Source organism: Cibotium barometz, chromosome 52 (assembly GCF_041138505.1).
Source record: "Cibotium barometz isolate CiBa-2024 chromosome 52, ASM4113850v1, whole genome shotgun sequence".
NCBI lineage: Eukaryota > Viridiplantae > Streptophyta > Polypodiopsida > Cyatheales > Cibotiaceae > Cibotium > Cibotium barometz.
In genome coordinates this window covers 21,242,078-21,314,166 of record NC_141097.1, presented here as the reverse complement: position 1 = coordinate 21,314,166, position 72,089 = coordinate 21,242,078, and the positions used below count along the sequence as shown (strand labels likewise).

General features: G+C 39.9%; 2 protein-coding genes across 5 annotated transcripts; one reads left to right on the top strand and one right to left on the bottom strand.

The window, feature by feature from the left end:
* The first annotated feature begins 16,040 nt into the window (after window positions 1-16,040).
* On the top strand, window positions 16,041-34,870 carry LOC147608946 (nucleobase-ascorbate transporter 2-like). 2 transcript variants are annotated; one of them, XM_086788139.1, is made up of 14 exons: window positions 16,045-16,282; window positions 17,817-17,914; window positions 18,059-18,235; window positions 18,336-18,436; window positions 18,550-18,625; window positions 31,596-31,655; window positions 31,898-32,082; window positions 32,407-32,503; window positions 32,780-32,866; window positions 32,981-33,039; window positions 33,189-33,280; window positions 33,608-33,685; window positions 34,014-34,174; window positions 34,306-34,870. In XM_086788139.1, exons 1-14 carry the CDS (start codon window positions 16,054-16,056, stop codon window positions 34,516-34,518), a joined length of 1,713 nt encoding a protein of 570 aa, XP_086644265.1. In that variant the 5' UTR covers window positions 16,045-16,053; the 3' UTR covers window positions 34,519-34,870. The 2 variants fall into 2 exon arrangements, with proteins under 2 accessions (XP_086644266.1, XP_086644265.1); XM_086788140.1 differs by lacking the exons at window positions 34,014-34,174; window positions 34,306-34,870 and adding an exon at window positions 33,904-33,954 and having other exon boundaries at window positions 16,041-16,282.
* Window positions 34,871-47,947: 13,077 nt separating this feature from the next.
* LOC147608945 (putative protein phosphatase 2C 46) lies at window positions 47,948-51,819 on the bottom strand. Of its 3 annotated transcripts, none has more exons than XM_086788412.1 (5): window positions 51,149-51,819; window positions 50,056-50,423; window positions 49,115-49,351; window positions 48,730-48,958; window positions 47,948-48,568 (listed from the first exon to the last, which is right to left on the bottom strand). In XM_086788412.1, exons 1-5 carry the CDS (start codon window positions 51,426-51,428, stop codon window positions 48,564-48,566), a joined length of 1,119 nt encoding a protein of 372 aa, XP_086644538.1. In that variant the 5' UTR covers window positions 51,429-51,819; the 3' UTR covers window positions 47,948-48,563. The 3 variants fall into 3 exon arrangements, with proteins under 3 accessions (XP_086644538.1, XP_086644537.1, XP_086644536.1); XM_086788411.1 differs by having other exon boundaries at window positions 48,540-48,644; XM_086788410.1 differs by lacking the exon at window positions 47,948-48,568 and having other exon boundaries at window positions 48,704-48,958.
* Window positions 51,820-72,089: the final 20,270 nt, after the last annotated feature.

Below are 72,089 nucleotides of genomic sequence, written 5' to 3'. Positions count from 1 at the left end.
TATGGACATATTTACAAAGAGGAGCTCTTCTCTTCACACACCATGCTACATGTAGGCCAATGGGTATTATGTAGTTAGGGAAAGGGGATTCCATCCACACACTGATGTCTTGTCGAAGTTAGATGCACTTACAAGATCAACAATCTCCTATGTTCAAGGAAATTATCTATGTACATACATACGTGTATGTATGTATGTATGTATGTATGTATATATGTATATATGTATATATGTATGTATATATATCTATGTACATATATATATATATATATATATATATATATATATATATATATATATATATATATATATACACACACACACACACACACACACACACACACATATGTATGTATGTATATATCTCTATGTACATAGATATATATATATATATATGCATATATATATATATATACATACATATATATATATACATACATATATATATATACATATATACATAAATATATATATATATATATACATATATATATATATACATATAAATATATACATATATATATATATATATATACATATATATACATATATATATATATATACATACATATATATATATACATACATATATATATATACATACATATATATATATATACATACATATATATACATACATATATACATACATACATATATATACATACACATATACATATATGTACATACATACATACATACATACATACATACATACATATACATACACATATACATATATGTACATACATACATACATACATACATACATATATATATATATGTATGTATGTATGTATGTATGTATGTATGTATGTACATATATGTATATGTGTATGTATATATATACATATATACATACATACATACATATATGTATATACATATGTATATACGTACGTATATATACATACGTATGTACATGCATATATTGTGTGCACATATATATTTAGATATGTGTGCACGCACATATGTATGTAGATATATATATGTGTGTGTGTATGTACATAGATATGTATATATGTATGTATGTATGTATGTATGTATGTATGTGTATATTTATGCACACACACACACACACACGTATATGTATGTATATATGTATATGTGTGTATGTAGGTATTTATGAGAAAAAAAGGTAAGATTATGAGAAAACATAGCAAGATTATGAGAGAATTAACAAGAAACCATAAAATCTCATTCTTCATAGCAAGTAAAGCTAATGCAAATGAAGCCATATTGATGAAGAGGCTTGGAATAGGCATGGAATATAACAAGATTAGGCAAGATTATCAAGGCTTAACCAAGATTATGATGACAAAAAGTCTCAAATCACAAGAATCACTTCATCTCATGCAAGAAATCAAGAAAATAGCAAGCAAACTCATGAAATAAACACAAGAGACTGTACATATACTAACCCTAGGTGATTAGGGCATCAAAAAAGCAACAAATGGGGGTGCCACATTTTTAATTCTTCATGCTTGCAAAAGAAGCTCCATGCCTTCCATTTGATCCTCCCATAGCCATCAATAGCAAGTAAATGCCACACTCCCAAGCCTTGCCAAGCTTCAATGGTGGCTAATCTTGGCCTCAAGCTCTCCATTTTTTCTCCACGTTGAAGAGGGAAGCCTCTTGTAGATCAACACCACAAAACTTTGTCCACATCCCATAAGCTTTGGCCAAACCACATCGGGTGCCAAAAATTGTTCAAAAATCATCTACTAAAACCCCTTCATATATGCCCATATTGTGTCCAAATGTAAAGGCCACCATGTCCCAATTCCTAAGCATGATTAGGAGTAGATTTAGGGTAAATTTTAGCACCTAACAAAGATTAGGTTTTAGATGGAAATTCTTTTGCATATGAAAATTGGCCATATTTTGCATAGAATAAAATGGATCAACACGAAGCTCTAATACCAATGAAATAAAGGGAATGGACGCACTCAACCAAAATAGCACGATTACACTCATAATAGAGTGCCATATGCACTCATAAAGGAAGTACCGCCGACCATAACCATAAGCTAAGAGCATCCACGAATAACACTACAACCTTAGCCCATAATATCTTTTATACCTTGGGCCCATTTTAGACAAGCACTAATTCTTGTCCATGCCCACCTTTGGGACATGGCTCGACCCTTTAACCTAATATGTACATATCCATATAGGGCCACCATGTTACATGTTTGTGTGTGTGTGTGTGTGTGTTGAGAATCACGGATCAAGCTCTCCTCATGATGAGATATCTACCTAATCAGAGACTCCACTTCTTTGTTCTTCTTGTCGATGATGTCCTGGCTTTGGTGTTTTCTTCTTCATTGTGCCTTGGTGTAGACCTCGTCATTGTTGCCAATTATGCTTTGCTTATGCACATATATGCTTGCATACTCATTTGGTTATATAGTGTTTTTACAAAGATTGTACTTTTCTTTTTCACACACACTTGGTGCTGATTACGAACACTTTTGACTCATGGTCGAGCACAAAAGATGTGGTGAAATGTTTAAGTGGTGAAAATTTCCTTGATGGTTTCCATGACATTGATGGCAGTCAATGACACTATTGTTAATGCTAGTGAAACCCAAAACATGGTAGTATTTGAAGAATAGCTCAAATGCACACTGTCCATGTGAATTGCCTCTAAAAAAAGGATAAGGTTTATTAAGCCTTATGGATCTCTTTTTTTTTATATATTTTAAAGAGAACTTATCTTCTTCATTTTAATGATAAATCGTGGTGCTTCTTACAAGGCATGAGAGACTCACTATTGCCTACCTATTATTGCGGCGGATATCGTTGGTGACTTTACCTAGCATGCACCTACATTGATGGCCTTGTGCTATTGGTTGGACTGCACTTCTCTAAGTAATAGCAATGTGGTCACCTTTTCTTATGCTAGTTTACTCACTCTCTCTTACTGCCATTTAGAGTTGAGCATTTAGAGCTGAGCAAATTACACTACTAAGAGTTGTTGTGGTGGGTGTTAAGTGGATCCGTCTAGCAGGCTGCTTTGGAGGGCTCCTTTTATTGTGCACGATAGTAGCAACAAAAATTGCTTCCTTCTTTTGTTGCCATGCCCAACACAAGCAACAAGATTGCTTGTGTTTTTTTTCTTTATAGCCAACACAACATAGGCTTTTTGCTTCTCCAAAGTTCTTGCCCTTCAGCTCACGTATGGTGTAAGATGAGTTTGTGTTGTTGCTCATAAAGAGAAGTCACAAAGAGAAGGAGGTGCTAAAATAAAAAAAACTACGATGACAAGCCAAACAGGAAAGGATGTAGGCCATCGAGAAACCAAAAAAAGAGAAACTTGGTTCATACCCTAATCCTATAAAAGAATTGGAAAAACTTCATGAGCTCAAGGATATGGTCACAAATACTTAGGAGGAGTTAAAACCAAGGCCAAAATAAGTAAACATCTCTGAAATTTCTCATCCAAACAACCTAAATCCTGTTATAACCCATAAACTATTGGATATACCTAGTGTCATCCTTGAGGTCGCTGACCTCACCTATCCCAAGCATGGATTCTGAACTCTATAGGAGATTGTTTGAGTATGAGAACCCTGAACCCATTCAAGAGGTGGAAATTCCAGTCTCACAATACCCTCATATGGTAGAGAGGTGATGGGTACTCTATTAAACATCCCTAAGTTAATGGATTTCATGGCTTCAAAAATTGAGACCAAAATCACTGCACATCTCTGTAGAGACCTTGAAATCTTTATCGCATTGAAAGCTCTTAATGGGGAACTTAATGTGGGGCTACCACCCTTTGCAACATGCATAAATGACATCCTTCCTATGAGACTATACCAGAGCCTCAAATGGATGAGGACAATACCAAGTATGTGGTCAAAATACCATTGAACAAATTGAGACAATACCAAGTATGTGGTCAAAATACCATTGAACAAATTGGGACAATACCTTGAGAGAGTGATGAGACTAATGCAACCCTCTCCAGAGTCCTAGATGGTGGTGCTTGCAAGAGTGAGTTTAATCACTAAAAAGTGTTGGGAAAATATCGGTAAACCTCATCTTGAAGTGTCTGACATTGTTGTCAAGATGGTGGATGGAACAATTGCTAAACCTATAAAAACACTAAAGAAACAAGAAAAATGAAAGCATTATAAGATAAACACGCACAGGAGGTTGCAACAAAGAACAACTACGACCCAATGGCTATAATACATTGATGTTGTAGATGTTCATTGAAAGTTTATAGATGATTAGGGAGAAGAGTTACAAAGAGTCATTTATTGTAGACCACCCCCAACTGATATAGCTCAGGTGGAAGTATCTAGCCAACCCAAACTTAGTCGTTCAGCCCACCAGGAATGAGAGGCTGAGACTAAGGTTGTCAAGGCAACTGAGGAAGAGAAAGAACAAGAACCTAACTTACACTCGGTACTTTGGAGCATTACAAACCATACACTATAGGGGATCATAAGTTAGTGTTTGATAATGCAACGTAAGCACCTACGAGTGAGGAGAGCGGAATCTATGATGGACTTGCTGAAGTGAAGGAGGTTGACTTGGTAGAATTTGGTGAAGATTCTAAGCCAGTTTACATTGCTAAAGACCTTACCCAAGGAAGAGGAAGTTAAGCTTGTTTCTCTCCTCTGCCATGTCACCAATCATGCCTCAAAAAAATGATGCCATGTCACCGATCACGCCATAAAAATCACATTGCCATGTCACCATTCACGATGCCACATCACCAATTAAGCCAAAAAAATCATGGTGCCACATCACCAACCAGACCAAAAAGATCATGATGGTCACCCATCATGCCAAAAAAATCACGTTGCCATGTCACCATTTATGGTGCCATATCACCAATCATGCCACAATAATCACAGTGCCATGTTGCCAATCACGTCACCCCATCATAACATGATTACCATGTCATGTCTGTTAAAAAGTATGAATCTAGGGAGACTCTCAAGTGATTAAACTCATGTTTAAGAACTAATAAGATGATTAAGAGAAGATAATTAAGATATTAGCAACACAATGGTAATGCTTATAAGAAAACCACACAATTGCATTCAGTTAGAGTTAATCCAAATACATCCTTTTAGAGCTCTCATGGAGCTCCCAACTCACAAGATGTGTGCACCCTAGTGCCAACCATGTGTCCATAAATGCTCACACTACATGTGCCTCCTTACACTTTCCATGTGCTACCTTTTTGACCTTTGACTTCACCTTTTACAAATGATCATACAAATCAACCTTTGCCAATGTACCCTTAGTCTATTCCTTTTCTAATGTGCATGCTCCTTCTCTTGCTCATGTGACTCACTCCCTTACCTTCCTTGTGCTCTTTGGCACCACATTTCTCAACAATGTCTACAAAAATAATGGTCGTAAAAACAAAGAGTTGCATTTCATGCCAACATCCACACACAGTTATGTGCTAACACATAATTCCAACATCTAACATCTAACATGTTACATTCCCGTAACGCCGCTACTACGGGCGTTACCGCAAGAGGGGACGGCCTCTGGCTCACCACCCAGCCATAGAGGAAGAATGAGGATTGCCCCTCATCCCCCAGGCTATATAGTGTGTGGCCTGTCGTCCACACTAGCCTGGCCGCCCATGACTTCGCATGGGCGTCCTCTCCCACTCAACCCCGGACATAGCCATCCGGTCTGCCGTCGGTCACACAGGCGTTACAGCCTACGTGACATTACACCCCCCTTAAGAAGAGTTTTCGTCCTCGAAAACAAACTGGGGAAACCTTTTGGAAATTGCACTACGGCATTCCCAAGTAGCTACCCCCTCATTCCCCAGGCTATGTTACATTCCCGTAACGCCGCTCTACGGGCGTTACCGCAAGAGGGGATGGCCTCTGGCTCACCACCCAGCCATAGAGGAAGAATGAGGATTGCCCCTCATCCCCCAGGCTATATAGTGTGTGGCCTGCCGTCCACACTAGCCTGGCCGCCCATGACTCTGCATGGGCGTCCTCTCCCACTGAACCCCGGACATAGCCATCCGGTCTGCCGTCGGTCAGGCGTTACAGCCTACGTGACATTACCCCCCCCTTAAGAAGAGTTTTCGTCCTCGAAAACAAACTGGGGAAACCTTTTGGAAATTGCACTACGGCATTCCCAGGTAGCTACCTCCTCATCCCTATCTATCCATTTAACAAGTACCTCTTGGTACACGTTATGTCGGGTTTGTCTGTCTTGATACCCAAGAATCCTTTCCGGTTCATGTGGTATCTTTGGTGGAGTGATCAATTCCACCAAAATATCTAGAGAAACTACGTTCTCTAACCCGTGAACTGATTTCTTCAGGTTACTAACATGGAAGACAGGATGAACTTGAGAACTCTCCGGTAACTCAAGTTTGTAGGCTACGTCCCCAATCTTCTTAAGGACCTTGAAAGGACCGCAATATCTAGGAGAAAGTTTATCACACTTTCCCGTTTTCATGGTTACTGACTGCACAGGAACCTTTAAAAATACAAAGTCACCTTCTGCAAAGGTCACTTGTCTACGTCCTTTATCAGCAAATGTTTTAGCGCGATCCTGTGCGCTACGAATGCTCTCGCGTGCAGCTTTGAGCATATCATTCATATCTTCAAGGAACTTCTTGACAGATTGAATCTTCTTCTTATCTAGGCCTACAGCCATCGGAGATCTCGGCTGGAATCCATACATTAACATGAATGGTGTAAATCCAGTCGCTGAATGCTTGGAGCTGTTATAGGCAAACTCCAATAAGGGCAAGTACTCTTCCCAATTAGATTGCTTCTTACTAACATAAGAACGCAACAAGAGGAAAAAAAACATATGGATGTTCTTTCATGAGGTTATGTTGCATATGATTATGCATATTAATTAAATGCATATATTATATTTGTGTTATGTGGTAAAGAGTATGTTATTATGACAAGAAGATTGCATGTTTTCTAAGTGTATTAAAAAAGGATTCCTTAATGGTAAGAGTAGAGAAAAAAATGCATAATTGAAGTTCTTTTATGAGAGAAGGAATTGGTTTCTACATAGTGCATAAAAAGCTCGCAAAATTTACAAAATTGCTAAAAAAGCTTGCAAAAAATTTTTTTGCAAAAAATTAAACCCTTCAAATGTCATGAGATTGTGCTCACGCCATGGATAGATTTGAGCTTGTATCATTTTGATTTCCATGTTCACTTCAATTCTAACCTTTACTCTAGGAACCTTTATATCAGGGTCAAGAAAAAGTAGTATAAAAATACCCTTAGGTGTGTCTAAGTTGGCCAGCTTCATGGATTACTTAATTGTGTATTAGGTGACACCAAGGATGATTCCTTCCTTTTTAGTGTATCCAGAGGATAGAACTTAAGTTATGTTCCATGGTTTCACACACTATGAGTATTGTTTATTTTAAATGACCCAAGATTTCAATTGGTTCTCCATTGGCATTTAGCATGATCTCTAGGGATGATTGTTAGTAGGCCCAAGTTTCCTAGGACGTCATTTTAGAACTAGCATCACTTTGCCAATCATCAACACTCTTGCCCACAAGAATGAAAGCCATACCTTGAGAGTTGTTTCAAGAGGAAACATTGAGTTTGTAATTTTTTGTTCATTGTCAAGGAATTGTATAAAGTTTTTCATATAACTCTTGTCAACATTGTCAAGAGTGCCCAATATTGTAGGTGCGCTGATCATCGTCCATATGGAGATTAGTTTTAAAGTTTGTGAAACCTTCAGGTTCACAATTGGAATGCGAGTGCCCTCCATATAGTCTACTAGACTCTTGTATAGGGTAGGGTCAAAACTTAAGTGTTATACTAGAAACGCCATCAACAATCTCACACAATCACCATCAGCATGTAAAGTGCTCTCCATATACTCCATTAGACTCTTGTATAGGATGAGGTTAAAACTTAAGAGTGTTCTACTAGAAACACCATCAACAATCTCACAAGATCCCCTTATGCTTCATAATTGCCATCCATATAGTCTATTACACTTTTGTATAGGATAGGGTCAAAACTTACTAGAAACTCCATCAACAATATCACAAGATCACCATCAACAATCTTAAAAGTGTTCCAATTAAAACACCATTAACAATCTTAAGAGTGTTATAATGGAAACACCATTAACAATATTAAGAGTGTTCTAATGGAAACACCATCAACAATCTCACAAGATCACCATTAGTAATCTCACAAGATAAGAGTTCATATTTCCATGTGGATAGATCACCTCGTTCCCATAGGGTGGGTTGTAAAGTATCAGCAAAATGCCAAAATTGAAGTGTTCCAAATTGGACAATCTGCCACCTTGTGTGGTCCATGATAGTAGAGAACACTATACCGTTTTTTGATTTAGCAATTTCTACCCCTCGATTTGTTTTCATTTGGGTCAAGGGAATTTGATTTGTGCATGGGATCCCTTGGATTTGATGTGGCATTTATGCACTTGTTGTATGTAAATGGTGACAATGTGATGCATAATGATCTAAAGTTTTGCAATGATTGTAATATATAAATCCTAGCTTAGAGTATGGATAATATGAGCTAGGGTGGTAGTGTTGACAATGTACACACAACATATTTAGAGCTAAAAGCAAGGTTATAGATTGTCATTTCATAGATCAATTTCTATTTGGTCCATTATTCTACTAGTAGTTTAGATAAGGAAATTTTCATTTCATAATTATCCTCCTATAACAAAACTATTTTCTACTAGCATATGTACACATTGGGGTTTAGGCACATAGGCTTTGGGTACGAGCTAGTGTGGACACATTTTTAGGGTAAGTGGCTATATAAGTCACTTGGTGTGGACAACTATTGTACCTTTTGACACCTCTTATGACCTTTTGATTACCATTTCTCTCTCTAATCCTAGGCTAATCACTCTAAGCTAGGCTAATTAAGGCTAATCTAGGCAAAGCTAGGCTAATCTAGGTTAATCTAAATGTAGCTTTCTTTTAATGGTATTAGAGCTCTTAGCTTTGATCTTGATTTTTGATTAAGGAGTGATTAGGGCACTTAATTATTATCATATTAGGGATCTTGCAAACTTTGAACAGTTATTTCTTTGAGTGTTCTTGATCTTTGATCCTTGATTAGAGTTGATTAGGTTAATCATTCTTGAATTAGGGTTAACAATAGTTTACAACAGTAATTTTTTTAGTTTATGTTAATTTTCTTGATTAACATTTGCTTAATAATCTTGATTAGAAAACCTTAATCTCAAGTATAGATCTACAACAAATTTTAGAACCCTAACCTCTGTCATTAATTAATGTAAGATTTACTTGGATTAGTGTTTCTTTTTACCAAGCCTACCCTAAACCCTAGTTTTCTTCCATATTTACCTAGTTTCTAGGGAATCTTGGTAGTCTATTGGTTACTATGCAAATCTTGGTGCAAAGTTCATCAAGAAGGTGTGTAGATTACAGTTTGTTTTATAGATTGGAATAAATATATGTGCAATTTACGGTTCTGTTTATATATTTAAACAAAGTGTATTGTGTAGAGTGAAGTTTACAAGATTCTTGGTGTAAAGACAAGCGTGCAAAGTTCAAGCTCTTGGTGTTGCATTCAAGATTCATTAAAGTTGTTGTAAAATTTATAACAGTAAGATAAAATTTACCCTAATTTTACTGAAGATCTACATAACGAGACAAAATTTATATCTCCCATTGGTTTCACACAGCCTTACTTTCCTTTGATTCCCTTTACACTCCTCTTCCTAAATAACTTGAAAATAGAACTTGAATTCAAGTAGCTAGGATATGGCCCTCTTAGACATTAGAAAGAGCGAAACAAGAAAACATCACATGTGTGACCCATTCACTTGTCCAGTACCTTACTTGTACCTAAATGTAAGTCTCTACTTGTACCTAAATGTAAGTCTCTACCTAGCTAGGATATTCAAGTAGCTAGGATATGGCCCTCTTAGACATTAGAAAGAGCGAAACAAGAAAACATCACATGTGTGACCCATTCACTTGTCCAGTACCTTACTTGTACCTAAATGTAAGTCTCTACTTGTACCTAAATGTAAGTCTCTACTTGTACCTAAATGTAAGTCTCTACTCTCATTTCTACCAGATAAAAAAAGCCTAAGAAACATTATTGAGCATATCCACAGGCTTCTTGTGCTACACTCTATTTATTATTTAATGGACCAAGCCAAAATAGCTTTCTAGCATGCAGTCATTAAGAACCCATCTATCGCATCTATGGTTAATGTAGATACCCGACCCACCTTACTTATATTGAACTTACAATTGATGTGAACTTTTTTTGGTCTCCCATCTCCATGGTGTGGTGATGGTGCCTATGTGCTTTAATAACTAGTATCAATTAACCTCCGAATTGATCCAAACTTTGACCATGCATTTCTCTTAGCACCACCGAGGACATTACTATGACCTCTTTGGCCAAGTTACTATTTTTAAAAACTCTTAATTTTAGTAATCGAACATATTTTGATCAAATTTGATGGTTCAATATATGAATGTTTACTATCCCTTAGACTTTTGTCCTGTACCCCCCATACATGCACCAATGCCCATCTACAACTTGTTATTTTTAGTCAATAAGTGCTTTGACCCAAAATAATATATGATGTGAGCCGTTGACCATTGACACAAGTGTTGACTGAGTTAACACCAAAAAATGAGCTTGATGCAATTCACACAAAATGTAAAAGAGGCTCCATGCAAGCTTCAACAACATGATTATTGTAACAACACCATGCTTTCCTACTAATAACCCTATCGATAAAATGAATTTCATAGTATGCTTATAAACCTCCCTTCCCCCCCCCCCCTTTTTCCCCACACTTACCAGTACTTAGAGATGTATTATCATTGTAGTAATTAATGTCATGAAGTTTGAATAAGCAATAAAATTTTGAAGCGAAAAAAAAACATGCTACCTATTATAAAAGTAACCATATGTAAGGCTTAAAATAACTAACTACTTGTTTTTAGTGTTTAACTAGAGATGTATTTATCATTGTAGTAATTAATTTCATAAAGTTGAATAAGCAATCAAATGTTGAAGTGAAAAACATGCTACCTATTATACCTATTATAAAAGCAACTGTACGTAGTAAAGCACGTAAGGCTTAAAATAACTAACTACTTATTTTTAGTGATTAATTAGAGATGTATTTATCATTGTAGTAATTAATTTCATAAAGTTGAATAAGCAATCAAATGTTGAAGTGAAAAATAGAACATGTTACCTATTATAAAAGCAATCATATGCAAGACTTAAAGTAACCAACTACTTTTTTTTAGTGATTAACTAGTGTGATGAACGGTTATATATAAGGCTTAAAGTAACCAACTACTTGTTTTTAGTGTTTAACCAACTTCTTATTTTTAGTGATTAACTATGGAAAAAAGATTAACTCCTACAAGGCTAAAACCAATTATGAAAGAGGTACAATGACACCTCATCACCACAAAAAAAAAAATAACTTTAGTACTAAATGAGAAACTAAGTCAAGGTATGTAGCAGATTTTCTAAGAAATAGCAAGGTCCAATATAGATAAGGGGGATTAGTTCTTTTTGCTATCTTGATATTTGGTTGTACCTAAGTTTACAATGTTCTTAACAAAATGATTAAAAGAAAAGTTGAAATGAAATTTGACCTCAAGATGAATAAAAACCATTATTTTGTGGTTTAACAAAGTTATGTAGCTAAGAAGATCTAAAGCAAGAGCCATTAAATGAGTTAGGAAGAAGATCTAAAGTAAAAGCCATTAAATGAGTTCCTATGAAAAAGTTAAATCACATCAAAATTAAAATCAAGACATCATTTAAGGGCTAAAGCCAACCATTATACATCAAGACGATAAGACATTGGAAAATAAAGGCACCAAGGCCTACATTCTATTAAAAAAAAAGATATTGTGGAAACTAAAGACATTGTACTAGGTCAAGGAGAATTATTAAAGCAAATAAAAGTTGAAGGATCTTATAGAGACCCAATCATATAAGTTAAAAAGGAAATATTTTTATACCTCAAAGTGGAGGAGGCAATAACACAAATGTTGTAAGGTTTTACATCGTCATATTATTATTTGACCACAATTTAAAGTTGAATGTTGGTGCATGCAAGAAATGCAAAGGACAAAGAGGGGAAGTGGGAAGCGGTGCACATTGGCCCTATGCTAGGAGAGCCTATTGAGTGAAAGTGTTGAATCAATTTATCCTTTGAATGCCACATTACACATTGTAAATAACCTATTGAAAAATGAAGTAGTATTCTAGTATTGAAAAGTGAAGTAGTATTCTAGTATTAAATAATGAAGTAAAATTCTACTAGTACTGAATAATAAAGTAGAATTATAGCATGCAGGTACACTTTTATTTCTTTATATAAGACTTTTAATATCTAAGTTCAATACTTAGTTGAGGGTAAAAGAAGCTTTTAAGATATGATATTGAATCTAGACTTAGATACACTAAATGAATGAGAGTGCAATGCAAGGGATTTTATGAATACATTTTTAAGATATGATATTGAATCTAGACTTTGATACACCTTGGGTTCCACTAAATGAATGAGAGTGCAATGCAAGCGATTTTATGAATACATTTTTGAAGACAAAGATAAATATATATATTTACATAAGGGATATTTTAATGCGAATTTGGGAGAAATTTGTGATCTTGTAAAAATAAGGGGCAATGTTATAAGGCTAAGCTTTATAAGGGTTTATAAATATAGGTCCTCTAAATGCTATGTGATCTATATGGTTTTAAGTCGTGAGATTCCTAGAGTTTAATTTATTATTTTAACCGAGAAAAATAATTTGAGCTCTATGTTCAAGACCCATAGCAATTACGCAAAAATGTATGATATCACCTACTCGCAGACCACACGGTTCATTAATATGGTATGCATCTACATGCATACCACACGGTTCTTTAATAAGGTCTCCCTAAACCAAACTATAACTAAGAGATTTTTCCAAGGCCTCAGTTCAACATATCTCTTGTGTGATGAATAGGTAGGTTGGGAAGGAACTCTAGTAGAGCTGTTAAAGCTCCATCATTTATGTATATACATGTATAGATATTATAAAAAACATGTATATTATTTATATCTTTCACTAATTATTACTTAGATTTATGTGATAAATAAAAGTGAGGCCCCCACATTCCCACTTTAAGTGTGAAATATACTATTTTTCAATATAGCACATAGCTCACTTCAAGATATGATCACATAGCTGTGTATGTCAGACTTTTGAGATAGCTATATCTTTATTAAATGCAAAGAGAATCTAGGTGACATAACATGCTTGTGTTATTTTTCCGTTTCAATGTTTTTCGCTTATTAAGCACAAATTATTACTTAGATTTATGTGATAAATAGAAGTGAGGCCCCCACATTCCCACTTTAAGTGTGAAATATACTATTTTTCAATATAGCACATAGCTCACTTCAAGATATGATCACATAGCTGTGTATGTTGACTTTTGAGATAGCTATATCTTTATTAAATGCAAAGAGAATCTAGGTGACATAACATGCTTGTGTTATTTTTCCCTTTCAATGTTTACGCTTATTAAGCACACTCTTATTCCCATTCCTCATTTGATAGTGCCATACTTCAGCTCTAGCAAACTCTTGGGTTCTATGTTGCCTTGAGCTAAAAAGTTTATATATTTAAAAACTTCCCTTGATTACCAAAACAATACCAAATTATCAAGAGTAAAATGACTATCACATTGTTAACTAGTTGTTTCATCTCTTTTAAACTAGATTTTTCAAATGTATAACTCCTTTAAAACACATTTTCCACACATTCAATCATGAGCCATGAATATATGAAACAATTGGAGAAGAGATATGTTATTGCAACAATTGTACTCGTGCTTTTACATGGGTAAGAAGTCATCCATCAATAATAATATGTACGTGTACTTTCAATCATAAGGTATTTCAAACGCAAAGGCTCTTTGAATGGTAACTCCATGTGCTTCAAGTTATCAGTGAATGAACCCTCCAAAAATGTTAAGGGAGAAACAATATTCTTTGAACGGTAACTCCATGTGCCTCAAGTTATAAATAAAAGGACCCTCAAAAAAGTTAAGGGACAAGACATTATTCTAAGAGTGAGTGTAAGAAAGTTTTCGCATAAAAATATTGTACCTCAAAGAATATCCCAAACAAAGATCTCTTCATATTAACAAGCTCTTCGCATAGTACACTTTTTTCCTTGTTGTCTTAGGAAAGTACTTCATAAGTTTTTATGGATTCCAGCTTGCAACCTATATGCATTTTTTATTGTAACTTGCATAATAAATATAAAATTATGTTGGTAACCCATAACTATCAAGATGTGTAATACATGCACCTAATTGTTGTGATAATGGTGAGGGTTTGATAAATGCACTCATTACATGGAGATAGGAGGTTCTCTTCAAAGGTGGGTGGAAAGACCTACTTGAGCTACAAAAAAACCACCTTTGTGCAATAGGTGATAAAACAAAAGATTCCCACTTTCCTTTGACTTTCACGATAGCCAAAAGCATCTGTTTTATGACAAAATAACAATATAAGAAGCGTTATTTAATGGTTAGCATTTAGTGTGCAACGGGCTCTTAGAAGAATCAATTGTTATTGTGTGCTCATGTTACTATTTTATCATTATAAGAAGCATTATTTAATGGTTAGCATAAAGTGCATAGTGGGTTCTTAGAAGAATTAATTGTTATTGTGTGCTCATGTTACTAATTTATCAAGCTATGCATGGGGGAAAAAGAATAGGTCCTATAAGGAGTCCATTGGTCTTAAATTTGAAGGGGACCCCATTATTCCATTTGAATAGTATTATGCTAACCACATTTCTTTGCATTTATCTAAGAAGGGAATATTAAAGGACTTTTCAAAATTAAGGGAAATTTTTTTCCATCCCCTTGTGTGAAGGCTAAAATGCCTTGAGAAGGGCTTTGAAGGCTTCAAACATACATGCCAAGCCTTGATTACAACATTTAAAGTTGAAATCTTCATTAAGAGCACACATTATTGCAAAGTTATGCCTATGAGCATAGGCATAACTTATAGCATAGGCAATGAAATTGATGCCATATGTACATACATGTCAATGGCACTATGATTGGTAGCCAATAGCCCATCACTCCACCCCTTGCCAATTTATGTTAGCATGTCGATGGCAATGATGGGTAAGATGGCACTACGATTGGTAGCCAATAGCCCATCACTCCACCCCTTGGCAATTTATGTTAGCATTTCAAGAGTCAAGTTTATCAATGAGTCCTTTTAAGGGATAGAGAGACAATGTAGTACTTGTATCAGGCATAGCCAAGAGGGCCAACTCATTGCAACTAGTTTTGTATCTTACTATGCAGAAGGGCATGCCCCTCTCCATCCGAAGAGGTAGTAGAGACTACTCAAGAGCAGGTAGCAAGATTGGTACTTGCTTCTATGGGTTGACTTTAGAAAAGTAAAGGAGTGATTATACATTAGAAATATTAATGCTGTGGAAGAGGGAACCACGAGCGTCGTAGTGCAGCGGATTGGGCTTTAAGAAATGCTAATGTTGGGGAAGCGACGATGTCAAGAGTTGTAGTGCAGAGGATGGGGTTTTCAAATTTCCTAGGCATGGCCTTAAGAAAAAAAAAGCGAGGGTACCTATCTATTACATATTAAGCATGGACAACCAAGGCACAAGGAGAGGAGAGAGAAAAGAAATCGGGGATTTCTAAAAAATAAGAGGAAAAAATCTCTTAGATTGACTCATTCCGACTTCCATTCTTGAGTTTTGCTTCTTAATGTCTTTTACATACCGCAGCAACGAGCGAGTTGCGTACTAGTATATTATATAGTGACAACTATGGGCATAATTATGGCAGGCAGGTATGGCAGGCATCCATGATTATTAGTAAGGTGATGGGTTGATATAGGGATGAAACCTGAAGGGTCTCTTTCAGGGACTTGAACTACCACAAGGCTAGTGTCTTCTCTCTCTTTCTTTAGCACGTCTCTCTCTCTCTCTCTCTCTCTCTCTCTTCTTTCTCATGACTGATGATGTCGATGTCTCCTACTATGAAACTGCCTCTTTCTTTTTCTACTTCCCTGTTGCTGCTTCCCTCCTTCTACTCACCCCTGTGGGCGCTTTCTGCTTTCCTGCTTTTTTTCCATCTCCCCCTCCCCTTCGCCATGGCAGCAGCTCCCAAGGCCGAAGATAAATCGCACCCACCAAAGGATCAGCTAGATGGCTTCGAATACTGCATCGACTCCAACCCCCCATGGCGTACCTTCTCCACTCTCCTAATCACTTTGCATTCTTCTCTTAATCACTCGAGTCAGTTTTTTTTCCCCCTCCATCATCATTTGAAAGATCAATTCTGAACTTGGTGATTTTTCTGGAGCTCAACAAATGCAGTTTTTCCTGGCGATTTTTCTAGGGTAGCTTATTGCAGTTTTTTTTTTTGGACTGGAAATTTGCATAATTAAGATTTATCCCCTTTTTTTTTGAAGAAAGAAAATGTATGGTTTCAATTACAAATGGGCCTCGGTGAGTTTTCCTTGAGAATATCTGTAGCTTAACATCCTTGGATCAATGAGACTGTGTGTGCCTTGGTAGAAGAAGGCCACTTTTGGGAACCTTCACAGCATTGAGGACCTTCTGAAAGCATACTTTGATGCAAATCCTACAGGCCATTCCCCTCTCTCCATTAGGCAAAATCTGCATAGGGTTATCCATTGCCTCCTGAACTTCCTCAAGCAAATTGATGTTGCTGCGGGATTTTGGCATGCACATAATTCCATCTCAAAAACTTGGATGCATGCCAGGGTAAAGTTTTAGTGGTGGAAGGTTTTGTCAACTGTGATGCCACACATGGGCATCTAACAGCATTGATTGTTGGTGGTGGAAGGTCCTCATCACATTACTGCGATGCCACACATTGTCATCTCAAAGCATTGGTTGTTGGTGGTAGAAGGTCATCACTTGACTGTGATGCCACACTTGGGCATCTTGTAGCAATGCTTGTGATGGATAGGATGGCAAAGTGGCATCAGGAATGTGGATTTTGTTGGTTCCGTTGTGCTGCAGTAGAGATCGCTATCATCTTTTCTGGGATTGTCATGCTACAAGGCATGCTTGGAGTGTACTTTGGAGGTGCCTTCATCTAAGACTAGGATCTCCCTCATAGATGTTATCTTACTTTGCAATGCATGTTGATTGATGGATTTCAGGCACAGGAGAGAGAGAAGTCCGTTGAAAAAAGCTAAAACAGGGACAGAATTTTAATATGTTTTTAGTAAACATTGTTTTTACGCATTTTCTAGCATTGTGAGAAAAGCATGCTGCTTTTTTTTTTGGGCTGGGAAAAGAACAAGGGATGCTATTTTAGCAACCTATGCACGAATTACACGACGCCACGCAGCTGAATTTGCTTCCATCATTTCAAAAAAAATTCTTATGCTACCCAAGTAATCATGCGGTCTCAGAAGACAGGATGTAGACTTGAAAGTTGTCTTTAAAGGATCCTGCTTGTTATATCGTGTACAATCTTTATAGAGTAGTGAAGGCAGTAAGGGAAAATGGTGGGCAGACTTGTAACTTGTAGGCTGTGGCTTAAGGCATTGTATTAATATGTGTGGGACCTGGGTGTGCATGTGTGTGTTTTTGATTTATTGTATGTAGCTATGGATATTCTGGGAGGTGTTTTCAAGGGGGCAATTGATAGTGGTGTGCTTGCTGTCTGAGTTGATATGCTGTGTTTAGATATGGCTTGTAAGGTGTGGTAGCTAAGCGCCGTTTGGTTTTCTGGTTCTTACAGTGGAAGCAATTGTTCTGGGTTTTCAACACTATATAGTCATGCTGGGAAGCACTGTTATGATACCCACTTTTTTGGTCCCTCAGATGGGAGGCAACGACGTGTGTACATGCTTTATCCCTGCAAATTCTTATATTTTTGCTATGCTCGAGAAGCAATCAGTGGCTGTGTTGTTATAAGTAGACCGGTGTTCTTCCTTTTTTGTGACCTCTCAGCTAAGTTTGAATTTCTCTGAATGTGGTCAGAATGACAAGGCAAAGGTTATCCAAACCTTGCAATTCGTAGCAGGCATTAACACCCTTTTACAGACATTGTTTGGGACCCGACTGCCGGCCGTTATTGGTGGTTCATACGCTTTCTTAATCCCAATATTAACGATAATAAACTCCTCAGCACTTCAAGTTATCATCGACAATGATCAGGTATATGCATTTGATGGGCTTTTTAACCAAATCATGATGCCTTGAGATGATGTGACGTAATGTAGTGAGTATTATTATCTTCACTTATTATTACCTTCAGAGGTTTTCAAGCACGATACGTGCTGTGCAAGGCGCCCTGATTGCATCCTCGAGCCTGCAGATAATACTTGGCTTTAGTGGATTGTGGGGGATCGTAACAAGGTAAGCTGCAAAGTTGTTTATATTTAACCTTGAGTTGTGCTTTACCTTCATCTTTCGAATGCATGTTTTTTTGTTTTCACTTGTCACTTTGTAACACCCTTTTTGTTTGACAGATTTCTGAGCCCACTCGGCTCTGCTCCAGCCATTGCTTTAGTAGGCCTTGGGTTGTATGGACTAGGTTTTCCTGGGGTAGGTGAACTTCGTTCCCTCTTTCTAATCTCATCGTCACATTAACATGGCATTTTCATATCAAAAATTCCGTGTGTATATTATATGCATGCGTGTAGATATATACATAGATATAAAATGTACACATTTGTTTGTGTGTTTGTGTATCTCATCCCGTTGGGTCAGCCATCGCCCGAATCTCAATTAGGGGTGTGTGTGTGTGTGTGTGTGTGTGTGTGCCCCATCCTGTTGGGTTAGCCGTATTCCGAATCTCATTTAGGTACACCGGGTTTACTACCTTCCGAAATGGTACAAGCCAACGCTTCATAGTGACAGGTAATGCTACGACTGAAATTGATTGCATGGCCTAGATGGCCTGAGACATGACTCTCCGCCTATCATTGCGTACTAGGCACCAATGATTTCCTTGGGCTGAGACATGTGCAGCTCAAGGCAAACCACGGTCGTACGTGAGGCTGCTAGCACGCACCTTGGGGGCGGGGGGGGGGGTGAGGACTTACCAGGTTGTACGAGTGATGCTGGAAACAGACACCTCACCTCTCACTCTTCCCTCGCTCTGTGGTCCGTCTCAAGTGACACACACCCACACACACATGCACACATATACACACGTCACATATACATACATACATACCTATGTATGTTATATATATATATATATATATTGTGTGTGTGTGTGTGTGTGGTGTGTGTCTCTCTCTCTCTATGTATGTACACTTTTTTTTTAGTAAAACCAGTAATTGTTATATTTTCATAAAGTCAATATACAAGACATTAGACTCCAAAGGAGAGCCTAATGGAAGCACACAAGAAAGTTTACATAATCATATTCTCCAGAGTGGAGAATATCCAAAGATCAAAAGCACTCGAAGAAAAGCTGAATACAAGATGCATCCATGTCACCCTCAAGGCAAGCAGCATATACAGACTGTCGCAATGAGGCTCGGAAAGATTCATATGATTGGAGATTGTGCCTTCCCAAATATGCAAAATTGTGTTCACTCCAGATGGTCCATAGGGCCCAATATCTCACCCAAAATAGAAAAAGTGAGTATTGGGACAAAGTTCTGAGATGTCTGCCAAGGAGCCAGAAATGTTTCCCAAATCTATGAGTTGGGAAGCGAAGGCAAAGATAATCAGAAATACGCCTGAGGAGGATCCTAGAACAAGGACAATGCCAAAGCAAATGAGGAATTGTCTCTGAAAGAGCCATACATCTTAGACAGGTGGATGATGCAATATGGCGTCTTGCAAGTGTAACCCCCACTGACAATGTACCTGTCAAACATCTCCAGAGGAAAAGTCTTTGTTTCAAAGGCATTTTACTTTTCCATATCATTCGAATATTCTTCCTCCACCATGAAAGGGGTTTCCTTATATGCCATAAAGAATTGCCATATTGCTGGATCCATGGAGCAGGCTGAAGTAAATGATAGGCTTTAATGGAGGTTAGAGCGGGGAGAGGAACAGGATGAGTGCCTGTAGTGGAGGAAAGCAGCTGCCAATCCATAAGCCGATCCATAGGAGCCATAGGAGGAACTGGTAGAAAAGGAAATAATAAATCAGCAATTTTCTTCCATATGGTCCTGTGATGCATTCCCAAAGGATAGGAAGCCATAGCCTGGGGAAAAGATAAAACATATCCCTGATCATCCACCACATCTTGTATATACCGAATTCCCAATTTAGAGAGGTTGTATGCTCGGATCGGTTCCTGTAAGGCAAGTGGAGTGTCAAAGATGGCACTCCAATGAATACTTTCCTGTCTCATGGAATTTGTCCCCGAGCAATTATTAGGAGCCCATTTAACTTTTGAAAGTAGCTGTTTCCAGTCCAAAATCAAAGCAGTAGAGAAAGGGCAGCCTGGTATCTTTCCTGCAAATCTCCCAATGACAACCTCCCAGGGATCAGTAGTCCATTGGCCATAAGCAGAAGTCCTCATATTAACACACATAGATGCAAGCATACATGTCCATGGCTGTTGTTGGCGGAAAAAAGTATGCAGCATAGTGATTTTCCTTGCAAGGACATGATACCGCACATTTAGAATATTTAGACCACCATGCATCCTTGGGGAGCACAACAATTCCATCTTCATCAGTCTTAATGCTTTCACTACCGCTTTTGTTCTCCAGAGTATTTCCATGGCTTGTGACATAAAGGCTGAAATATCCCGAGAGGACCAATGTAACAATGGCAAATAAAATTGCACATATGACATTACAATAGACTGCACTATTCTGAGCCTGACATGAAGCGGCCAGGTAGATATCTTCCAAAAATCCAATTTATGTTGCAGTCTTTGTAAGACCCATTTGAGCTGCTGCTTCCTAGTAATATGCCATCCTATTGGATATCCCAAATGCCTGACTGCATCTTTTGAATTCACCACTTGCCCAGGCCAAAGGAGAGAATGCCAATCACATTGTTTGAGAGGAAGTAATTTAGATTTGTCAAAATTAATATTCAGACCAGCTGCCAAGCCAAACAATGAAAGCGTGGTCATTAGCATATGTACTTCCTGGGGTGAATTCTGTGGCATGAAAAAGGAATCATCAGCATATGCTTGAGCCAAAAAGGATGATGCCCCAGGGATTGTGAGCCCTTTCATCTGCCCTGTATGTGTCAGATGATCAAGATACTTTAGAAGGGGATGGGTGACAATGGCATATAGCAAAGCACTAAGGGGGCAGCCCTGTCGTACTGATCTACCCAATGTCCATGAGCGGGAGAGATGGTTTCCCAAAATACACTGAGAGGTAGATCCAGAGTAGAGCCAAAATACTGCATTTGCCATCTTGGGACCAAAACCAAGTTTGAACATAATTTGAGAGATGAAGTCCCAGTGAACAGTATCAAATGCCTTAGCAATATCCACTTGCAAAATAAGTACATCTTGATGGGAGTACTTAGCATATTCAATTGCTGTCAAGGCATTGGAAATGTTATCATGGATTTGTCTACGCGGGATAAATCCATATTGATAAGGATGAAGACCCACATCCAATATCGTATGCAGCCGGTGCACCATCATCTTTGCAATAAGCTTATAAACTACTGGCATCAAAGTAATGGGCCTCCAATCCGACAGATGATCACAGAGATGTTTTTTAGGCACTAGTTTTACTATGCCATGTTTCCATGAGTGTGGCATCTGGTTTGCCTGCCAGGCTGCATTGATCATCTGTAATAGGACTTCTTTCAAGTCATCCCAAAAGACAATATAGAATTCCACCGTAAGGCCATCCCAACCAGGAGACTTATGTCTGCTAAGGTGAAACAATGCATTCTCAAGCTCTGTGGCAGTGAAAGATCCCTCCATGGTAAGAGCAGCATCCTTATCCACTATTTCAGAGACATGTCGAAGGAATTCAGTCCTAGCATCAATCATTTGATTTGATGGGGAGCCAGGAGGGGAGAACATGTTCTGAAAATAATTATGGCATTCATCTTGGAGATCAGAGAAAGAGTGCGTCCATGAGCCATCCAGCTTTCTAACTCGTAGGCATGAATTTTTCTTACGAGTAGCATGCAGGCCCTGAAAGAAAGCTTTGGATGAAAGGCCCTTATCCATGAGGGGCTTCGTTCTCGCCCTGATCTGCCATTTATGCAATTTTCTCTGATCATTGGCATTCAATTGAAAATGAGCATGTGAAAGAGCTTCCTGTTCATCCTCAGAGAGAGGTCTTGACTGAGAAAATTCAGTCAGTTGTGCTGCTGTCCTTTTTGCTTCTTTGATCTTATTTCTCCATTCAGACATATACCACTTGCCATAGCTGCAAATGATATTCTGCAGTCTGGTAACCAGGCTGTCCCATGCATAATTGATATCCTCCTGGGCATGCTGAAACAAAGGATGTATTGCAAGTTTAATCATTTGCTGGAAATGTTGGTGCCTTAAATAGGCCTGATTTACATGCAGTAGCCTGCTAGAATGGGAAGGCAAATCATCCAAAGGCAGGCCAATGTGTAAATCCATCCAAAGCGGAGCATGATCTGATAATCCCAGGGAAAAGTCAATGGAGAGATGAGGACTGAAATCTGCAAATTGATGAGGATAAAAGAGGTACCATCTGTCTAACCTTGCCCAGTATGTGGTGAATGCATTGTGATGAAAAGTGTATCCGGGCAAGGTTTCCTGGAGGAGCAGCCATAAGTCTTCAGCCTGCACCGCAAGAAGCATACTCTCCCATTGCTGCCTTTCCAAAGATAACATGTGAGATTTAGAAGTAGTGTTATCTCTTGGCAGAGGGGAATTGTTAAAATCTCCACAGATGAATGCATTGGACCTCCATGGATATCTGGATAAGGAGTCCCATAAAGAAGCCCTCATGGCAGAGGTCTGCGAAGCATATACAGAGGCAAACTCAAGTATATCCCCATTGACATTGCATTGTATAACCAACCATCTGCCACTACTGTCATTAAAAGCTAACTGAGGCTGCAACTCATGTCTAGCCAGAATACATACCCCTGAATAAGTGGAGGTGCCAGCATAAAATATGTCATAGCCACTAAAATATCCATGCTGACCTGCCATGGAATGTTGATTGTGCTCTTGTAAACAGACAATATCAGGCTGCATTTTATGTACATAGTGCCACAAAAGTCTCCATTTTGAAGCATTGCAAAGACTCTGTACATTGTATGTAAAGCACTTAAGTGTTTGTAGCATGTAAAAGATATATACAAGGTGACATCAGAATGTACAACATCAACAAGGCAAAGGATCGGCCTGCATGGGTTGCATTCCATCATGGCCCATAAATGAGATGGCATTCTCTTCTTCATCTGAATCACATATAGGGATGCCCTTTTTCAAAACCCCGACCCAGTTTTGTAGGACAGGAGCTGAAGTAGAAGCCTGTCCTGGTGAAGGAGAAGAAGCATCCCATTGTCGAGATTGAAGGGGACGTTGCTTTAATGCAATCACCTTCTTGGGTTGAAACCCATCATGATCAATCACTGTAGATTCCTGCATTTTCTCTTTTCCTTTGTCTTTTGCTTTGGCAACAGGTGATTGTATCTGATTGATGGACTTGGCATTCTTTGCTGCATTTGCAGTGGGTGTCTTAACTTGGAGCTTTTCATTCTTTTCTCGTGTCTGAGGCGGCAATGCATTAGGGGGGGGCTTATGTAATACCGTTGGGCATTCAGATGCCAAATGTCCATACTTATGACATGCAAAACATGCACCTGCAAATACACCCCACTTCAATTCGAAATACTTCTTGCCCAGCTGCACTCCCTCCACTTCCACCGCAATAGAAGGAGGGATAGGTATGTCGGTATCCCATAGGATACAAAACCTGTTACGGTTGCCCATGGGACGTGGAGGACAAATTACTTGTCCCAAAGCAGCAGCCAGGCCGGGCAACTCTTCACGCATATAATCTGGAAAATTAACAACCTCCACCCATACAGGGCAATGATGCCTGACAAGACTTTGATAGTCCTTGTTGGGGGACCATGGCATGGCATGTACCATCTGTTTCCCGTAAAACAAGGGTGAAAATTCAAGCAACCTTTGCTTGCACGCAGCATCCGACAAGTGCACCTCATAAAACCCTCTTGATGCAAAGTACACTCCCTCTACAAAACATCCTCCAAGGATAGACTTTATCCATTGCGCAACATCACTTGCAGCTGGGATTTTCCCTGGAAAGAAAATTATCACTGCCGTTTGTGACAACCTTCTGAGAGGATTCACTAGGGACGGCAATTTCAATTTATAAGTAACCTCCGGGACAGGTTTGCCCCATTCCTGACGGGACTGCAAGAAGTCATCTTTAAGTGTATCAAATACATACTGAGCTTCAACAGTAAGCGCATCATCTTGTATTGCAGGCTCTGACTGACGGCGTTTGGTCTCTGCTTGTCTTTCCTTACGAGCATATGTACAGATATCTGCAGCAGTAGCCATGTTGATATTTAGGCTGAAACAGGAGGGCAGATGTGCGAAGGGGTAAATATACAGAAATCAGAAAACGGCCTGAGGTAGACGACAGCAAAAGGGGGAGGTACAAGTCAGAAAAGAGAACAGGGGAAGGAAGCTGGAGATGAAGGCGGCTAATCCTGGGTGCTGGAATCTGAAGCGCAGCCTGCAGGCTGTGCAGCGGCAGAGGGCAGAAAGACTGCGCAGGTAGGAGGGAGACGGCGAGGGCCTGGGCGAACTGTTGGGGGCCTGTTCCGGTGGGAGAAGGCGGCAGCGGGGGCAGCAGATAGCAGCACAGGCAGGGCAGGGCGGCGGCAGCAGCAGCAAGCTTCCACACTCCACACACGCACACACACACACACACACACTCTCTCTATATATATACACACACACACATACGTGTATGTACATCAATGTCTATACGTACATAAATGTGTACCTATGTATATATATGTGTGTGTTACATATGTGCACACACACATGCGCACGCGCACATACATTATCACGTGCATCCCGCACTTGGATGCCACGTAGACATTTCTGTACAGAAGGTGCAGGACCTGGGATGGTGAACTGGTCCCATGTGAGCACAGTCCGGGACGAGTCAGCCAGGGATCCATCTCAGTCGTCCGAGGTCAGGTGTGCATTGTCGTGCACATGAGTCTAAGGTCAGGTGTGCACTGTCCTGCACATGAAACAGTGCCAGTCCACGCTGTGAGTCTCCCTCTAGAATGATGTTAGTGGTTCTTTGTATCTCGTATGGTACCGGATGCCAGATCACTGAGTAGATAGTGGTTAGGACAAGGGGCCAGCCCATAGGGCTATCCCAGATCTTAGTGTCGGCATGGGAATGGTGTGGAACCACCCCCATGAAGGCCAGGAAGGCCCAGGCTGAACCCACCAGCCATGAAGGGGCTGTAGGACAGCCCTAGGGCAAGCAAAAGGCAAATTCCAAGAGTTTACAGCCTTTGCATGGCTGTAGGGCAGGTATGGGGCAGCCCATACAGGCTGCCCAGCCCTTGGAATGTGGGCAAAGGTTGTGCCCAACCCTCTGGAAGCAAGCGCGTCATGTCCAGCCTTTTAAGGAAAAAAAGCAGCATTTTTTGGGATTTAATTCAGCATTTATTGCGGAATTTCTGTTCGTGGGAGCATTTAATGCTGGCCGACTGCAGTAGCACTGGCCGACTACTGTAGTTGAGCTAGTATAAATAGAATGGCCCATAATCCCATTCAATCATCTCATTCTCCACCAAGAGCTCAAGCATAAGAGGCTAGACAAAGCCAAGAGGGTGCTAAGCAAAGGGGTGAAGGATTTAGGTCAAGGGCAGGGTATTCGCAGCCAAGAAAAGGTCCAAGATTTCTCTATTTTCTTTCAGATTTCTCATCATTCTAATAAAGCAAATACACCATCCGTGGTGGGGGCCCTATAGAGGGTAATTGGGACCCAATACTGTGTCCTCTCCATCTCTCCCTCTCTCTCTCTCTATTTTCTGCACATCTCCTTTCAATTTGTGCGTTAATTTCCGTCGCGAAAAGAGTGTTGAATTCTGAGTATTGAAGTTACCGATTCTTCTCCGAAGCTTCCGCATATTAAAGTGGTATTAGAGCCTACTTCATCAAAGAAACCAGAATTTTTTTTCTTGCTCGTGTGGTTGGTTTTTAGACACCGGTGGACTACCCCTTTCGGAGTGACTCCTGTCCCTCGAAGGACGGTTGGTTTTTAGCCTCCGGAAGCCTCTGGAAGTCTCCCACACAAATAGTGGATGGTTAGATTGCGTTCTGGAAAGGAATTGCATTTTCTTGCTATGGCGAACAAGACTTCCCAGCCGGCTTCTCCCAGGGCTAACGCCTCGGGGGGCAAAAGCCAGAACCAGATGGGGTCTTCCCCAGGACAGAGCCCGGGAGCCTCTGGCTCCAAGAACTCGAACAATGCGTCAAAGCTTACTCCAGACCAGAAAGCGGAGGCAGGCAAGACAGGTGGCAAGTTGAGTGCTGAGGAGCTTTCTCAGTACAAGAAGGAGGGTAGATGTTTCTTTTGTCATACAAAAGGACATACTTCTTGGGATTGTCCTAAGAAGCCTCCAAAGCCCGCCGCCGCCGCCTCCACAGCTTCCGTGGTGAGCTCAGCTCCCACATAGACCCCAGCGGCTAACCCTAGTTCTTCAAACCCCGGTGCTTCAGTTGGAGCAATTATTAGCCGGGGGCTCGAAGATAAGCAGAAGAGCGCCCATGACCAGGAGTATGAGCGCAACGAATTGCTCAAGTCCTTTGGCTACATAGGTGGCCAGAGAGTCGGTCTTGTTTGACAGCGGCAGCACGGAGGATGTGGTCACGGAACAGGCCGCTAGGCGTGCCCGTTTCGAGCTGACTTCGGTGGACAAACAGGTTGAGGGTTTTAGAACAGGCATGACAACGAGCGTCAAGTATGAAGCTCTAGGTGCTAAGTTAGTGATTCAGGGCATAGAGTTTGTGCGTAATTTTATGGTTGCTCCTCTTGTAGGAGCAGACATAATTTTGGGTATTCAGTGGTTTCACAAGTTTCTTCCTGATGTCAAGTGGGACAAGCACACATTCCAGATGAATCGGAATGTGTCAAACGCCCCGGTGACCATTAAGTGTGAGCCAGGAATTCTGAACTTTTCGCTCATAAGCCACTTGCAGGCTAAGCGAGCAGTCCGGAAAGGCGCACAGTGTGCGATGATTTACATCCAGACAGCCCAGACGGTGGCCAGTGCTTTCGAGAAGTACTCGGTTCTCCATGAAAAGTTCCAGAAGATTTTTCTTCGGGACAGCCTCCCTCCCCAACTCCCCCCCCCGTCCAGACCGGAGGATCACAGGATTGACCTTCTCCCAGGCTCGGAACCCCCGAGCAAGTTTCCGTATCGCCTTTCCAAGGCAATGGAATTGGAGTTGGACTGCCCACTCCAAGAATTGTTGCAATCTGGCTTCATCCGCCCCAGCGTATCGCCATTTGCAGCACTGATCTTATTTGTCAAGAAAAAGGACGGGTCTTTCCGTTTGTGTGTTGATTATCGTGCACTCAACAAGCTGACTATCAAGAGCAGATTTCCGATGCCTCGAATTGACTATTCTCTCGAGAGGCTAAATGGAGCAAAGGTGTTCTCAAAACTGGATTTAAAGAGTGGGTACCACCAGGTGCGGATTGTGGAGGGGGACATCCCCAAGACAGCCTTCCGTACGGAATGGGCCCACTATGAATTTGTGGTCATGCCATTTGGCTTGACAAACGTCCCAGCTACAGTTAACCGCATGATGATGCGTGTTTTTCGAGATTTGATTGGGAAGTGTGTTCATATTTCTAGACGACATACTAATATTTTCAGCTACGGTTGAGCAGCATGACGTTGATGTGGAGAAAGTCCTTAAGTTGCTGGAAAGCAATGAGCTCTACGTCAATGAAAAGAAGTCGGAATTTTATCTGTTCTAGGTGCATTACTTGGAATATATAATTAGTGCTGAAGGCATTCGACTTGATCTGGCTAAAGTGGTCGAGATTGTCAACTGGGAAGTACCTCAGACAGCCTATGACATTAGATCATTTGTGGGTATATGCCAGGCAAATTCCACTGACATCGACAAGTTTTCTGATCTCTCGGCAGATCTCACCGATCTGCTAAAGGGGGTGAAAACAAGAAGGCAAAAGATTCGAATGACTCCACGAGCGTTGGAGGCATTCCAGAACCTCAAGGTGGCTTTATCAGAAGCACCTTGTTTAGCACTTGCCTCGTGGGATGACCCATTACAGGTGATCACCGATGCGAGTAACATCACAATTGGAGGTGTATTGCAACAGAATGGTCATCCAGTAGCTTACATGTCTCGTAAGTTACTGCCCGTCGAGAAGAACTACTCAGTCTATGATCGTGATCTCCTAGCAGTGATACAGGCCTTGAAACATTGGAAACATTTCCTGTATGGCCGTGACTTCGAGGTTCGCACTGACCACCAGGCATTACGCTGGATTCAGACGATGCCAAGTGCACAGTGGAGTGATCGACAACACCGCTGGAGTCAGATATTCCAGCAGCTCGGTGGTATGATTGAGTACCTTCCAGGAAAGGCCAATCCAGTGGCCGATGCTTTGAGCAGGAAGGGACAAGTGTCTACGATTCAGACCACTAGACTTGACCTTGTTGGTACAGGACTAGAGGACATGAAGCACACGTACGTGGATTCCGAGGAATTCGGTACTCAGTGGGAACAGGCATTGGATGCCACAGGACCATGTCATTTTCTGATACGCGATGGTTGGCTTTTCTACAAAGGCCAACTATGTGTCATGAAGTCGTTCAGGGCAGCTCTTCTCCATGATACCCATGACGCCATTACAGGTGGTCATAGGGACATGAATTCGACTCTGGAGAAATTGGAACGGCAATACGATTGGCCAAAGATGAGGCGTGATGTGTTTACATATGTACAACGCTGTGACATTTGTCAAAAGATGAAAGCTCCTCGCGGAAAGAAGATAGGGTTGTTACAGCCCTTGCCAATTCCTGAGGGTCCTTTCCAAGACATTTCGATGGACTTTGTCACAAATCTGCCTCCCAGTCCGAGTAAGCGTAATACGCAGTGCTTAACTATTGTTGATAGATTTAGCAAATTTGTTATGCTTATTCCTTGCAGGGCCAATGTGACTGCGGAAGATGTTGCCCAGTTGTTCATTCGGCATTGGTACCCGATTGGTGGGATTCTTAGAACCATAGTGTCAGACCGAGATGCCAAGTTTACCAGTCATTTTTGGAGGGCATTGTTTGATAATTTTGGTACTAAGTTGAATTTTTCCAGTGCATTCCATCCACAGACAAATGGCCAGACAGAGATATATAACCAGTTGGCCTTTGATGTGCTGAAGTGTTATGTCCACGATCAGCAAGGTAAGTGGGAATCGTATTTGCCTTAAGTTCAAGCTGTTTTGAATGATTCTTTTTCTTCAGCTATTGGCAGGACTCCATATGAGGCAACGTTTGGAAGACCTTTCCAGTCGTTGTTAACCAGGACTTCGTCTTCAGTACCGGAGGCGAACAGAGTGACGGAGTCTTACCAGGAGATCTTAGAGTCAGTAAAAGACAGATTGGCTAAAGTGCAAGAGGCCTACACTCGACATGCCAATAAAGACCGAAGGGATATGAAGTTTTCGGAAGGGGATTGGGTTTATCTTCGGATTATGAAGCAAAGATTGAAGCAGGTGGGCAAGCGATGCCCAAAGTTGTCTTTCAGGAGCTTCGGACCTTTTTCCATCCGAAAAAAGATTAATGAGGTGTCTATGCAGTTAAAGCTACCTCCGAGTTGGACTATGCACGATGTATTTCATGTCAGTTGGTTAAAGCCATATGCAGGTCCACCCCCTCCAGAGGTCAAAGACGAAGCGGAACCAGACATTGTGGATGAAGCAGAAGTTATGGTTCCAGAACAGATCCTTCTGCACCGTTTCAAGCATGGCTCAGGCCGAAGACTACGACAGTTCCTCACAAAGTTTCAGGACCGAGGAACTCATGAAGCGGTATGGCTCGACAAAGAGTTTTTCGAAGACTATCTCGCGTTATTGACAGATTATTTGGAGGCTATGCAGCTTCCGTCAAGTTAAGCAGAAGGGGATGTCACGTGCATCCTGCCCTTGGATGCCACGTAGACATTTCTGTACAGAAGGTGCAGGACCTGGGATGGTGAACTGGTCCCATGTGAGCCCAGTCCGGGACGAGTCAGCCAGGGATCCATCTCAGTCGTTCGAGGTCAGGTGTGCATTGTCCTACGCATGAGTCTAAGGTCAGGTGTGCACTGTCCTGCACATGAAATAGTGCCAGTCCGCGCTATGAGTCTCCCTCTAGAATGATGTCAGTGGTTCTGTGTATCTGGTATGGTACCGGGTGCCAGATCACTGAGTAGATAGTGGTTAGGACAAGGGGCCAGCCCATAGGGCTACCCTAGATCTTAGTGTGGGCATGGGAATGGTGTGGAACCACCCCCATGAGGGCCAGGAAGGCCCAGGTTGAACCCACCAGCCATGAAGGGGCTGTAGGACAGCCCTAGGGCAAGCAAAAGGCAAATTCCAAGAGTTTACAGCCTTTGCATGGCTGTAGGGCAGGTATGGGGCAGCCCATACAGGCTGCCCAGCCCTTGGAATGTGGGCAAAGGCTGTGCCCAGCCCTCTGGAAGCAGGCGCGTCATGTCCAGCCTTTTAAGGAAAAAAAGCAGCATTTTTTGGGATTTAATTCAGCATTTATTGCTGAATTTCTGGTCGTGGGAGCATTTAATGCTGGCCGACTGCAGTAGCACTGGCTGGCTGCTGTAGTTGAGCTAGTATAAATAGAATGGCCCATAATCCCATTCAGTCATCTCATTCTCCACCAAGAGCTCAAGCATAAGAGGCTAGACAAAGATTTCTCTATTTTCTTTCAGATTTCTCATCATTCTAATAAAGCAAATACACCATCCGTGGTGGGGGCCCTACAGAGGGTAATTGGGACCCAATACTGTGTCCTCTCCCTCTCTCTCCCTCTCTCTCTCTATTTTCTGCACATCTCCTTTCAATTTGTGCGTTAATTTCCGTCGCGAAAAGAGTGCTGAATTCTGAGTATTGAAGTTACTTTCTTCTCCGAAGCTTCCGCATATTACATACGCGCGCGCGCGCGCGCGCACACACACACACACACACGTGTGCGCGCATATACATACATACATATATATATATGTGTATACATATATATTTGTATACATACATACATTCGTGTATATATATATGTGTGTGTGTGTGTACATGTACATACCGTATATATACGGTAGAAAGCCCATTATTCACACCTATGTACTTGCATTTGTTGTCATGGCTTATCTAATCACCTCCTGTTCACACCAAATAATGCTATGCACGTTGATGGTGTGACATGATGGCATGGCGTATTTGCATTTTGGACTTGTCCTATTCATACATTTGAAAAGGAATCGTAGTGAATACATGTTGCCGTATTGATAACTGTGGGGTTTGCATATTTAAGATCTTTCTTGACATTTCAGGTTGCCAAGTGTGTGGAAGTTGGTCTGCTGGAGTTTTTGTTGCTCGTTTTCATCTCTCTGGTAATGTCATCCATTTAACTATGGAGTTTTAGGCCTGCCATTTCTCAAGTCAAGGGCTTTTGATCCAAGTGACACATGCAAACAAGACCTATTCATTCAAACAAAAGAACTTAACCTTCAGCGCACGCAGGCATGCTGGAACGCACCATGCCTACACATACAAATTTTGAACTTTTGCATCTCTTTATTTCTTTGTCAGAGATTTTTTGATGTAATTAACTTCAAGTGTATTTTTGCAATAGTATCTGAGGCAAGTGGGACCCAAGAGGTTGCCTTTATTTGAGCGCATGCCCATTTTGCTGTCGGTGCCGATAATCTGGGCATTTGCTCTCCTTCTAACAGTGAGTGGAGCTTACAAAAATGTTCCCAGCAAGACAAAATTGCATTGCCGCACAGACCAAGCCGATTTGATAACATCCTCTCCCTGGTGGGTTAGCAGGTCTTCACTTAAGTTCATTTGACATCAGTAACTGTGTAAGTGTCATTTTTTCTGACAGTTTGATTTTGATCCCGCCTGTCTCTGCTGTCAGAGGATGCAGACAGGGGGGCGGCTGCTCATGGACCGGCCATCAAGCCTGTCCATAGCCTGCCTGTCCGAGTTTCATGCGCTTTTGTGTAATGGGCCTGGTTTGGAATTGCTGAACATATTCTTTTCGCATGCATTTGCACTCATGCATGCATACATGCACACATTTCGCTTGCTTTTCTAGGAAGTTATCTGATGTTTACTTGCTGTTGGTTTCTTTTTCAGGGTTCGAATACCTTACCCTCTCCAATGGGGAGCTCCCTCGTTTGATGCGGGTCACACCTTTGGAATGATGGCAGCAGTCTTCACTTCCTTAGTCGAGGTCCTTATTACACTTCTTGTTGATTGATTGGTTTTCAAATCTGTAGTTTTTTAACCTATGGTTGTAACCATACACTACACAGTCATTGATCAAGTTAAGCTTTCTTTTCTATTAGTTTAAAAAAAATGTAACCATATAGATTTTATAATGTCATCTGATCAGAAAGCTGCAATGTCAGTCTATACTTATACTTGATGCAACTTAAATGCCTTAGTTGTGTTGAAAGATCCTGCTTTCACTATTATTAACATCTCATTATAACTCTGTGTTTTACAGTCTACGGCAGCATTCTTAGCCGTTTCTCGCCTTGCTAGTGCCACTCCGCCGCCTGCATACGTTTTGAGTCGGGGGTCAGGGTGGCAGGTAATGTACATGACAACATGTATCGCGGCATGAATGATGTGTTCAAGGCCGCCTCTTAATCTCTCCTTCTAAACAATGAAATTATCAACTGTCTCCCCTTTTTTTTCTGGTCAGGGCATTGGGATATTATTGGATGGCTTGTTTGGGACGTCTACTGGCTCTACAGTTTCCGTGTATGGATTCATGATTTTCCCATTTTGCATTGTTACATATGCTAGGCCTTTTGAATGGATGCCTTAGGAGTATTATGCTTTTTAAATAGTATTTCACCTTGAACCTTGCAACGCCACTGAGTACCCCATCTACTACTGGAATGGTGTAGTGAGAATGCTGGGCTTCTCGGGATAACTCGTGTAGGTAGCCGGAGGGTTATACAAATATCAGCAGGCTTTATGATAGTCTTCTCAATTTTCGGTGAGTAATGCTTTGTGTTTATTAAGATTTTTAAGTGTGCAAATTAAGTTCAATTATACAAATATCTAGAGTCTGAAGCGCCTGTGTAGATAAATGTCTAGGAACACCCCTGGATAGCCATCATTAGGTGACTTCATCTGTCTGCACGCAGTTGTGAGCCCCTCTAAGCATACAATGAGAGGTTTCTTATTTTCCTACATTTTAATGCTAACATGCTGGGATACAGGAGCTCTATGGAGTTTTAAGTTTCTCTTAAATGAATAAATATTTTGGTATCAGCATGCAGTTGTGACTGACCAGCTGTTTTTTTCTGGGCTTTTTAAATAGGAAAATTTGGCGCCTTTTTTGCATCTATTCCTTTCCCTATATTCTCTGCAATCTACTGTGTACTCTATGGGATAGTAGGTATGTGTCCTGTCACCTACCATCCTTTTTATTGTTATAAAATAAAATAAGCTATTACATTTAACAATAATAATATAAATTTACTTTAATTGTGTTTTATGTTTACATTGCAGCTGTGACAGGTGTTTCCTTCCTTTTTAGTGTTATCAAATAAAATAAGCTATTACATTTAATAATAATATAAATTGACTTTATTTGTGTTTATGTTTACAATGCAGCTGCTACTGGTGTTTCCTTCCTTTTTATTGGCATCAAATGATATAAGCTATGACATTTAATAATACTAATATAAATTGGCTTTATATTTGTGTTTATGTTTACATTGCAGCTGCTACTGGTGTTTCCTTCCTTCAGTTTGTAAACATGAACTCCATAAGAACCATGTTCATAGTGGGTCTTGCTCTCTTTCTGGGTCTGTCTGTACCTCAATATTTCAATGAGTACACAGCTAATGCCGGGCATGGGCCTGCTCATACTAATGCAAGATGGGTAATGCAAAAGAACTCTTATACTAGCATGCTTTTTCCATTCAGTATTCGGCAATTTAATGGATTGTGTTGACATCCTACTCACTGTTTTTTTGTTTTTTTAATGGCAAAAATGGTAATATGTGGGCACAGTTCAATGACATCATTGACACCATCTTCTCGTCGGCAGTCACAGTTGCCTTTATTGTGGCAGTCTTCTTAGACAACACTTATCATGTAACGGCATCCATGAAGGATAGGGGCATGCCATGGTGGGCCAAATTTCGAACATTTAAAGGGGACAATCGAAGTGAAGAGTTTTACTCACTCCCCTTCCAACTCCATAGATTTTTCCCTCCAACATGATAGCTTTGCAAGCACCCTTTACTTCCTCCCCCTTCTCTTGTCTACCTTTGCAAAGGCTCCTATTGAGCTGTATGTAACACATTTTCAGTAAGATTTTGTTGTAGGAAAACATGAACTGTCTTTGAATTCCATTGGCTGATAAAACTTCTAGAATCAAAAGAAACCTTGGACACATTAGCTGTCAATGTGGGGGCCTCTCTCAAAAAGTCCAGAAGAACTTAGGCCTATTGTAGTGTCTGTTGCAAATAGTTAGGCTGTATAGCCCATTCCTATGTGTTAAGTGCATGTTATAGGCTTTGGAATGTAAAAGCATATTTGATGTTGTGATTGGAACCACTTCATATTTTCTAGATACACGTGTTGTTGTCTTTTTTTTTTTTGTATTTGGCTCGACGAGTCTCCTTGTGGCACACCTCCATGTACAGCCCTATAGCTAGGTGCACAGGTCTGTGGGCAGCATTTGCAGGTGTTTCAATCACCAACAATAAAACTTTGGTATCCCATGATGCTTGATCGGCACTTGTGAAAAAGCTATATCCAGATCCCTTGCATACTGATCCTAAGCAAAGATTCCCTCCTTAGTACAAATGATATGAGGGAACATCATGCATTCATAACTGATCTCAAAAAGTGTCTTTCCTAATGAAGAATGTACCCTATTGTTGTAGACAAAGTCCAACAACCCTTGGTACTCTTCCACATTGATTCCCATAAGTCCTAGCATTTTAGCATGCTCAAAATCATGGAAAAAATTCATATTTGTCTTGTAGGATAATAGGTTGAAGGAAATCATAATGACCTCATACTAAAGAAAACAACTCTTTAAAACAAGCCGGGTCTCAAACACCAACAATAAACTTTGGTATCCCATGATGCTTGAATACACGTGCATGTGCACACACATGCATATGTATGCATAGTTTTCCCATTTGTCTTAGGATTCTAGGTAGAAGAAAAATTCATAATGATCCTATATTAACGAAAAGATCTCTTAAAAACAAATTAGTGTGCAAGGGTCTTGAACAATGACGGGAAATTTGGTATCCCATGATGCTTGATTATGCGTGCACACACATCCAAAATCTCACATTGTGTAGAGGTCAAAGGAGAAGCAAGCAGCTTGCTTGCACTTCAAACAAGGGCAAGTAACACATACCCTCACATGCTATGTTAACACTCGAGAGCTGCCATTCAAAGCTTTGGCATCCTTGCTTTACCTCTTCAGCAGCAATTTAATTGTGGCATGACTTGAAATTTGTAGAAGCTTAGCGGCAGTAGACATAAGAACTTACTTTCTCAAAAAGGAGGCTAGCTATGAAAACTTACTGCTCACAAGGAGTTAAAAAGTGACAATACGAGAGCCACAAGAATCATCTACCTTAAAAAAGAGTATAATGTCACAAGAACCTTCCATAATAAATATGAGTAGAACTAATCCTCATTAACACTCTTCAAAGCTTCTTAACCATCAATAGACAATGCATCAAGCGATAAGCCAATTCTTCTTTTTTTCATTGACTTCCTATTGTAGTAGTGAGTAGCCACAAGTACCTACTCACTCACTAGTTACGAAGTTTGTATGCATCATAGCCTCACCAGATACATCTCTAGATGGGTAGACCATGGTGAGCGAAAGTCCATGGCATACCATCCTTCTTGGTACATCTCTGGATAGGGGACTCATGGTGAGTGAAAGCCTTGTCACACTCAACCTCAAACTTCGTAACAAACTTCTTCCATGATAACCTCTTTACATAATTAACCCACATTTCTCTCTCAAGAAGGGGAGAAGTTTGTCATTAGCCTCACAAGTCAACTTTTTAATTCTTTCATGCCTCTCCAATGATAGTCTTGACATTAATAACAGTCTACAAGTACGTGAAGAGTCTTATGGATGCACTTCAGTGTACATTTTCTTATAAACATTAATGCATATTAGATGAAGAATATGGAGATAGGTCCACCTCAAGTTTAGTTGACAACAATATGTGAAGCAAGCAACTAAAAAGATTTCGCAATGTTGCTTCAACAACCCATTGTGGAATTGAAATTCACACTCTCATTTTGATGATTGTGTCTACATTCCTCTAGACTCCCCTCCATTTCTAATATGCCATAGATTCTTGTTGCTAACCTCAAATCAAACATTGTAACTTTGCTTGTGATTGTTAAAAAAGAAAGTGAGCAAAAATAAACCAAAAAAATCACTCTCATAGGGATCCCTACCTCATTTTGATATTCCTAATATGCACTAACTTTGCATTTACTAACAAGACCTCCTCAATCCTTTTGGAGAAACCATGACTATTGAACAATCAACAATAGAGCTTCTCAAAAATCAACCACGGAGTGTAGTCGAGTGACCGTCAACAATAGAGCTTCTCAATTCTCCCCACAATAGAGTCGTTTACACATGATCGACATCAGGAGGAAGGAATGAATGTTAAACCACTTTGGGATTAATATATAACACTAATACTCTACACCAAACATTAAATCTATAACTCAGCAAGCTAGAATGAATCCTCTGTGAATGTTCTTTGTGCATGTATTATCCCATCCACGTACACACAAACTCCAACATTTGAGACTATCTAATGTCCAATGAATTTGATTGTAAGATAAATATCACCATGTTAGCCTTGAAGACTTACATGTTTTTTCCACTCACAAGCTATCCCCTTATTCTTCCAACCTTCTAGACCTCTCTCTTTAATAATAATTTGTCATAAACATTTACTTATCTAATTGCAAAGTAAAGATAGTGTCTAATCACAAAGTATTCTACATATATGTCTCTACGTGTCTGCTCCTTTCTTGATATTATAATACCTATTTTAATGAATTACTCTTTGAAAATATAGTTGAAGTCATGGTCTTTTGTATAAATGAATCTTTAGAAATATAGTTGAAACATCCCTTTAAAAATGTTAAATTGAACACTATTAGGATCCTATTATATATCATAAGATTACAAAAAATCTTCTAAGAGTTCCTATAATCCACTTATGCTAATTATGTGATCGCTTAGTAGCCCATTGGAACTCACAAGGTCTTGTAAGCTCTTCAAGAAATTCATTCTTAAAAGACCTTGCAAATTTTTATATAAGCTTAAATAAAAGAACTTATTAAGATCATAAGATAACATTGGATTCCCAAAAAATGAGCAACCCAGCCAAGAAAGTAAACTCAGCCAAGGAAGTAAACCCAGCCAAGAGAGTAAACCCGACCAACTACTAAATGCTGACAGCTGAAGACTAAAAGCTGATTGCTAACGCGGAAGCCACAATCAAATGTCGAACGTTGATGGGACTAAAAGATGAATTCGAAAAGCCAAGTGCTGAATGTTGAATGCAGGGAGCCAAACACTGAAGGCAAAGAGCCAAGCGCTGAAAGCGGAATGCTAAAGTCGAATGCTTTAATGCGGAATACTTGAAGTCAAATGGCTGAATGTAGAAAGCCAAACACTGAATGGCTGTCTTGGCAAAGCTAACTGACATAAGTGATGGATGAGAAAGTTCGATGCCAAAAGTTGAAAGCCAAAGGCTGAATAATATATGCTTGCAAGGATGAGTGTTCATTAATGGACTCTAACAAAGTTAATAATGTCTTAATAAGATTGTACATGAAATAAGAGTAGCTTAACCTTGAAAAATCAAGGTTAGTAAGACATTGGTGAAGATATTATCTAACAAATTCTACTATATGAGTTAAATATCTTTATGAGAATTTCTAATCCCACAATATTGAGATACTTTAATATTAATCAAGGCGTGGAAATTGGTGTTTGTTGGGCTAGATGGCTAATTTAGGTCGGTAGCAACAATGATAGTAGATGTTGAGCATCAAGGCAAAGTTATCAAAGGCTACCTAAGTGATTTGTTAACTCGGGCTAGCAAGAATAGAAGGATTTTAAATCATGAGTTGTTATAAGTGTAGTGTTGTCAGTATATTTGGCTTTTGTGGGTGATTAACAATAATAAAGTTTGGATGGCATTGACGAGTAGCTAGATGATTGGTGTGGTGAAAATATACACAAATCCCCATAAATATTCGACCTTGAATGAAACTAGACCCATCTCTCTCTCTCTCTCTCTCTCTCTCTCTCTCTCTCCCCCCCCCATAAACCCATACACATCCACCCACCCACCCACACATACATACACATACACATCCACCCACCCACCCACACATACATACACATACACATCCACCTACCCACACATACATACACATACACATACACATGCACACACCCACTTATTCTTAGTGCAAATGTATGTTTGTGGTCATAGACACAAATTGGTGGCTTCAACCACACAAATTGGTGGCTTCAACCACACATGGAAAATGAATATTGTTACTCCAATTTGGATGCATTTTTTATTTTTATGTTCATGTGTTTCCTTTCATGAAAAAATTATGCTCACTAATAGACATAATAAAGGGACAAACAAATGAAGACTTTAATATCTAACTATTAGTTCTTGAAGCAAATGAAGACTTAGAAATTTAGGAGCAAAACTCAAGATTTAACCAAAAAAAAAGACATGAGCAAGTACAACCAGATGCATGCATATAAATTCATAGAGCCCATATAAACTAGATAGAGTTTTTTTTCTAAACAAGAAAAGGGCTTTGTTAATGAAATTGGCACATGAAATAACAGCACATTGTACTTAAAATCTGTGGTAATGTGCACTAAAAGCGAATCTAAGACCTAAGATAATAATAATGCTATAAAGCTATGACACAATGAGATATTTTTCTTTAAAAGAGTAAGATGCTTTCAAAGATTTAATTTTTTATTGCAAGGTGATATGGAGTCTATTAAAGTATAATTTCTGTAAATAATTTAACGGATGGCCATACTTTGATTATCAAAAGACAAGAAGGCAGAAAAATATCATATGTTCTAGGAATGCACATATTTTGCATTGCACTTATTAATGTGTGTGTGTGTGTGTGTGTGTGTGTGTGTGTGTGTGAGAGAGAGAGAGAGAGAGAGAGAGAGAGAGAGAGAGAGAGAGAGAGAGAGAGAGAGAGAGAGAGAGATTGTAAAAGACATTAAAATACACTCGGTAGATTTTAAAAGAAAGAAGCTAATAAATGTGATGGAATGTTTTAGGGGCTAGCTTGATGTAGCATGATATAAGGTAAGGGGTGATTCTGATGGTTAATCAAGGAGGTAGAAAAAAAGGGGGTCAATGAACATGATGTTTTCACAAGATTTTGATGAAGGATTTTATAAACTCCTTGTGGGTTAGGGGATACTAGAAAATTGTCGTCGGAGCTCACAAGTATCCTCTAATAGGGTCCTTTTTTTCTTCATGCTTTGGAATTGTTTTTTCAATGAATCAAGAAAACTTTATGCTTGACTAGATGTTGAAGGGTAGACTCGGGGTTCTCATGATGTTGCTTTGGTGCCACTTTCATAGCTAGACGTTGATGGGTATTTTTCCTCGTGCAAACCACCATACTGAGATACCTTCTCTAAAGTATATCACTCTCTCTCTCTCTCTCTCTCTCTCTCTCTCTCTCTCTCATGCTTGCGTGCACACACACACACATGTACACATGTGCATGCACGCACGCACACACACACACACACACACACACACACACACACACACACACATGCATACATGCATCATGTACATGAACTTAATGTTATACTAGATGCTGGCCTCAATGTTCCTTTTAGTATTGAAGAGAAATACCTCTCTCTCTCTCTCTCTCTCTCTCTCTCTCTCTCTCTCTCTCTCTCTCTCTCTCTCTCTCGTGCGCGTGCACACACACACACACACACACACATTTAGGAGAGGACCCAATCCTATCCATATGTCAACTTTACATAATTGGACGAAGTAGGACATTACGTGGTACGATGTAAAACCACATGACTAACTAACTTATTAAAGCATCACACCTTTTGACAAGTTTCTCCCTTGAGAAGTGGTGGGTATCAATGAGCCACCATGCCATGGATTGAACAATGTGAAAAGAGAGTATCATGAGGATGCAAAAGTCATAAGGGCAAATTTTCTTTACATAAAGCATCATTTTAATCATGTTGAAACTATGATTCTCCAAGTAATTTGATAATTAATAAGTATCTAGGAACACTTCATGGAGGCCTCAAAACCAAGAACAACTAATATAATTTGTAGAATAGTTTAGTTAATCATTTCTTTGATTTGTTAAAAATCACTTCGTAGTAAGCATTACTTCATGGAGATTGGAGAGATCAATAATCAATAATAATATGTACTAACTTGTTAGCATCTAGGGTATTACTTACATGGAAGTATTGATCTATCAAGCATCATATCACGGAAAGTGTGTTTAATATCCACATTTCATGTAATTTTTTGAAATCAAAAAATGAACAAGAATGTGTCACATAACTTAAAGCTAACTAGACTAGGTATTACATTTGGTAAAGTAGCTATTGATTAATAAGCATCAATGCATGAGATCAGAGATTAATGATTTTTAAAATACTTATGAGCATCGATAAGATGGAGCATTGTGAATTGGTTGAAGAAATTGCGTATGGTTAAAGAAAGTGAGAAGAGAGTTGATGATCATAGCATAAAGCCCCATGCACCATGAGTGCAAGGATCGTTGTGATATAACAATATTTCCAAGAACATAAATTCATGGACTTCTTTGATCAGAGATATCACTATTGGTTTTCATATGCAGATGATGGCAGATGTAGATCACTCTTTGTATGTGCGTAAGAGTGATAAGGGTATTGTGATCATCACCATCTATGTGGATGATCTTATTGTTGGGGGTGACAACTTGGAAGAGATTGAGCATGTGAAAAGCCTTCTCAAAAGGAAGTTTGAGATGAAGGATTTGGGAGATCTGTGCTACTTTTTGGGAATTGAGGTCATTCGCACACCTGATGGTATTTGGCTGTCACAGAGATAGTATGTATTAGACATGTTGTCCAAGTATGGGATGGTTGATTGTAAGTCAATCTTGGTGCCATTAGATCAAAAAGGCAAGCTTAGTGCGGATGCAGGTTATGTGTTGGAGGATCCCACCATGTACAAGAAGATTGTGGAGAGTTTGATCTATGTCATGATCAGCAGGCTAGATTCGAGTTACATTGTTGGCTTAGAGAGCCAGATTATGCAGGTTTCGTGCAAACCACATCTTGACAATGTGCGACGCACACTTTGATATTTGAGGGCCACTGTTGATTATGCATTGTTTTATGCAACAGGTGTACCATTGGAGCTATATGGGTACATAGATGCAGATTGGGCAGGTAGCATCTCAGACAGGAGATCTACTAGTGGATTTATGTTTTCATTGGGGAGTGCTGTTGTGACATGGAGCAGCAAGAAGCAACCCATAGTTGCCTTGTCGAGTATAGAGGCAGAGTACAAAGGAGCTGCGGTGGCAGCGTGTGAGGTAGCTTGGTTAGGCAAGCTACTTGTTGATTTGGGATTGCATGTGGAGAGAAAGGTTGTCATCTATTGTGACAATCTTAGTAGTATAAAGATGGCCAAGAAACCAGTTTTCCATGCATGGACGAAACACATTGAGGTACATTACCACTTTATCAGGGAGAGAGTCTTGGCTGGCGACATTGACTTGGCCTACGTCAACACACATAGGATCAGGTTGCTGACATCTTCACGAAGGCGTTGGAAGTTGAGAAGCTTCGTAGATTTCAAGATATGCTTGGATTTCATGAGCTAGAGTTGATCTTGAGGGGGAGTGTTGAGATGTCAAGCTCAACATGAGTTGACACTCACGAGGCACATGCATGACCGTTCGTCGACATTCACATCACTGGCGGGTTTGGTAGCTGGCACTGCCATATCTTCACCATAGATTCTACAGTTGGACTACACTGAGTAGTCCACACCTACCCACTCTACTTAGCGTGTTCACATTATGGACCGCTTGTATATACTCTATTATGTGTGTTAGTCACTTTATCTTCTTTGTAGACCTCTTTTGTTGTGTGAAGAAGAAGAAGAATTTTTAGCCTCACCTTGTGTGTTCTCTTCTAGGGTTTGTGTGAGTGTGTGTGTGCTTGCAAGAGCTCAAGCTCCCTTCTCCCCTACATCTTTCATAGCATTCAAGGAATTTCAAGGATATCGATAGTAAATCGCACACCAAACCATATCTCGCAGGTAACACTCATCAACGATGTAGTGTGCAGACTTATAAAGAAACCATATCTCGCAGGTAACGCTCATCACAACGATGTGGTGGTCATGAAGCCTCTTGCTCTTAAGATCAATCATATTGATGACAAATCACACATGAAACCATATCTCCTCACATCAACGATGTAGTGTCTTTGCATCAAGGGTTTTACTCTGGTGAAACAGTTTATAATGCTTCGCGAAGCAGATTTGAAATTGATTTTAGACACATCTGTTCTACTCAAGCTACAAAAATTATTTTAGTTTTGCTCAAGCTACAAAATACATTTTTTTTTCCAAATAATTTTTCTTTTAAGTTTTGAGATTTTTTAGTTTTCTCTTTTTTTCCTTTTTTTTTTCCTAGGCGCACGTCTCTAGTAGGTTCACGTGTGTTAACTCATGCCTCTAGACTCATGTGTCTGGCTCACGTGTGTTGACTCACGTTTGTAGGCTCACACCTTTCTTATATGAATTAAGATCAGATACTTTATTTTTATGAAAGGGTACGAAGTTTTGTGCACTAGGCCTATGACAGGGTTGGTGTGTAATTATTGGGCAATAATTATACTTAAATGTCCCATAATTGCAAAGGACAAGAATTTTTCTTGAAAATTATAGCTGGTATAGATTGCATGACAAGAAAATCCTTAAGAATATGAGTAGGGATGTCCTTATAAGTCTAAGTTGAATAATAATTGGTTGGTATAGAATTAGGTATACCTACCTTTGGTAGTAAACCTACCTTTAGACTCATGTCTGTAGACTCACGGCTCACTTATCTAGGCTCATGTGTTGACTCACGTCTTTTTTCGTGGGACTATGGGCTCACGTCTTCCAACCCGAGAGCTCATTTTGAGAGTTTTTTGAGGTTTTTTTAGACTTAATGATAGGTGATTAAGAGTCCAAATCCTAGTTAATAGTGATTATATAAGTAATTAAGTGTTTTTCTATTATTATTTATTGGATTTATAGTGGTTCTCTCTAATGCAAGAGAGAAACCTTCAAATAATCCTATCTAGCATGCATCCATCAAGCAAGCAATATTCAATAGGACACAAGAAAGTAAGCAAGATTCAATAGGACACAAGAAAGCAAGCAAGATTCAATAGGATACAAGCAAGCAAGATTCAATAGCATACAAGCAATCAAGGATAGCGAAGAGAAATACAAAAATGGCGTATATACAAGTGACTAGTTTTCACACTAGGTGACCAAACTCAAATATGGTTCGGCTTTTATTATGAGTCTTAAGCAAGTATATACACGAAGTCCTTTAACTTTCTCTATTTGACATTAAGTAGAAGGTGAGGTTGCTTTATATATTCCAACACTGTCTTGTAAAAGATAAGTGACTGTTCTACTGGGTAAGGTAGCAAAGTACCTTATAATACGTCGGGCAAGTGAAAGCATGTTAACCTACAGAGTGGTTAACAACAACCCCCACATCCCATGCACATCACCTACATTAGGCTTAGCACTTCATAGACACATCTTGCACTAATAGACACTCACAATCACTAGCACATGCACCAAAGCCTCATCATCAACAACCATCCTTAATAACCATTTAGGTATGTCTTTGGATGGGGGGAACCATAATAGGCGCAAGCTTGGTCCATGCTACCTCCCTTCAAAATCCCATATCCTTATAAAATTTAGCCCCTTACCCTCTTCTTCAACTATACTAACTATTGAAACAAAAATCCTCTACACCAAAAGCTCTCCATTTTGCTGAACTACCTAAGCAAAAAGAGGCAATCCAATCTCTTCAGCAACCATGAGATGTGGATAGAGTATGTTGCCACGCCAAGAAGCTCAAACCACCCTATGTACATACCAATCAATGATAAGTGGACTTGGCACAAATGCGACAAATGAAAGGCAAGGATCCCTTCAACAACTTTGCTTACTCCGAAGGGGCCCAAGCCACTTATAACCATAGGAGTTGCAGTTGCACTTCAACAACCAATACTACGCTAACATTCCCAACCCCACATTAGCAGGCACATGCTACCTTGACAAGCATCCTACCTTAAGGGCCCCCCAAGCCTACCTATGACAAGCCCTGACGCATGTTGTGGATTAGTCCCATGTCGACTACTTAATCTCGCAAGGTAGCTTCTCAAAATACCTCATAAACCATCCATGCATTTTTGAACCCAATAGCCTCTTTGCCACCCGAGCTTGGTGACGTGAGGACGAGATAAGAGGGCATGTTGACCACTTTGGTTAACATAGTCTTACCTACATATCCTACCTTCGTAAGGCGCTTCGCTATCTTATGTTTGTGTAGGCGGAAGATTTTCTTTTGTAAGACAGCGGTAGAATATATGAAGCGCCATGTGCTTAACATCAAAGGGAAAGTCTATGACTTCATGTATAAGGCTAGATATACTAGCCACATACTATTTTTAAGAGATGATCGGACAAGTGTGGACACTAGCCATTTGTATATAAGGTAATTTTGACATTAAGCAATACACAATCAGTCTCCTTACAATAAAATACTCGTGAGCTCTCTTTTTTCTTCTCTCTACTCTCTTGCTTGTGTTCTATTGGGTTTTGATGGGGTTGATTGTAGGTTTCTCTATTGCATGAGCTTCGTCTCTTCTTTCCCCTCTTGTGAGTGAGATCCATAGTGTAGGAACCTTCTTCTCACCTCCATCAAGGTGATTCAAGCTCTTCCTCCACATCCATGGCTATGGAATTCTCTAGTATGACAACTAAGTGAGAGTCCGGATGACAGACTAGTATGACAACTAAGTAAGAGTCTGGATGACACACTAGCACACCCACAACTGGGGAGTTGCATTTCGCGATTCTAAAACAAAACTCCCAATGACACACATTCTTTCAACAAGGCTAGGTATACTTTCAACTTGAACAAGCCTATTTGGCATGACGCCAGACTAAGTCATCTCTAAACCATCTAGCCAAATATGGCGTTACTTTGGTGTCCATACCAGATTATACTAGGCGTCCATCCTACTCTACCATAAAAGCAGCTTCTCCTCATAAAGTGAGCCTTACAATGTAGAGTTAGACCTGTACCACTGGCAGTCAACATGGGTGGGTGTGCTGGCTCTGTTATGTGTAGCTCTTGTCGTCCGGTAAGGTTGCCTTTAACGTGCTCTGCATGATCGTCACCTACAATGCCTATGCTTCTTTTGCTTCTCCGTTCGCTCAAATCACTCTCAAACTCCAGCAACATCTTCCTCCCTTAATCCTCAATCTCCTTGCTATTCCATGTCCTTGTATGGCTGAGAAAAACAATCCTTTTTCACCATATGATCACACCCTTTTCCCTTGCATGGTTGCATGTATATTGCAACTCCACTTCTTACCTGCCACTTCACCTCTTAACACCATGCATACAAGCTTGAGTTTATTGAAGAGCAAGATGACACAATCCACACCTTTCTTCTCCAAGCATGCATCACACCTGCATAGAGTCTCTTCACATGCCCCATAGGAAGCTCATTGTGCAACTTGCTCCTATGATCTCTAAATTGGCCACACATTAGCACATTACATTCACCTTGACAAGCTGCTTGTTCCATCATTGGATAAATGAAACGGGAAAGAAGCATCATGATGACAACAGTAATCCTAGCAAATTTTCCTTAGAGAACATTACTATGGAAACCTTATAAGCTGGCAACACTATCAAATAGAAAGTGAAATGATGATATAGAAAGCTGGACCCATTGGAGGTATTCATCTCTTCCTCCCCAACACCAGAGAGGCTTCATCGAGTTCGAAGCATAATAAATGATATCTTCACTGTTTGAGAGGGGCTGCAACATGGCTATATTTGAGGACTGGCTAGTACTCTTGGTATGTTTTAAGAAGGCTTATGATAGGGTAGATTGGTCCTTATAGGACTTGCTAGTACTCTTGCTATATTTTGACAAGGCTTATGATAGGGTAGATTGGACGCCCTTGGAGGAAGACTTTCTAGTACTCTTGCTATATTTTGAGAAGGCTTATGATAGGGTAGACTGGACCTTCTTGGAGGACTTCCTAGTACTCTTGATATATTTTAGGAAGGCTTATGATAGGGTAGACTGGACGACCTTGTAGAAGGACTTGGAGGGCACCATGGTGTCAATGGGCTGTTTCATAGCTTGGATGTGGGGCGTTGCAGCTTTATACTACACTCAAGTACTCATCCATGCCCACAATCAAGTACTCATCCAGAGCTCTTTCCAATCTCCCGCTCAATTAGCCAAGGATGCCTCCAAGCCCCTCTCCGTGTCTTGTTCATGGTGAAGCCCATACTCTCCTCGCAAGACACCAAACTTTAAGGCTTCATCTGCACTCTATCAATCCCGCATGTAGGTCCCACTTAAGGGACCTAGGTATACAGCTATCTTTTTCAAATAGGCGTACTCGTTAAAATGCTCTAGGATCAAAAGGTAAAGTTGTTCTCTTATACAATGTTTGACCTCTCTTTGCCAAGGGCAATGGGTTGCATTAATCCATTAGAGCTGTACTGTTCCATTGGTGCATATCATCTTTGTATTTCATCGTCCTCCTATGCTCTTCATTGTTCTTCAAAGTTGTCTAAACAAAATTATTAATTTATTCCCAAGTACAATACTTGTAATCATATGTTGCTTTCACTTAAACGTTAGTAACATGACCATGATTATACCCATTGCTCATAACTATCAACCATCAATCCAAAGGTTGCAATCACAAGGCTACCCACATTGTGACTATTTAGTGCTGATTAGAACATGGGCAGAGGACACCGATTCATTCCTGCAGAACAAAAGGATGCGTTTATACTATCACTTCGCAAGACCTGCATCTTTTGAATTTTAGAACTGGAATTCAATTTCACCTCTTTACGAGACTCCAGGTACAGCTTTTTTTAGAAATAAGTCAATGCAGGTTGGAAGGCCAACAAGGGTTCATGAATCAGTTAATGCATGAAGACAGTAATGGTTGTGAGGTGGATTAGTACAAGAAGGGCACATGGGTTGCCAATGTGCAAAAGGTGCAGCTTTATGTTTAATCAAATCCATAACAAGGCTTCTTGCCTTCAGATGATCAATTCTCATAATCCATAATGGGCTAAAACACTTTTATTCCAGTTTCATGACGCTTATAACTCACCTGAGCTTCATGTAAGCAATCACATGTATCAACTCGTGCTGTGTTCAAGAAGGCATTATATGTGTATCAACTCGTGCTGTGTTCAAGAAGGCATTATGTAGTTGTTAGATCCCATCAAAGGGATGGCATTTGGATCATAAAAACACCGAGTGCTACATTCTTTAGCCAAGGAACCCAGATTTTGATAAGTACAACCTCTCAGAGGCACATTGGAGACGCGTTGATACTTGATACCTACAAGCCTGCTTACCACCCAAATTCCAAATGCTTACAAAAAACAAAAGTAGAAGCTCCTGCTTTGAAAGGAAAAGATTAACTTTAAAAAAACTGTGACGTTTAACACAAAATCCCTGCCAATGGGAAAAAGTTAGTATGCCGTTCCTAACTGTTCAGGCGAGGCCAACATTGTGAGACAAATGCCACACTGCCCTTCCAGCAACAATATTGAGCCACTGTATACAGATTGTCATACAGATGATGTTTATCCAAAAATATGGGGTAAGGCCATGCCCAAGTAAGTAGCCTTTCCTGAGAATCTTTAAATGAATTTGCAGAGAGAGAGTAGTTCATAGCCTTTGCAGAGAGCCTAAGCCTGCACAGAGGCCATGCCCAAGTAAGTAGCCTTTGCTGAGAATCCTTAAATAATTTGCTATAACCTTTGCAGAGAGTAGTTCATAGCCTTTGCAGAGAGCCTAAGTCTGCACAGAGGGCCAGTTGATGCATCCGAATCCTCTAGACCACCGGTCACCCTGCCATGCAGCACCACTAGAACTTAAAACTTGGCAACCCAGTAGCATTTTCTACCTTACACCCTGAGAAAATCAACTGCAAATCCAGTTTCACATAAATGATGCATTTCAAAAAATGTACTGGTAGGCAGTTCATCATGCTTTGGAAACTCTAAAAGTACCATTTGTGTCGTGTACAATGGAGTGACTGTCAACTCTAACAAGAGCTCCTGCACCATTTCCTGACCCGTGGTCCATGAGTTCGTGATCGAGGAACACAACAATGACAGTGATATCATCATGAAAGTGGCGCCTGATGCCTCTTTCAATCCTTTTCAAATCACTGTACCTCATTTCCCGCTTCTTGGCAGCCTCTTGCAATGCAACTTTTATTAGCCTTCTTGCTATTCCCTGCATTTATTGAATCGTATTGACTCTCTCTCTCTCTCTCTCTCTCTCTCTCTCTCTCTCTCTCTTAAATGAAACTATGTGAATGCACCATTCATGATTAGTCCTGGACCTTGAAAAGACATAAAAAACAACAGAAATGACCTTGAGAGACCTTACCCTGCGTGGATGATTGTTCACAATTTCAACTGCCTCTTCATTGCTGATATGTTCCCAGAGACCATCAGATGCAAAAATCAGAAATCGATCTTGAGGCTGAAGCTTGTGCACACATATAGCAGGTTCTGCTGTAAGAACAGGTCGCAGAAGAGGCTCTGTGAGACGGAAACGGGCATAGAGCGGCTCTCTGTTGAATTCCTGTTTCTTTAAGTACACGTCACCAATAGATCTGGAAACCTACAAAGGGACATGCAAATTTGCATCATTTCTCTCAAAAAAAAAAGCGCACAGTACATATCATGAAATTGAAATTAGTTCTATGGGAAAGACCTGGCAATATGTGTGTGTGTGTGTGTGTGTGTGTGTGTGTGTGTGCATGTGTATGGGTGTACATCTATACATGTATGAGTGTGTACATCTATACATGTATGTACGTATGTATACATGTGTGTGGGGCCTGGGCACACATGTGCGTGTGTGTGTAGATATGTATAGATATATATACATGGATATGTGTGTAAATTTGCACACACAAACACGCATACATATATGCGCGCTCGCGCATCAACATCGCAAGCAACAATAGAAAGGTATGTTAAGTCTGAAAGAGCTCCAAAATGAATCTTATATGTATTGTTTCACTTGATAACATAAATCTTCAGGAAACTTGTGGTATAACATAGGATGCCTGGCACATGAGCAGCAGTATGCTGACGACTGCTGCTGGTGCCCCAATTCTGAAAAAGCAGTGATCAAAGACCCATGCTGGAAACAGCCATACACACAACCCCAATTCTAGCAGTAGTATGTGTTTGGGAAGATCTAATCCCATATTTTTACAACCGGCCTTTTATTTCTCCCAAATGACACCCATAGATATCCAGAAACCAAGACCAACAAGATAGTTTTCAAACTCCCCTCTCAAAGGTTGAAACAATTACCTGTATGATGCCTTTGACACGCCAGACGCCGCGCCTCAGCAGAACAATGCGTGGATCATCAGGATGTAGAGATTTCAGTTCTTGCCGAACGGCCTCGATACCTGCATTGTGCTCAGTTGTCAACTGCACAGGCGTGATTGCCCCAGTTGTTCTAAATATGCTTCCCAAAATAGCCCTGGAGTCCCCAGCATTGGCAATGTAAACTGTCCCATCATATATGACCCCCACCAAACAACAAGATCCTACGGTAGCAATTTGTGGTGTTGTTGGCCAGGCCTCCACCACTGAAGACTCAAAGCCTTCTTCTGTGGCACTGAAGGCCATCTCAAGAACATCCGCGGACATCCCTCCCGTTTCAGATGCAAACCCTGTCACACAACTTCACTGTCAGAAGATCTGACAAAGCACTTTCAAACAGATCCCAATATATAAAATTCTTCTTGCAATAAACCTTACACGTTCCAACTAGACATCTCCATAAATTATGGGCATGGACAAGGAGGATTCCCCTCTCCATAAATTATGGGCAGTGAGGAAGATTTGAAGCTGATGGGATGATTGCAAGTTTGTAAACATTCTAGAATCGGTTGAGCATTGCCTTTGTTTAGCTTAATTCACGTTAACCCAGCTTCACACATACATTAGTATAACTTAATGCAGCTACGTATACACTATCCATCACTACTCCTACTGTGATTTGTTATACTGGACACAGTTGAGCCACCAGATAACATAATGCTGGATTGCCCAAGCCACACCTGTGGAAACTTAATTGTTGCCCTCTTTGATTTACATGCAGAGGGAGTCGAGACCATGAACTGTTTGCAACAACTTCTGAACAAAGTCGCCCTAACTTCTGGAGCAAATTGCCATTATGCAGATAATGTGCTCTATAAACCAGGCTGATAAATGCATGAGGGTGTGGACACCCTATTGTGATGTTTAACCATGTTGATACGCCTAGCCATGCAGGAAAGGTAGAGGAAAACACAAACTATAGGGGCTTCTCCATCAGAGAGAAAGATCACATCAAACAGTACTATTAAACACAGATAATTGACCACTAAACCAGCAGAAGAACTATGCTTCTTACTTGTAAGATGTGGAAAGAGCGTCTGACTGATGAACCTGGAGACCTCAGGGCCGCCATGGCCATCGTAGACGCCGATGAAAGTGCCAAAAGGGCCTGATTCAACCTGGCCATGATCTTCAAGCAGCTGGTTGGCCTGCACTATGGCCATGGAGAACTTGCCATAGGCATGGCGCCCGATGTCCTCGTATGAAAGCAGGGCATCCTCATGGTCACCCACGTCTGTGATCCGCTGCACAGGCCGCAAGCAGGAAAACAGTAGATTCGTTAACCGTGATGGCATCCCTCATCTCATCCGAGCCCAGACCCTGTTTCGAGACCCTAACCCTAAAACTAAAGCTAGACCTAATTTCCAAGCCCTAACCTAACCCCAAATGTGTGCAGCCTTCGTCTCACAGTCTGCCATAGCCGAAATCTGGCACAAAGTCTTTGAAGTAGCGAATGACAATCTGGTTTCGAGGCGATGGTGAAGAATGCGATATGGCGCGAGGGAAACTGGGAGTGATCGGGCAGAGATGCTGTGGGATGGGCGAGGAGCGTGAGGTGGAGCTAGAGGGGAGGCATGGAAAGGGCGAAGCTCAGCGACAGAAGCTTCGAGCAAGGAGAGGAAGGCGAAGAGAGGAGGATCAGCACCTCAAGCGAACAGAATTAGAGAAGAAGAAGAAAGAAGAATCGGTATCGCGGGCATCTTTTCTCCTTTTGCTATCAAAGTGGCACTGTCTTTTATCATCATTATCTTCTTATTCTTATTGCTAATCATAAGCTCTTGGATCATTAGCTATGGGTAGCCTTAGGTCATGTACTCATCATTAACTAATATTTTGGTAAATTATAACCAACTCTAATCAGCTGTTGTACTCACCATTAACCCATGTTTTTGTATTTTATAACCAATCTCTAAGCATCACTAATCTTTTGTCATGAATAAGCCTAAGCCTAATCCATTTCAACCTCTATCTATCTCTAATACACATCTCGGCCCACATGAAGGTCTCCCCTCAACTCGCTCCTCATAAAATTTAATACTGCTTCTCTCTCTCTCTCTCTCTGCTCTAGAAAAGACCTACTAACAACTAGCTAAAAGAAAATGTGGGATCTTACTTATAGTAGGTGGTAAGAGTGGTAACTAATAATCTCTATCCATCTCTGATACAGAGGTCGCCCCTCGAATTGGCTCCTCACAAACTCAATACCACTTCTCTCTACTTCAACAACCTATCAAGTGCTAGCTGAAATAAATTTTGAATAAAGAAATGTAAGCTACTAGGGACATTGAAATAATGTTAATAAGTATAGTGAATTAAAATGTAACCTTTAGCTACCCCTTGTGATCTCATTGCTAATCTAGAAGCTCAATAGCTTAATGGTAACCTATCATTCTAAGAGATGCTTTTAAGCTAAAAACAACATAACATTGTTTTTTTAAAAGGGGGTTTTTTGGTGAGAACCCCACTATTGACATGTTTGGGTATGAAACCCAAGGTATTGAATTAACAATCTATGGCATAAGATCATTCTTGAGACAAAAACTATTTATCACCAACCCGTCAACTTAATAAATCACATTTTAAGTAACATAATGGCTAATCTACCTGGATGCAAGTGATGCTCATTAGGTATTATTCATAAAATATTAATATATAAAATCAATCTATGTCCCTGTCGTGTGTAGTCATGTTAATTAGGGGGTCAAAGTCCCAAACATGAGGTCATGGGTCTAACGCCTAATTGCTATAATGAAGGATGTGCCTTGTAATAAACAAATAATCCTACTATTTAAAAAAATCAATCTCTGATCAAACAAGTCCATGAATTTATGTTCTTGGAAATTCATGTCCCACTATTAAAAAAATCAATCTCTGATCAAAGAAGTCCATGAATTTATGTTCTTGGAAATATTGTTATATCACAACGATCCTTGCACTCATGGTGCATGGGGCTTTATGCTATGATCATCAACTCTCTTCTCACTTTCTTTAACTATACGCAATTTCTTCAACCAATTCACAATGCTCCATCTTATCGATGCTCATAAAGTATTTTAAAATCATTAATCTCCGATCTCATGCATTGATGCTTATTAATCAATAGCTACTTTACCAAATGTAATACCTAGTCTAGTTAGCTTTAAGTTATGTGACACATTCTTGTTCATTTATTGATTTCAAAAAATTACATGAAATGTGGATATTAAACACACTTTCCGTGATATGATGCTTGATAGATCAATACTTCCATGTAAGTAATACCCTAGATGCTGCTAAGTTAGTACATATGATTATTGATTATTGATCTCTCCAATCTCCATGAAGTTACTACGAAGTAATTTTTAACAAATCTATTCTACAAATTATATTAGTTGTTCTTGGTTTTGAGGCCTCCATGAAGTGTTCCTAGATACTTATTAATTATCAAATTACTTGGAGAATCATACTTTCAACATGATTAAAATGATGCTTTATGTAAAGAAAATTTACCCTTATGACTTTTGCATCTCTTTTCACATTGTTCAATCCATGGCATGGTGGCTCATTGATACCCACGACTTCTCAAGGGAGAAAGTTGTTAAAAGGTGTGATGCTTTAATAAGTTAGTTAGTCATGTGGTTTTACATCGTACCACGTAATGTCCTACTTCGTCCAATTATGTAAAGTTGACATATGGATAGGATTGGGTCCTCTCCTAAATGTGTGTGTGTGTGTGCACGCGCACGAGAGAGAGAGAGAGAGAGAGAGAGAGAGAGAGAGAGAGAGAGAGAGAGAGAGAGAGAGAGAGAGAGAGAGAGAGAGAGTATGCATGTGTGTGTGTGTGCGTGCGTGCGTGCGTGCATGCACGTGTGTACAGGTGTGTGTGTGTGTGTGCACGCAAGCATGAGAGAGAGAGAGAGAGAGAGAGAGAGAGAGAGAGAGAGAGAGAGAGAGAGAGAGAGAGAGAGAGAGAGAGAGAGAGTGATATACTTTAGAGAAGGTATCTCATGATGGTGGTTTGCACGAGGAAAAATACCCATCAACATCTAGCTATGAAAGTGGCACCAAAGCAACATCATGAGAACCCCGAGTCTACCCTTCAACATCTAGTCAAGCATAAAGTTTTCTTGATTCATTGAAAAAACAATTCCAAAGCATGAAGAAAAAAAGGACCCTATTAGAGGATACTTGTGAGCTCCAACGACCATTTTCTAGTATCCCCTAACCCACAAGGAGTTTATAAAATCCTTCATCAAAATCTTGTTAAAACATCATGCATTGACCCCCTTTTTTTCTACCTCCTTGATTAACCATTAGAATCACCCCTTACCTTGTATCATGCTACATCAAGCCAACCCCTAAAACATTCCATCACATTTATCAGCTTCTTTCTTTTAAAATCTACCGAGTGTATTTTAATGTCTTTTATAATCTCTCTCTCTCTCTCTCTCTCTCTCTCTCTCACACACACACACACACACACACACACACGCACGCACGCACATGCACACACACACACATTAATAAGTGCAATGCAAAATATGTGCATTCCTAGAACATATGATATTTTTCTGCCTTCTTGTCTTTTGATAATCAAAGTATGGCCATCCGTTAAATTATTTACAGAAATTATACTTTAATAGACTCCATATCACCTTGCAATAAAAAATTAAATCTTTGAAAGCATCTTACTCTTTTAAAGAAAAATATCTCATTGTGTCATAGCTTTATTGCATTATTATTATCTTAGGTCTTAGATTCGCTTTTAGTGCACATCACCGCATAGATTTTAAGTACACTGTGCTATTATTTCATGTGCTAATTTCATTAACAAAGCCCTTTTCTTGTTTAGAAAAAAAAACTCCATCTAGTTTATATGGGCTCTATGAATTTATATGCATGCATCTGGTTGTACTTGCTCATGTCTTTTTTTTTGGGTTAAATCTTGAGTTTGGCTCCTAAATTTCTAAGTCTTCATTTGCTTCAAGAACTAATAGTTAGATATTAAAGTCTTCATTTGTTTGTCCCTTTATTATGTCTATTAGTGAGCATAATTTTTTCATGAAAGGAAACACATGAACATAAAAATAAAAAATGCATCCAAATTGGAGTAACAATATTCATTTTCCATGTGTGGTTGAAGCCACCAATTTGTGTCTATGACCACACACCTACATTTGCACTAAGAATAAGTGGGTGTGTGCATCTGTATGTGTATGTATGTGTGGGTGGGTGGATGTGTATGGGTTTATGGGGGGGGAGAGAGAGAGAGAGAGAGAGAGAGAGAGAGAGAGAGAGAGAGAGAGAGAGAGATGGGTCTAGTTTCATTCAAGGTCGAATATTTATGGGGATTTGTGTATGGTTTCACCACACTAATCATCTAGCTACTCGTCAATGCCATCCAAACTTTATTATTGTTAATCACCCACAAAAGGCAAATATACTGACAACACTACACTTATAACAACTCATGATTTAAAATCCTTCTATTCTTGCTAGCCCGAGTTAACAAATCACTTAGGTAGCCTTTTATAACTTTGCCTTGATGCTCAGCATCTAGTATCTTTGTTGCTACCGACCTAAATTAGCCATCTAGCCCAACAAACACCAATTTCCACGCCTTGATTAATATTAAAGCATCTCAATATTGTGGGATTAGAACTTCTCATAAAGATATTTAACTCATATAGTAGAATTTGTTAGATAATATCTTCACCAATGTCTTACTAACCTTTTCAAGGTTAAGCTACTCTTATTTCATGTATAATCTTATTAAGACATTATTAACTTTGTTAGAGTCCATTAATGAACACTCATCCTTGCAAGCGTATATTCTTTAGGGTTATTAACACATAATCATTCACAAGTCTCAAAGTCAAAACAAAGTAAAATTCCATGAACTATATTTAGAAATCTAAATTTAGATATATAGTAGGTTATTTTATGACATAGCTTTTGTGCATACACTTGAAAGACTTTGAAAATTTATTCTCCAATGTCAGTAACAATAAGAGTACCATAAATGTTTGTTCACATGTACAGTTTGAAGTCTTGAGAAGTTGAAATTTACCAATCTCTTAATTGAGTTCCTCAAAAGTCTTTACTTTAGTGTGAGATTCTTTACTATACCCAATATGCCAACTCTTACTTAAACATCAATCTAAATATTCTTCACATAGGAAATTTAATCTCTTTTTCTCTTTCTACTAATTTTTACGCAAATATCAAACAACAAGAATATAGCTTAGCTATATAGGTCTAACTATTAGTTTTTTTAAAATAATATGTGTCTATATATATATATATGTATGTATGTATATATATATTGTTAGCCTTAGAAGTCCCTAGTCTAAACAGCCCTACACACGGGCACTTTTTACCCTGTGTTGTGGGGCAAGGGTTTTTTCCCTGTGTGAACACACTTTTGTGTGTTAGCCACATCAGCCCTAGGGCTAGGGCTATTAGTACCTTGTACTCCACACGTTCATGATCATTATCATTGAGTACTTCTAGCTATCGCGTCTCTTCTCTCTCGCTCTCTGAGCTCTTGTGTGACTTTGTGTGTGTGTGTGTGTGTGTGTGTGAGTGTGCAGAGCATCTTCTCCCTCATCCAACATTGGTATCAAAGCAGTGTTCTTAGTTCCTGGGCTTACAACTTCGATTTTAGAGCCACCTTTTAGAGCTGATGTTATCAGAGCTTTGCTACAGGGCTTAGGTTTTAGTGCCTAGGTCTCAGAGGTTGGTTTCAGTGTGCCAACAGCTCCTCCACGTCGTCGCATGGGATATACTTGCCTCTCTGTATTAGATCCATAATGAAGCTTGAGTTGCCTATCTACTACGACAATAGCTTTGACTTGGAGCATCTGATTGAGGGTGAATCTATGGATGTATTTTTGACCAGTGTCAAGGATTTGAGAACAATTCAATATTGATGAGGTCATACTTGACAGTTTGCTTGTCTCTTCAATGGCTTGCTTGAATCATATCAAGGATTTGCTACTACCACTCTCTGACAAAGCATGATACAGATTTATTTGTACACATTTGATGAGTTGGTAGCCCTTCTATTACACGAAGAGCAGTCTAGTTCCAATCGGAACAACTTGCTTCCGATTAGGCTTTTGTTGTCTCCCACTATGGCAAAGGAAAATCTGGGGCTGCTTCTGGTGCTAAACCTAAGGACAAAGAAAGCACCATCCCATTCAGATCCTCCTAAGTCTGAAGAGGACAAATCTTAGAAAAATAAGAGATGCAACTAGTGATATTGTGCATATGGGATGGACCTATTTTTTCCTATGTATAGAGAGGGAGATCTCATTCCCCTCTAGCCCAAATTGTGGGGGGCAGATCTCATTCCCCTCTAGCCCAAGTTTGGGAGTCCATCCTTTTGTCCCTTCTTAGATTAGTGAGTTAATTGAGTTATTCTCCTCCTTGTTTTCTTACGAGTGGAGCTTAGGGTGTTGAGTGTTGGGTGTGGCTTACTTACTCTTGAGCACTCCCCCCATGTGTGAGAGGCTTGCTTTCCATTATGGAATTCAGACACTCCTACTAGTTTAGCAATCCAATTGTCGGTCTCTATGCTTCTTCCCTTGTTGATTCAATCTGGTCTCTATGCTTCTTCCCTTGTTGATTCGATCTGTACAGACATGAACACAGATTATAAAGAGGATTAGCCTTGCAGAAGGTGGTTTTATGGTTTTTATAAACCCACTAATGGTTTTCCACCTTGCTTTACTCTTTGGCAAAAGATTTATGGGGATTTGTTATCCAATGGTTAAAAAGAGAGTCTTCTTTCAACCATACATATCCATAAACCCATAAACTTCTTTTTCTTCTAATTAAATTAAAAATTTACCAAATTCAAAATTACCAAATTCAAGTCTCTTTTTGTTTCTTTCACCTCTTTGTCCACAAGTCTTTGATAGGCTTCAAGAAGATTGAATTAAACCAAAGCTCTAATACCACTAATACCACTGTCACATGGGACCCTTTTTGTACTTCTTGAAGAAATAATTTAAAACTCACAAAATACATCAAAAATTGAAACAAAGACTTGAATTAAATTGAAATCAAATAACATAGCATAACATAAGGAAAGGGAAATAGAATAACATCACCATCAACACAAGATTGGGTACAATCTCCCCCCCCCACGCCATGTAGCTCCACTTCCACGACATGAGTATTTAGAGAATTGTATTCATAAAAATAAGCCAAGGAGCTAATAATAGATATGCGTACAAATTGGGCTTACTTTTCTCACTTTTGGGTAATGCTTTACATATTATTAACCACTAAGGTTTGTACATATAAAAACCTTTGCCCAAATATAATTGCTTATGGGCCTTGTTACATAAAATAACTTTGTGCACATTTGCACATATAATAATGTAATAAGTCTAGAGACGTGATCCTAGAGACACAAGTCTAGAGACATGAACCAGGACATGTGAGCCTAACAGCACACAAAAAAAAACTTATCTGAAATAATTCTCAGACTTGATCCAGAAGCACCCAGGACCTTTGATGTAAACGATCTGGACTAACTATTAGAAATAGTAATATAGTGAATTGCAGCGCATCAAACACACCTCCTCAAACCCACCAGTTTTTGGTCCTAATAAACGACCAGCACTCAGCAAAGTGCTCCCTAGGTAAGGAGGCTAAACTCCTTCAGCCACCACCATTGAGAAGCTTTGGGAAGAAATGAGCTAGTGAAACACAGATGTGAGTGGAGGGACAGTGGAACACCTAGAAATAAGAGCCACCCATGGTCCTCCGAACTTTAGATTCACCAACTCGCTATGTAAACATCACCTTAAATGTTATGAAGAAAGCATTAAACCACCCTACTTTTGGGCACATCTCCATTAAAGGACCAGGAGTAGGACCTAGAACCTAAAGGTTTGCTCCCACAGAAAGCGGTCAAACCATGTCCATGCCACAATCTTTCAAACATTTATTGTCGATCTTGAGTTGGTGGGTTTATCCCAGCTAGACCATGACCAACAAACAACCCAACAACAACCATAGTTCTAGCAACAACAAGTTGTGGGAATGGTCTTAGGCTGGTCTTATTGGGGATAGTACACCTTGTCCTCTTCCTCTTCTTGATCTCTGGGAAGAGTAGGCCCATGGTTCAAAACATTATGGGTGTGACCACTTGTTTCCCTTAGATTGTCAACTAGAGTTTCATCTTGTTTGACAATAGCATTACATGTATGGATGCAAAAGGAAACCATGATTGGTTAATAATCTGTTTATATATTCTCGAGTTTCATCCTAGGTTGACATTTCATACATAAATGCAAAAAGGAAACTAGGATCGGTCAATAATTTGTTTATATATTCTTTCATATATAGCTTAGGATTGGGCTCCATCATGTTAGTGTGAGTACCCATCTCCTAACCCTCCTTTAAGCCTTCTAGAATTGGCTCCAAAGAGTGGCATACCTTCTGTTACATTCCCGTAACGCCGCTCTACGGGCATTACCACAAGAGGGGACGGCCTCTGGCTCACCACCCAGCCATAGAGGAAGAATGAGGATTGCCCCTCATCCCCCAGGCTATATAGTGTGTGGCCTGCCGTCCACACTAGCCTGGCCGCCCATGACTCCGCATGGGCGTCCTCTCCCACTGAACCCCGGATATAGCCATCCGGTCTGCCGCCGTCGGTCACACAGGCGTTACAGCCTACGTGACATTACCCCCCCCTTAAGAAGAGTTTTCGTCCTCGAAAACAAACTGGGGAAACCTTTTGGAAATTGCACTACGGCGTTCCCAGGTTGCCACCTCCTCATCCCTATCTGTCCATTTAACAAGTACCTTGTGGTACACTTTATGTCGGGTTTGTATGTCTCGATACCCAAGAATCCTTTCCGGTTCATGTGGTATCTTTGGTGGAGTGATCAATTCCACCAAAATATCTAGAGAAACTACGTTCTCTAACCCGCGAACTGATTCTTCAGTTTACTAACATGGAAGACAGGATGAACTTGAGAACTCTCCGGTAACTCAAGTTTGTAGGCTACGTCCCCAATCTTCTTAAGGACCTTGAAAGGACCGCAATATCTATGAGAAAGTTTATCACACTTTCCCGTTTGCATGGTTGCTGACTGCGCAGGAACCTTTAAAAATACAAAGTCACCTTCTGCAAAGGTCACTTGTCTGCGTCCTTTATCGGCAAATGTATTAGCGCGATCCTGTGCGCTACGGATGCTCTCGCATGCAGCTTTGAGCATATCATTCATTTATCAAGGAACTCCTTGACAGATTGAATCTTCTCCTTTTCCAGGCCTACAGCCATCGGAGATCTCGGCTGGAATCCATACATTAACATGAATGGTGTAAATCCAGTCTCGCTGAGTGTTTGGAGCTGTTATAGGCAAACTCCAATAAGGGCAAGTACTCTTCCCAATTAGATTGCTTCTTACTAATATAAGAACGCAACATATCCTTGAGTATTTGGTTAACTTTTCAGTTTGACCATCAGACTCCGGATGATCTACCATACTCATACTCAGAGTAGTATCCAACTTTTTGAAGACTTCCCTCCAAAAATGACTGTTGAACTTTCTCTCTATCCGACACTATATCTGCGGGCAGGCCATATAGCTTGTAGAGATGTTCAATAAAGAGTTTTGCCAACTCTGGCGTTTTAACAGTTTTCTCGTGGTAATAAACTTTGCCAGTTTAATTCACCTGTCCACTACCACCCACACCGAGTCATTCCTTCGACTCGTCTTGGGTAAACCAGTAATGAAATCCATGGAAATGTTTCCCATTTCCCTTGAGGAATCTCCAGTGGGACGGAGTAGTCCTCCAACCTTAAGACGTTCATGTTTATTGACCTGGCACTTACTGCATTTCAGCACATAAGTCTGGACGTTCTTAAACAAACTAGGCCAATAAAACTGTCTTTTTACTAGTGCATAGGTCTTCTGAATCCCAGGGTGACCCGCACTTGGACTATCAAAACTATACCCCGAAGGCTCGGCTACCTCTCCGGACTAACTCTCGCCTCGTTACCCGTCGCACCTACGGCCAGTCTCTCCGGACTAGCATTACGTGCCGGCGAGGAAGGTGGGCGAGGCTGTGACAAAGTGCATACGCGTACAGCGCGCCAGACCTCTGTAAAGACAGAATCATGCTCGCACAAGCCATGATCATGCTCACACAAGCCATGATTTGGTATTTCAACCAAAACCTTAAGGCAAATTTCATGCCTTGATTTTGCATTATGTCATTAGCACAGAAGCTAATGTACTGGAGAGCACTCTAGTAGCGCAAGTTCTTAGACTATGCTACTAGATATTTGTAGACTACGCTACCATGTTGCTTCACCAACTTGTTAAAACTTCTCCTTGGAAAGCTCTACGGTTATAGAAGAAATAAACTAAAGCCAATCTAATCATGCATCACAAGGATTAGTTCTAAAGCTGAGAGATACCTCTCTCTTAGAGTAACATCTTTGCACAAGCATATGCTCTAGAATCTTGTTGAGTTTCTAACTACCATCAATCTACGGATGGTTAAACTCCACTCTAACTCAGAGTAAATGTAACTTTTGAAGATTTCCCTTCAACTATAACAATCAAACTTCCTATCTCTTATGCCATACTATATATGCGGCAGACCATATAGTATGTGGAGATGTTTGATAAAGATTCTTGCACCACTACGGGTGTCTGGAGTTACATCCAATCACTTACAACTCCTTGTTGCTATTACCAGACACATCCCTTCAAGTATTGTCTGGACTCACACAACTATTCGAGTTTATGTGATATTTGAGGATATCTCTCCTTTTCTCAAGAAAGGTTTTTGTCCTCAAAAACTGTACTCTTAACGAACTACGCGCTAGTGTCATAGGTCCAAGAACAAATCTAGACCGTGTTTAATATTATATGTTATATTCTTGAGTCCTTCCAAGAAACTTTTAAACATCTTGCAACGAAGATGTGGTATAGTGTCTACGCACATATGGTGGTACTATCGATAAACTGCTTTGCAACATATCAGTGGTTTCACACTTGTAACAAAGTGCTTCATTGTTGCATATTATTACCCTTCATAAGCGGTTACACACTTATGAATTATTTGGGTGGGTTGTACCATTTATCAAGAAAATTCCAAACTACTAATAACCACATTATCAATCCACAGATAATGACTGAGCTTGCTGCGAAGCCATAGGTTGCTAGATAATTGATGGTAATTACACAAGCCCAATGTCTCATTACATCATACATTCAATATAAATGCAAACATCACAGTACTTCGTGATGATGAACTTAGGAATTTCATCCTATCCCTGTTTGGTGTTGGTATGAAGTATAACTATGAGAACATTATTTGATGCCTCCTCATTATAGCGGCAAAGCTACCTACCCATCAAAGGTGGCAATCTCTACCAAGCTATAACCAATGACAAGCAAATAAACGAGTACTCTTGCAAGAACTTCATAACCATATCTCACACCCAACTCATAATCACTACGGATTCAAAATTGAATGTTATCTGATAGGTAGAGGGGATCATCAAACTACGGATGACCTCGACAACTCACTAGGACTAGTGATGTGTAACTTTTAAGTTACTCCACTCTCCTTGCTTATTCATACCATCGAACAATTCGGTCCCTCGATTTGAGCAACGTCAACATATTTATGAGTACCTCGATACTCATGGATTGTGGTTCGGTAATTTAAAATGTTGATCTAGAGTATTTTTCACTCGAGGATCTTAATTTTATTAGCAGCTATGTATTAGTAGTGAGTAACTACGTACCCACTATCATCACACTAGTAGCTCCATACTAGTTTGTGAGTAACTCCGTACCCAATGGCGTACCTCCCCCGAGTGGGAGTACCATATACAACCATCTATAACAAGATGCTTAAGTCACTTGCTGCTAAGAAGTGACTACATAAATTGACCTTTCCATTGCACATTGGAGTACAATTTCTGGTATTACAACTCGAATTTTTGGACGTCCTTATCATAGAGGTCAACTTAAAAACTAGTGCATAGGTCTTGTGGAGTCTCGGCCGACCTAACCACACCACTGGTGACTTCCTACAAAAAATGTGGCGCCAAAGTCACCACCTATGTACTTTAACTCCGTAAAGTACATGGTCTTCATATATCATCTATGGAAAGTTGTAAAACATTCCTGCGATGGATATTTATCACCCTAAAATCATTGTGCACTATTTTAGTGTGAAGAGCTTTTTTCCTGGGTACCATGGTTCACCCCAAGCTCATCTTTTGCTAAATTCTCCGATTTAACAAAAGATATGTCTGCCTCCGAACACTCCGGTTCAGCCCCAGACAATTTACTTCTTAACACTCCGGTTAAGTCAAAACTCACCAGATACAGTAGGATTTACCACTAAGCTCTCCGGCTTAGCCTTCTATCCTAACTCAGCCCGAGTTATGTACACTTCATATGTCGGATCCGATACTAACAACAACCAGGCTCATCTGGAGTGAGATACTACTCACTATTGCCATGTAAAACCTTATTAAATCCATGGAATGCTCCACTCATTCCCAAGGGGTCTTACGACTTATAGGGTTTACATGCACATGAACTTTGTAAGCAAAATAGCCTGTCATGCAATATTATAATTGCTTATGTAGGAAAGTAATATATTTCCCAAATTCATATGGTAGCATTTAAAATGTGATCACAATTGCACACTTATGTTGAACATAGGCAAGACTACGCTTGCAAAATGCTATAGGGCGTCCCCCATGCATGAAACTGTCCAACCAAACTAGTCTTACTGTTAACCTCTAGATTTAGATCACTTCGGAACTAAATCACTCTGTTAGCACTAGTACACCATCATGGTCTTGCTACCTAGAGCTTCTCCGAACTCTGTAACTGGGTTTTATCCCAACTCATGGCTATATTTGTAATTGTCAAAGTTCAAATTTTATCTTGCACACTTTATCACTACAGACAAGTGTACATACAACCTGCCAAAGAGTCAAGTTACATGCACAAGCCTTGGCGTCCCATTCCACCAAGACTACAATCGATTCCGTGAGAATTTGATGTCCCATACCATCAAATTACCACCAAACCAATTGATGTGACATTTAAAAAGGCTCTTTCCCCCCTCGAAAGATCACCACAAACTCTCGAGCAGTGGGATGTCGACGCATGGCAATAAAAAGAAGAGAAAACCATGCTAGTGAGTTTAAGAATAGTTCTCTTCGATCAAATTTTATAAGGGCATTGAGCATTACATCTCAAGACTATACCCTTTCAGATTTATCTTTGATTTCTACCAATCAATCCTAAATCTGCTATTATTATTAGTACTCCTAGATAAACCATTCAATTGAGTACTGCTAGCAGCACTGCTAGCCCCTTTATCCCAAGTAATACACATCTTAGGGATTACTTTTACCAGGCAATGTACGTGACTAAATGAAACTAGTCACTACTTTCTAGGCCCAAGTAATGACACTATTTTGTTACTACCAAAACAAGGGCCAGCTTGCCCTATACGGGCCAAAGCCTTTTGTTGTTACAAAACAGTAAGCAACTTGTTTGGACACAAGGCATAACCACATCAAGACTACGCTTGTACATGGTTCTCATTTGCCAAAGTTTATCACAATCTTCCAACATCTGTTAAAAGATTGTGAAGGGTTATGAGCACTGCAGCTCAATTATGCTTACCTAGATTTCTCGTGATAAGCACTTCGTCTAATTTGGGCACAACTGACGCCATTGCCGGTCCTCTTAGCCCAAGTAAAACACACCTCAGTTTTTGATTTACACTAGCCAAACTACGTGACTTTGATGGTCAACACTAAGTCTATGCTCAGCTTAAATTTAGTTCTCTGAACCAAATGTGTGATCACCACATGTGCTACTTTCGAGGTGCTACGGTCATAGACGTGTTCACTAGGCACAACGGCCATAGAACGGCTTTGTCTCGAAGGACTCGGCACTACGGCCGTGGGATTTGTCTCTCTCTTAGCACGCGGCGCTACGGCCGTGTGCGGTGGGTCTCTTTCGTGGAAAACGGGCACTACGACCACACGGCACGACGGCCGTGTTGGGTTTGTTTTGTGGGGTGTCTACAGAAGAACACATTTGTTTGTCACTACAGAACAAACACAAATTTGTCCGAACAAAAACTTTGACTCTAGCAAGACGACGTTCGCAAAAGTATAAACTGAAATCTGGTGAGGCTACGCTCCCAGAGTCTTCATAAAAAAAATTAAAAATTGTCGAGAGGCTGTGCCTTGCCGGGATTATCCCTTGCGGGGATTAACTTTCCTCCCCTTCTGAGAGAGGATTCATTTGAAATTTTCTCATTTTTAATTGCATAAAAATGAATAATAAAAATATAAATAAAAGAAAAAATGGTTTTTAACACTTTTTTTTTCCTTTTTGCAACGTTTGCTGGGCTGGTGGCTGGCCTGGCCGCCCAAGGCTGGCCGTGGCCCTGGCCGCCCTCTGGGCGGGCGCCCGCCTGGTCGCCCGCTGGGCTGGCCGCCCACCACTGGCTGGCTTGGCCTGCCTGGGCGCCGCCGTGGGTGGGGTTGGCTGCCGCCGCGCCCTGGCCGCCCGCTGGCTGGCTTGGCCTGCCTGGGCGCCGCAGTGGGGGCTGATTTGGTATTCGCCCCCCCCATTTGACGGCATTACACGCCTCTAAGGCCGGACTGCTCAGGCATGAGCCCCTGTTTGACGGCATTGCACGCCTCTAAGGCCGGCCTGCTCAGGTACAAGCGAACAAGTATTTGCTCAGACTGCTCAGGTACATGAGACCAGGGACAACATTCATTTTCATTAGACGTAGTCTCTTCGGCCATTCACAGCAGCTTCAAGTCGTGAGGGGGCTAGTGTTCGCCGTGGGGCTGCTGCTTCGCCCACCCCCCCTCCACACACGGGTTTCAAAGCCTTATACAGCCATTCACCATTTGTTGGGGTGGCCTTCGCCGTGGGGCTGGTGTCGCTTCCCCACACACACAATTGTGCTTTCGCCCCACGTCTCCCACACACAAAACATTGCCTTCGAAACACTTTCGTTCAGAAAGCTTCAACGATCTTCGCAGACAAGCTTCATTATCAAAGAAATTTTATTTCGCATAAAACTTCAACGCAGAGAAAAAACGAGCTCTTACTTGCAATACTTATTGTTGTGTGTGACGGGGAGAGAGAGAGAGAGAGAGAGAGAGAGAGAGAGAGAGAGAGAGTTCTTCCCCTCCATTCTTCCATGGCCGCCTCCCTCCACACCCTCCATTTGAGATAAGGATAAGGAGACGAATGGGCTCCGGTCCCCCGGTCACGCGCGGGCTCTGACAATCCCATCGAACCACGCTTGATACCAGTGTTACATTCCCGTAACGCCGCTCTACGGGCATTACCACAAGAGGGGACGGCCTCTGGCTCACCACCCAGCCATAGAGGAAGAATGAGGATTGCCCCTCATCCCCCAGGCTATATAGTGTGTGGCCTGCCGTCCACACTAGCCTGGCCGCCCATGACTCCGCATGTGCATCCTCTCCCACTGAACCCCGGATATAGCCATCCGGTCTGCCGCCGTCGGTCACAGGCGTTACAGCCTACGTGACACCTTCAAAGGGCTTAGGAAAGAGCTTGGGCTTGAGCTTAAACAAATGCTTCTTCTCTAAATATAAATTAAGTTGAATGCATAAAACATTCTCTTCCATGCATATGCTAACCACCGTTTTTATCCCACAAAATTCTCAAACTTTATAGATGCCTCAAACTCCTTGGGAAGCTTAATTGGGTTGGTGGGACCAACATTAACTAAATTTATATATTTACACCAACCCAAACTCCAATGTATAAACCCTCCCTCCCATCCACGTACACACAAACTCCAACGTTTTAATCCCAATGAATTTGATTGTAAGATAAATATCATCATGTTAGCCTTGAAGACTTACATGTTTCTTCCACTCACAAGCTATCCCCTTATTCTTCCAACCTTCTAGACCTCTCTCTTTAATAATAAATTGTCATAAACTTTTACTTATCTAATTGCAAAGTAAAAATAGTGTCTAATCACAAAGTATTCTACATATATGTCTCTACATGTCTGCTCCTTTCTTGATATTATAATACCTATTTTAATGAATTACTCTTTGAAAATATAGTTGAAAGTCATGGTCTTTTGTATAAATGAATCTTTAGAAATATAGTTGAGACATCCCTTAAAAAATGTTGAATTAAGCACTATTAGGATCCTATTATATATCATAAGATTACAAAAAATCTTCTAAGAGTTCCTATAATCCACTTATGCTAATTATGTGATCGCTTGGTAGCCCATTGGAACTCACAAGGTCTTGTAAGCTCTTCAAGAAATTCATTCTTAAAAGACCTTGCAAAATTTTATATAAGCTTATATAAAAGAACTTATTAAGATCATAAGATAACATTGGATTCCCAAAAAAATAAGCAAATGCTAGTAATGCGCAAGAATAAATTGGATTCTCATTAATCTTAACATGCAACTCAAGGTTTTTAAATCTTGTGCTTAGCCGATTTGCTAATCGACTCTCAAGCCTTGCATACAATTTTAGCTAATTCTTATAGGAAGGGATTCTGTAGAATTATGCACTCAAAGGAATGTTTTTTGCATACAATATAGACCCTTTAAAACAATCTACATACATCTTTAGACTAACCTTTAAAAGCCATGCATGTAGCTTTTACATACAACATAAACCCTTTAAAACAACCTACATACATCTTCAAACTAACCTTTGAAAACTATGTAGGTAGCTTCTACATACATCATAAACCCTTTAAAATAATCTACATACAGCATAAACCCTTTAAAATAATCTACATACATCTTCAAACTAACCTTTGAAAGCTATGTTGGTAGCTTCTATCAAAACACTCACTCTTTCTCACCATTCCCATGATTGTAGGTTCATTTGCTTATCATTTTGAACTCCAAACTTGTGAAACACTTGCTATCCATTTGAAACTAAGCCACATTTAGCATTCATAATGATCAAGGTGCTACACTAACAAAATTTTCTTTCCCATTGTTCCATCTTTTATGAATGTGCCTCCTTGCAAACTTGTCCCTTAGAGAGGGTGTGAGATTATAAATGAAGAGTATATAAAGTTGTTTTTTCAATACATCAAAAGTTTAAGCACAAATATAAATGTGAATGACTAGTAACAATTCTAACAATCTTGATTAAGTAAACAAGTCTAGATGATGAAAGATTAATTTACATTTGACGTTGAAATAAACTTGAATAATAAATATAAAACTTAGCAAATCATAAGGTTGAGTTAAGCGTAAGAAGGTCGTACCTTACATATATTCGATTACCCATGATATTCTACATTTAGAAAAACGAGAAGGTAATGCGAATGGATATAATTATTCTTCCAAATCTATATAGGGTTATATTAAATTATGACCTTAAAACTTACAGTAATATGGTTTGAATTTCTATTAATAAACATTTAAGCATGATCATTATTGTAAGAATAGAAAGGAGAAACTTAACGAAGCTTTATTAAAGTTTTATTTTTTTAAACAAAGCTTCAAATCATATTGTGCGTTCGCAGCACATAAGGAAATTGAGGCCCTATATATATATATATATATATATATTCATAATTAAACATTAAGCTTTAATTAAAGCTTAAGTTTAAGTCTCTGCAGGCTGAAAAACAGCTCAATGTGCCATCATTGTCGGTAGAGAAAAAAAGAAGAAGAAAAATTTAGAGGAGAATATATATATATATATATATATATATATATATATATATATTCATCTTCATCCCCTTTCATGAAATCGGCGCATCATTTTTTTTCTTCAAGAAAGATAATTTAAAATTCTCCAAAGGTTAGTATTTTCTATCCATAATCAATTTATATGTTATAATGTTAAGCTTCTCGTGAATTTTGTTTAACAACTCACGTCTCTTTGAGTGTCAAAATTCTTTTGATAGATAATTTCAATGACACCACAACGATGGAGGGTATGTATATATATATTCACTTCCTTTCATACAAATTTTTCATAAGTATTTCTATAATATTTTTACAACCTAAGAACCTAATTAATAAACCATAGATTCAACATTAAGAGTAGTTCAAGTTCAGTAACTTCAATAAAATTTCTAGATAGAGAAAATTTGTGTCGAAATTTAAGTTTTAGAGGGAACATGCCACTCCGCCTCAAACTTCTATTCTGAAAGAAGTGTTGTATGAAATTAATATGGTGGTATGGGACATCAGATTAGTTTCATATACTTACTCCAAACACATTTATGTCTTCTATCTTTTACCATCCTATGTGTGTATATGCAACACACCTATGTGGTATGGGACACTTAGACTCATCTTACATACATTCATTTGATTGGTTCATTGCATATGTATTATGTATAGATCTAGTCTTCCACACCAATAATGAAGCCATCCTCTCATGCGTTTATGCAACTGTATATCGGGGACGCCCGTATATGGCATGCTTGTGGGTCTCCATTGTTTGTTTCAGTTGGTTTGTATGGAGGGGTGATTCCCGGGTTACTTACACCTGGCAAAAAGTATGTGGCAATTATTTGAATACTTGTGAGTTGTCTATATCTCAAGATGACGTTGCGATTAATTGATGTGTTCAATTAATTATTTAACTAATGTGGATAGTGTCTATGAGTATAGCCAGAAGTGCGAGGGTACCGATTGAGGTGTCACACTGTATGAGATGTGCGAGGGTACGGATTGAGGTGTCGCACTATACGAGGGTACCGATTGAGGTGTCGTATGGCTGGTGGATTGAGCGGCGGTGTGAAGATGATGATCATTTTTTGTGAATCATGTATTAGAGTTTTATGTCAACTCATGTTGATAGGTTATTTTGTGTATATTATTTCTGATTTGATGTGATCAGTGTGACGATCACCAATTTAGGTGTCACACGAGTTTTCTTATTGATATTCCATGTCCATAAGAACCTCTGAGCCATGCCTTTGTGCCTCTGAGCCATGTTCAGACCTAGGTTATGGCATCAATACCTCTACGAGCATAATCTTGTTTTCTCAACATTTTTCTTTTACACAACTGAGGACAATTGCTTCCTCAAATGAGAGGACTATTATAAATATATTTTATCATATTTTTAGTGAATTAATAATCGTAAAAAAATATGCTTAATTTAATTTGTGCAGGAATCAGCTTAATGGAATGTGCGAATGTGCACAAGATTATTATATGTGCAAATGTGTACAAAGTTATTTTATGTAACAAGGTCCATTAACAAATATATTTGGCAAAGGTTTTTATATGTATAGCCCAATTTCTACGCACATCTATTTAGCTCCTTGGCCTATTTTTATGAATACAATTCTCTAAATACTCATGTTGTGGAAGTGGAGGTACACGGCAGGAGGGGGGGAAGATTGCACCCAATCTTGCCTTGATGGTGATGTTATTCTATTTCCCTTTCCTTACGTTATGCTATGTTATTTTATTTCCCTTTCCTTACGTTATGCTATGTTATTTTATTTCAATTTAATTCAAGTCTTTGTTTCAATTTTTGATGTATTTTGTGAGTTTTAAATTATTTCTTCAAGAATTACAAAAAGGGTCCCTTGACAAGACTCATGTCCAAGGATCATGTCTATAGGCTCAAGTTTCTAGGTTCACGTGTCTGAACTCACGTCTTCATGTTTATGCCTATAGACTCATGTCTACTTTAATAAATGAACATAAAATGCCCTAATGTACACTTTCATGGATTTTAAAGAAGCACCTTTTTTTTGAAGAGCATGGTGGATTTATTCAAGGAGGAGCATAATCATCATCATCTTCTTGTACTATTTTCCTCCTCTTCTTCATACTTGTCACTTCTTGGCTTGCTTGTCTGGCAAGTGTATTTTTTAAGCGTTGTCCATGATTTGGATTTGGGGTTTCCTTTGATGTGTTTGGATCAATCTAAACACATTGACATATATAAGACAAATCACTCAATCACTTGCTACAAATTACTCTCACAAAGCCACCAAAAAAGAGCATAATTGCAAAGGTGGGAGAGAGATATAACAACATTAATGCCATCTCTTACTATAAATTACTCTCAGCAAAACCATAAAAAGAGCATAATTGCAAAGGCGAGAGAGAGAGAGATAACAACACTTGTGAAATCGCTTGCTTGCCATACAATGATTAGCCTATGGTTTTATTTAACGTGCCGATATCACCATCTTCGAGGGGAAAAGGAAGAGGTACTTCTCCCACTTAGACATCCTCAATTGACACACCAACATGACCAAGTAACAAAGGAATTCCATGGACAGTATCCACATGGGGTTTACGTGCAAAACAGTCCTAGTAGCTACTTTGGTACCATTGAACATTAAGAACACGTGTCCCTCGTTCGAGTTGGGAAGGCGTCATGTAGAAAAGAGGAGCTTGAAAGAGGATTACAAAATAAGGCCGCTCGAAAGGAGATTGGAAGAGGAGAGAAAGAGATAGAACAAACAAAGTGAATAAAAAAGAAAGAAACAAAGAAGATATAAACAAAGGAAGAAGAGATATAAATAGAGGAAAAAATATTTAAAAATAAATTTTAGGGTTAGAGAGAGAAAAGAAACAAAGAGAAAGAGAGGCGTTTGAGAGAGAGAGAGAGAGAGAGAGAGAGAGAGAGAGAGAGGCGATGGCCTTAAGTGAGGGGAGGGTCTCCTCACTTATAGGGCGGCTGCCCTTAGTGAGGGGACACCTCACTAAGGGTGACATCACCCTTAGTGAGGGGACACCTCACTAAGGGTGACATCACCCTTAGTGGGGGGACCCTAACCTCACTAAGGGCAACGTCACCCTTAGGGAACCCTCCCCTCACTTAGGGTGACCACATCTCTCTCTCTCTCTCTCTCTCTCTCTCTCTCTCTCTCTCTCTCTCTCTCTCTCTCTCTCTTAAATTTCTTTTTTTTTCTTTCTCTCTCTCA

What these genes read in the sequence shown, in the direction of transcription:
- LOC147608946 (XM_086788139.1), top strand. Translation starts at nt 16,054, where the DNA reads ATGATGTCGATGTCTCCTACTATGAAACTGCCTCTTTCTTTTTCTACT. An exon ending in ACTGGCTCTACAGTTTCCGT is followed by an intron (nt 33,040 to 33,188) that starts GTATGGATTCAT and finishes GGAATGGTGTAG; the next exon opens with TGAGAATGCTGGGCTTCTCG. An exon ending in GATAGTCTTCTCAATTTTCG is followed by an intron (nt 33,281 to 33,607) that starts GTGAGTAATGCT and finishes CTTTTTAAATAG; the next exon opens with GAAAATTTGGCGCCTTTTTT.
- LOC147608945 (XM_086788410.1), bottom strand. Translation starts at nt 51,428, where the DNA reads ATGCCATCACGGTTAACGAATCTACTGTTTTCCTGCTTGCGGCCTGTG. An exon ending in GCTCTTTCCACATCTTACAA is followed by an intron (nt 50,424 to 51,148) that starts GTAAGAAGCATA and finishes GTTGTGTGACAG; the next exon opens with GGTTTGCATCTGAAACGGGA. An exon ending in TGAACAATCATCCACGCAGG is followed by an intron (nt 48,959 to 49,114) that starts GTAAGGTCTCTC and finishes CAATAAATGCAG; the next exon opens with GGAATAGCAAGAAGGCTAAT.